This window comes from Alosa alosa, chromosome 4, assembly GCF_017589495.1.
Source record: "Alosa alosa isolate M-15738 ecotype Scorff River chromosome 4, AALO_Geno_1.1, whole genome shotgun sequence".
In the NCBI taxonomy this organism is placed as follows: Eukaryota; Metazoa; Chordata; class Actinopteri; order Clupeiformes; family Clupeidae; genus Alosa; species Alosa alosa.
In genome coordinates, this window is record NC_063192.1 from 35,214,450 (window position 1) to 35,266,651 (window position 52,202).

At 41.3% G+C, this 52,202-nt stretch overlaps 1 protein-coding gene across 1 annotated transcript; it reads right to left on the bottom strand.

Moving 5' to 3' along the window:
- Positions 1-22,204: 22,204 nt before the first annotated feature.
- LOC125293310 (tumor necrosis factor receptor superfamily member 14-like) lies at positions 22,205-33,925 on the bottom strand. The gene is made up of 6 exons (XM_048241175.1): positions 33,877-33,925; positions 33,105-33,302; positions 32,864-32,989; positions 30,458-30,613; positions 25,683-25,770; positions 22,205-22,612 (listed from the first exon to the last, which is right to left on the bottom strand). The coding sequence occupies exons 2-6, from the start codon at positions 33,226-33,228 to the stop codon at positions 22,450-22,452; spliced, it is 657 nt and encodes a 218-aa protein (XP_048097132.1). The 5' UTR covers positions 33,229-33,302; positions 33,877-33,925; the 3' UTR covers positions 22,205-22,449.
- Between the last annotated feature and the right edge of the window lie 18,277 nt (positions 33,926-52,202).

The following is a 52,202-nucleotide window of genomic DNA, read 5'->3' on the forward strand; positions in this document are numbered from 1 at the left end:
CCTGAAGGAAATACAGTGTATGAAAATGCAAAACATGATGTAAAATATCATACAGAGTAAAAACAAACTATATTGGTTGCTAGGTAGATGAGGTTTAATATAGTTGGAATGACTGAACAGTTAAATAAGTGGATAGTTTAAATGGTTAAATTATTTAGGTAGATAGTTGGCGATAACTGACACTTGGAATGGCTCTAATGTTTGCTAGCAGTTATGCTATATGTTAACCAAGATAATAATGTTAACCAAGTTCTTATCTTAACTAGCGTCTTAACCGTATTAAAATCTTGAGAATATGCTAACCATGTGACTTAGCTAATTATTTTAGCAGTTATGCTAACTAGCACCTTTCGCTAACTATACTATACCATGTTACTTAGGCAACTTAGTTAATCATTTTTGGCAAAGTTATGCTAACAATGCTAACTAACATGTTAACTATGCTACTTAGCTGACTTAGCCTAATCATTTTAAGCAAAGCCACAAAAAACGCAATCAAATATGCTAAGTACGCTAACCATGCTGATTTCAGCTAACTTAGGCTAATCATTTTGCGGTTTTGCTAAAAGGCTAACTAGCACGCTAATGTTAGCATGCTAACTTTGCTTTACCACGTGATCTCTAGCTAATCATTATAAGTAGTTTTGTTAAAAATGCTAATTAAGATAACATGTTAGCATGCTAACTATGCTAACCATGGATTTGAAGCTGTTAATCTCTACTAATTATTTTAGCAGTTTTGCTGTAACGCTAACTGAAGATGCTAGTACGTTAATCTGAGTGCTAACCATGTGACTTAGCTATTCAGCTTGGATCATTTTAGCAGTTTTCTTTAAAAATGCTAATTAGTATCTTAACATCAGCATCTTAACCATGTTACTTAGCTAGCAGCTAACTAGCTTCTGATGGAGTAGAGTCATAATTGATGACAAGTAACAGTTACAATGGCTGAACAGTTAAAAAAAAGTTCAGTAGTTTAAAGCGTTAAATTGTTTAACAGTGAAATATTGTAGTGAGGACTTTTATTTTAAAACAGTTTTTGGCAGAGGAAGCAGGATTGAACAGGATGTGGCAGTAGTCTTAATAGGGCCGTTTATGCTTAAAGCCTGAGACTGGCAGTTGGTCCAGGTGGCGAACACCTGCCATAGGATTCTAATTGCTTAACGACTCTATTGTGATGTCATCAGCCCATGTTAAGTCTATGGGGAAATTTTGACTAATTTTAATTAATAGTTTAAAAAGTATAAAAGTTACAAAGTTGAAAATACAAAGCCCATGTCCTAAGTAAGACCTCGCCAACATATGGTTTGAATGGTTCTCGTTAAAAGCGGTTTAAGCTGCATTAACTGCGTTAGAAGAAAGAAGAAGAAGAAGAAGAAGAAGAAGAAAAAGCCTTGGAATAACAGTACAGTGCATTTTCATACACTGTAATAATGAAAAATAAGAGCAGCAAAATTTGGTTGAAATTGTGCATAGACAGTCAATAAAATACTAGTGCAAAGTCAGGCCAATAAAAGGCTTGGGTAGTTCTGTTTGACCTAAGTAAGAAAAGTGGCATAGTGGTGCAAGTTATGTAAGAGCAGCAGAAGTGTTGTGTTTTCAGGACAACAACAACAAGTTGTAAAGTGTACAAGTGTGCAAGTGGAGTAGTGCAGAAGTGACCATTATTGGGTCAATGTCCAGGATGTTATGTAGCTGAGGGTGGAGGGGAGAGGAGGGAGAGAGTTCAGCATCCTTACAGCTTGGTGTATGAAGCTGTTGGTGAGTCTGGTAGTCTTGGGAGGCGCGGGTTTCTATACCTCTTTGAGAGACAGTAGATCAAACAGATTGTGGCGGGGTGACTTGCATCACTCACAATTTTGGTCGCCTTGCGGGTGAGTGGAGTGGTGTAAATGTCCTTCAGGGAGGAGTGAAGCACCAATAATCCTTCCAGCTGTGTTCACTATGCGCTGCAGGGCTTTCCTGTTGTATTCAGTGCAGCTTCCGCCCACCTGGCGATACAGCTGGAAGGATGCTCTCAATGGTGCCTCGGTAGAATGTGGTCATGATGGCTGGTGGAGCACTTGCTCGACTGAGTTTCATAGGAGTACAGAGGCGACGCTGAGCTCTTAGCCAGTGATGCAGTGTTGGTGGTCAGGAGAGGTCTTCACTGATGTGCACCCCAGGAATTTGGTGCTGCTCGCTCTCTCCCACCACAGCACCGTCGATGGTCAGTGGCAGGTGTTGGGTGTGACCTCTCCGGAAGTCAACAACAATCTCTTTGGTCTTGCTGGCGTTCAGCAGGAGGTTGTTGTCCCTGCACCCGCGTGGTCAGAGCTTTGTAGGCAATAACAACCTTAAATCAATTCTATAGGAAATAGGGAGCCAGCAGTTCAGCCACAGGGTGGAGTGTTCTCTTAGTCTTAGCAAAGTCTAGCTGCAGAGTTCTGTATGAGTTAATTTTTAGATGTTTTTGGAAGACCGTGAGTGCATTGCAGTAGTCTAACCTGTTAGTGATAAAGAAGTGAATTAGGTTTTTCTGCATCTTGCTGGTTGTGCGGTCGCGACTTTGGCAATGTTTCTCGCGGAAATAGGTCATCTGAGTAACTTTACTGATATGGGGCCTAAGGAAATCAGAGTGGAGGATTGTGGCCAAAACTGGTACTGCAATCACTTTCAAATTACTCTTCTAGAGCGGGTATCCTCACTCTCCTCGGCGTCGAGGTTGCTGAAGAAGGCAGGATCCAGCAGGAACATAAACTACAAGGAGCCAAATGGCAAGTGACGAGTCCCACACAGTAAGTCTTTCCTGTTAATTATGTTTATGCTTCCGAGAGACACATATAATTATGGCAAAATGACTAATGGCTATTAGCCAACATAATTGTAAAGATGTACTGTAATACCACACATTTCAGTCGGAATATATTTAAGCATCGTTAAAAATGACTTACCTTCTAGTCAGTGGTGTGATATAAAGTCATGAACGTGACGCAGCCTGGCACCATGGAAAATCTTTGTTCATGTAAGGAAGAAGGTTTTTAGCCCATACCCCTGGCAAGTATGTAGAATAGCAGCATTCAAAAAGTCGAGGGTCATTCCATGGCAATGAAATGCACATCACCACAACGCCGCAACATGTGATGTGAGATTACGTGACATTCTACTACTTTGGCTGTACAGTAAGTACAAAACGCTCAAGGGGCCAATAATCTGCGACTAGAAGGCAATGTGCTTAATAGCAGGACGTTACAAAAGTTATTTTACTCATGGAATTATGCCTAGTGCTTCCAAACCAACACTAACTTATTTGCTTCCAAACCCCAAACCCACACCAACTCACTGCATAGCTCAAAAGGTAGAGAATGTTTATTTGAGGTAGCACTTGTAATTGCTCTCACTTGTTTTCAGCCTGATGCAGACTAGTTATGAGGTGCCCGTCCCAAGTGACTTACGAGAGCTGGCAAGGTGAGCGAGCAGACAAAGGAAAAAGTTAGCAGCGGGAGAGGACAAGAGAAGAGCGTGGTCTTGGTCCAGGAGACACAGAGAGAGGAGAGAATTGCAGATGCAACTAGTGGGTGAGGCAGAGCCGGGAAGAGAGAGGCAGATGTTTCAGGTGGAAGAGGAGGTGCAGGCCCTGCATCAGGTGACACAGAGGCCAGAGAGGTGGAAGAGGCCAGAGGTGGAAGAGGTCAGAGAAGGAAGAGTACAAAGAGGTGCAGAGGAGATAATGCTGGAACTGGCAGCAGAGGAAGGAGAGGAGAGACAGAGATTAGAGGAAGAGAAATAGAGTGCAGATGATCCAAATGATCAAGGGTACAGACAGAGGTTTGTGTTACCAGAGTATGTTAAACATTTGATAGACTGCAGTAACATTATGGCTTGTAATAAGATGTCACCATTTAAATGCCAAACTTTTGTGGTTTGTTTACTTCTTTGTGGTTTGTTTACTTTAGGCACCTATTCAGGTGCTGAGGAAGTGAGGCTTTAGCACTAGCAACTCAGGTCTTCCCAGAACCCTGGATTAGTTTTACGCACTTCCTTCATTGGACAGCACAACTCACCTAACGCTGCTCTTCCATGGTGCACCTGGGAATCCGCAGGGAACAATACAGATGCTGGAAAGGAAATGCTGCCAGGGCCTGAAAATTGCATCAGCAATTGCTATTTTGATCTGTATTGTCTGGAAGATGTATATTTTATGACCACAGAGATTACAGAAATGATGTTGGTAGCTGAAGAGAGCCAGGAGATGATAACAGACAATTTAGTATGCTGCTTATCACACAACACATCTTTTAAGTATGTCACCAATACAACCGTGTTATTCTCAGCCATGTATATATAGCTAGCGACAAATACCTCAACCCCAGGCCAGTACACACTGGCTTTGTATGCACCATTTGGATACCACTCTACCGTGAATCTGCGATTCAGTTATTTATTGGTATAGCCAGGTTGGTTTTGATTTGTTTGTTTGTAAAGAGCCTCCTCCTTTTCAATAAAAAATTCAGAATAACAATGCTAGCCACTATGTGTAGAAGCGCAGTAACAAAATGGTCTAATAACAAAAGCACCAGAATAAATAGATAACGGAAACAGCTGTTTGGTACTGTTGAGACGCTTTAGTTTGAATTACAGGATCAAGAGCGCAGCTAAGCGGGCGGTCATATAGGTTTAGCCGTATTTTTTCTTTTTCTTTTCGCATGTCCAAATTTCCGTCAATGACCTGGACACCGGAAGACCCGGGTAGACAAAACCTGCGGGTATGTAACCCCTACAGGATAGTATGGAACCATCGTTTTTCGTTTTGATCTGTAGCTCCCACGGACTGCACTCTCGAAAGGAGGGTAGGGGCAGACACAGTTTTCTGTGAATATCTCGAGAACCGTAAGTTTTAGGAGGACCAATTTTTGTATGTTGATCTGGTGCTGCGTCAACCCATTCCATAACCACTCACTCATGTATACGCCACCCCAGTTAAACACAAAAGTAAAATGAGGTGTTGTAATTCAGGTATTCAGACCCAACATAGTCAAAACTGCACGAAATTGAAGGTAGGATCATTGACACCTTCTGAATGCACGCCAAGCTTGTAATTCTTGTTCATAAATACACAATAAATTAATTGTATTATACACCAACTGGTTTGTAGGTATGGAGTATAGTTTTCTTGTGAATATTCTTGAGAACTGGGAGGGGCCTGGGGTCCACTTTTTGTATGTTGGTCTTTAAGGGGGCATGTCAACCCATCCCATTACCACTTATTTACGATAGCGCCACCCAGTTAAAAATTAAAAAGCAAAATTAGGTGTTTTCATCTCAATATCTCTGGCTGACAAGGTCAAAACTGCACGAAACAAAGTAGGATCATTATGGACACCTCTGAATGCATGCCAAGTTTTGTGTACTGTTCATGGGGGCCTTTACAATAAAATAATTTATGTGTACATTTAGTGACGACACCAACAAGGGACTCAACAATTAGCATCGCATGCACAAAACTTTGGTGGCATGTACCCCACATACAGTATGAATCATTGTTAATTCGCCCCGCTGATCAACTTCCAGCGAGTGGTAGGCGACAGTTCTCGTGAATCTTTAGGTATGTCGGTTCAAGGGCCCACATCAACCTGCCTATAATCACCATTTGTGATTTACCCCCGTAAAAAGAAAATCGCAGGGATTAAAAGAGCCAAAATAAATATTCATCATCATGGCTGCATTTTCAGTATTGGTCGCTTATCGCTTGTCCACTGATGGCGATCGTTGCAGTGAGACGTATTTGTTGGAAGTTGCGGTTGGAAAACAATGGACTCCTTCATACAAGGACCAGGCCTACCGCAGCGAATATATAACAAGGATAGACTACGTTCACATGAAGTAAAATTTACTTTCCTAAGTCAAAATAAACTTGTGATGTTTATCGGACATGCTTGGTTTTATTGCACGTTAATCTTGTAATACAAGGACCTAGGTACGTTGTCATGAAGTTATTGAGTGATGGAGGTATTTGATTTATTGTACCTAGAAAAACTATAATGCGGTTATACCAAGCAAATGTATATAGCACTGTTTGTATCTTTCGACTGTCATTTATTGCACGTATACAAAATCATTCTGTGCAATGAAGATTTACCAACTATAATCGTCTGATACAGTTTTGCCTATACACGCGTGAGACCGAGACGCTTGTTTATTTTGTTTAAGTGCGTGTGGGTGAGAGGGGAATCATGTGCTTTGATTACAGCTTGGTAGTTGTAGTTCGTGAAATTAAAAGCACGTGTGTGTGAAGTATCCAAACAACAATATCTCTGCTCTTATTATACGCTTTAGCAAAACACCTTAAGCTACCGTGTAGTGGGTCCCATTTAGAAGTGGCTACTTAGTCGCGCCTTTCCTTGACTCATGAGCTGCGTGAATGTTATTACAACTTTCGCCACAATATGACACAGTTAAGTCCGCTTTGATACTGTAAGGCGAAGCCATTGCTCTGGGTGCGAGATTTTATTTGTGTCACAGCATAGCTCTTATTTACAATTTATGTTGTCATTAGGCCTACCTTATAATCCTACCCAGAAGTTGTCTCTATTAGGATCTAGTTTGTTAGTTACCGCTTAGTCATAACTCCCTGATGCATTTTTGCATTTAGAATAGCCAGAGCGGTATATTCCAATCGAAAATTAAACATCGGTGTCGCGGACCAGGCTGCGAACCAGCCCGATCTGCCCGCTATTTATTTTTTGATTTCAGCATTGGAGCTATCTGATGAGCTGGGATTGAAGGCGGACCTCAGTTAAACAATGCAAGGAATATGAATCAGCCTATATTTGTACTCCACCACAACGACAAAGCTCTTCAACTTGGGTCTGCTAAATGTGTATGAACAGTCTAGTTTAATGCATTTCATCAAGGCCCATTTGGACATGTTGCTGGTTTGCACCACTGGTTAGATGTAAAACAGCATTTCAAGCTTGTAATGAGTTACTGTTATCAATTTGTGCATTAACAACGCTTCAGACTACTGTTACTTAATTTGTGTATTGACAATAAGTATTATACAAACTAAAGACATTTAAAACTATGTAGAAGAAGAAATATCTACAAAACCCCTATCCAAAAATGACCTTTGTTTTGATAGCTGTTGAAAATCTAAGAACTTGATAGAGATGGTTTTTGTTTATAATGCTAGTAAAATAAATAACAACAATATTTATGCTGATACCTTTGTTTTTCCCAAATACAATGTAGCCTACAGGTGTAAGTGACCTTTCATCAATCCAGTTGCAATGGATGAACTGGTGATGAACTGCCCTACTTGTGATTGTTTAGAGATTTTAGTTTTATAACAATTTACATCTCTTTGGCTATTCTACAATCTATTCACCTTTCAGCACCAGTAGGGTACCTCTGTGCAGTCAAGACACACACACACCTGTGGTACAACAAGGCGCCAAAAGTTTCAAGAGTGGGATGGCGTACAGAGACAAATTAGTGGTGATTTATTTTCATGAACGATGTACAGGACTGAGCGGGCGGTTACATTTGTACCGCTATGCGTACATCTAGCTGATGTTGCTCGTGGGGATACAAAAGGTTGCATGGCAGCATGGTCAGGGTTGTGAGACTTCAAACCAGGCTTCACGGTCTTCAGTCTGGAATGCTGACAATGAGGAGAGCAAAAGAAAAGTTAGTTTATTTCAAACTTGACATGTTAAGTGCATGACATCTGACTTGGTGTGTGGCAGTCAAGGCAAAATACATAAATTGGCATTCAACCTACCAAGAATTCCCTCCTGACTTGGGTGTGCAGGAGTTCCGACGGTTGGTGCTGCACAGGGGAAGTAGGCTGCACTGGGGTCATCAGGTCGAGCAAGTCCTCCTCGCTGGCTCACATCCCTCACTAGCCAATCTCTTTGAAGGATCATAGCCAGTTCTGGATGAAATACACGCTCAGAGTGTAAAGCATATACCTATACCAGGCTGCCTCCTGTACCTGAAATAGAAACAGAAAGGGAGGAAGAAGACATTTACATTCCAAGGCCCATGTTTTATAGTGTTCAAAGGTGTAATATGGTGGCAATTGTTCAAAATTAATATGTAGAAATGAAAGACTTACTGTCAGGCTCATCAGATCGGCGCCACCTGGACGGTCCTCCTTGTGTAATTGTGTAGTTCATTGCAAGGAGCATCCTGCCTCAAAGACAGAGGGTTAAATGTTGCGCCATAGCGTATACAAAAGGAGAACGGAAGGACTCAGACTACAGACCTGTGAGGGGTGTGAGCAAAGAGACATTAGGGATTTGTACTACTTTCTAGCTACAGTAAATTACTTAGTTGCTGTGTGTAGGTATTTAGGACCTCATTAAGCCACCTCACATTTCAACGATGCTCTCAGAGCCTCGTGGTGCCATGGAGCCTCGCCAAGCCACTGCTGAGCTCCACCAGATTCCAGCCCGTATGCTGGCAGCCTCCCAGCACCACCTGTGTTCATTTAGACATGATGTAGGTTTTACAGCTCCTTGTGAAATAATATAGAAATATAATGTACAGACAAAACAAGCATGCACATTGTACATAATTCATTGCTAATGATGATGTTGTTTGTACAGTAAGTAATGAACGGCAGAGTCACATGATTGACCAAATACATCCTCGGGTAACTAATTACCTAATGAATAAGCCAATATCCAACATCAAGGAACCATCCAACTTATTCTCTTTGCCAACAAGGTATAACATTAAGACTGCATGTTAGTTTGGCATGTTTTTAGATGATAATCCATTGCCAAACCATAACAACTTTACAAGGAAATCTTGCAAGAATCTGTTGTTTTGCACCACCAAAAGTGGTTGAAACATCTTTCAGCCAACTGCTCAAACTGGACTGACCCTTGACCTGTGAAGCCTGATAGACATATAACAGTAATCATTATTACATAGCTCAAATTAGTAGATTGTCGTGCAGAAATCAAGCCATAGAATGACAGCCGAATCCACAGCATAAACTTTTTGTCAAATTCTTGGCCCTATACATATCCAAGCTAAAGCAAAATGCGTCTTTGTACTTTCTTTGTCTCATTTGGAAAACAAATATGTACACTATTAGTAGGTAGCGCCCAACCTCAAAAAGTTGTTCTAATTCCCGCGTTATATTCTACAAATTCTACAAGTCTAATTCTACAACTTACTTCATTAGTGAGATCTGGACATGGGCATCAGTGCACTCACTAGTTTGACTTCATTCAAAAGAGTGTCCACTGTCCCAGACAAATGCTCTCTCTCCATGATCACAGAATTTTGCCCAGTATCTTTTGTCCACAGTGATGACGGAGATGATTTCTGGACTGTTTCTCTCATGGCAGTGTAAGGTACAGTACTGGGCGCAATGTCCAGGGCTGGTCTGCTCTTCCATCCATGTCATTCAATTGTAAACAAGAATCATGATTTTCACAGAACATCAAATTGAGACAACACACTACCTAGCTTAAATGAATAAAACATGTACAATACATGCCCACTATCACCACATCTTGTCTTTAGGCGATGGTTGCTCAGCCCTCCTCTCTCCCAAACCCTTTATAGTGTCTATAATTGCACGTATCCTGAATTGTGAAAAGGAACCACGGTCCACCATCCTATGTCTTATGAACTGAAACAAAGCAATTTCATGAAAGGTTTGAAAGCAGAATGTTACTACAACATGAAGTCCCCTGCCAGCATCCCAGGGCTGGCCCATCTCCACAGTGTAAGTGTCAGGTCTGACAACAAATGAACACAATCAGGCTATTTATCAACACAAACATAGAAGTTTCAAAGTCAAAGTCAAAGCCGCTTTATTGTCAATTCCTTCACATGTCTTAGACATACAAAGAGATCGAATACGCTTCACTATCCCACGGTGAAGACAAGACATATTTGACTAATTTTAAGTCCACAGACAACATAACATTCAAGTAAACAAAAAAGTAAGGTAAATAAGTAATGGTGAGGGCACATATATTAATTGAAAATAGCAGCAAACTTTTGAAATTGCAGTATAGACAACAATAAAATAATAAAAATACTGCAAAATACTATAAATACTGTTTGACCTAAGTAATAAAGAAAGTGCACAGGTGCAATTAGTGTAAGAGCAGCAGAAGTGTTGTGTTTTGAGACAACAACACCAAGTTGTAAAGTGCACAAGTGTTCATGTGCAGGTGGAGAGGCAGGCGTCATTGGGTCCAATGTCCAGGATGTTATGTAGCTGAGGGGGTGGAGGGGGAGAGGAGGGAGAGAGTTCAGCATCCCACAGCTTGGTGGCGAAGCTGTTGGTGAGTCTAGAAAGGGAGCGCAGGCTTTGCACCTCTTCCCAGGGTAGATCAAAATGATTGTGAGCTGCGACTTGCATCACTCACAATTTGGTCGCTTTATGGGTGAGGTGGGTGGGTGTCGTCCTTCAGGGAGGGGAGGAAGCACCAATGATCCTTCCAGCTGTGTTCACTAGTTTTGTACTCCTGTTGTATTCAGTGCAGCCTCTCCCACACAGCCATACAGCTGATAGGATGCCTCTACAGCCCCTCGGTAGAATCAGGGTCATGATGGCTGGTGGAGCACTTGCTCGCCTGGAGTTTTCAAGAGGAAGCACAGGCGCTTCTGAGCCTCTCTTCGCCAGTGATGCAGTGCAAGTTGGTGGTCCAGGAGAGGTCTTCACTGATGTGCACCCCAGGAATTTGGTGCTGCTCGCTTCTCTCCACCACAGCACCGGCCGATGGTCAGTGGCAGGTGTTGGGTGTGACCTCTCCGGAAGTCAACAACAATCTCTTTGGTCTTGCTGACGCTCAGCAGGAGGTTGTTGCTTGCACCACGGGTCAGATGGTCGACCTCCAACCTGTATTGAACTTCGTCACTTGGTGATGAGACCCACCAGAGTTGTGCTGCCATCAGCAAATTTCACTCATATGTGATTGTTGCTGTAGGTTGCAGTGCAGTCATGCGTCAGCAGGTGAAGAGCAAGGACTGAGCACGCAGCCTTGGGGGCCCCTGTGCTCAGTGTGATGCTGCTTGAGTGTACGTTGCCAACACGCATTTACTGGGGCCTCTGGACAGAGGAAGTCCAGTAGCCAGTTGCAGAGGTAGGTACTCGAGTCCCCAGTTTGTCGTGGGTTGCAGATGAGTTGTTGTGGTATTATGGTGTTGAATGCAGAACTGAAGCTCCATATAAACAGCAATCTCACATAAGGAGTCTCTTTTTTCCAGGTGGGTGAGGGCTGGGTGGAGGGCAGACAGATTGCATCCTCTGTAGACCGCTTTGGCTCGGGCATGCAAACTGGAAGGGGTCCAGGGTGGGGGGAGAATGGCTTTGATATGTGATATGACAAGCCAAAGCACTTCATGATGATGGGTGCCAGTGCCACAGGCTGTAGTCATTGAAGCAGGATGGAGCAGTTTCTTCGCACAGGTATGATGGTGGCAGCTTTGAAACATGATGGGACGATGGCTTGCTTCAGGGAAGTGCGTTAAAGATGTCTGTGAAGACATCCTTAAGCTCCCCCGCGCAGTCCTTCAGCATCTAATCTCCGGGATGTTGTCTGACCTGTTGCCCTTGCTGGTGTTGATTGAATTGATAGAATTGCTTCCACTAAGGGAACTACAACTCTGAAGCTTAATTCGACAAAAACACTGTCAACGATGACCATTGCCTTTCCAACACTAACCGATAACTTATTTTGCAATGTAGTATGATTATAAGACCTACCCATTCCATGATGCTTGCAGTACCCCGCGCCAGTAAGGGAAACTTCAAAATGGAGGGCTTACACTGACACCCACTTGGCTGACGCCACATGTGTATGGGCATCTTTGACTGGAAGCATAAGGAATGTTGTAAAGCTGCTTCAAAACAGTCCTCATAAGTGATGGAGGCCCGTTTCCCAATTAGGTCATCTTCAGTCATGACGCACAGTGTATCAGGAAAGTCAGGTTGTTGAAGTGGAGGTAAGGGACTGATGGAGGCCTTACATCTGGGATGTCATGTACTGTCTCACTGGCATCTATCACAGGCAGATTGTCAAGGCATGGTGGTGCCTGCAATGCTCCACCCAACCTAAAAGACATGAAAGATATATTTCCCAATTACAGATAGAAAGCAATCAGATGAACAAATTAAAAAATGGCAAATACAGAGAGGGGGTTATCTTTGAGGTACCTACAGGGACCAGGAATTCTCTAAAGCACTAACAAATTTTATCTTTATGTGTTTACGTATTTCATTGAATGAATGTCTGAGGGGTGTATTGTGAATAATCTGTGAGGATCCAAAGGTAACATACCTAATACAAAATCCAGGGACATAGTCCTCATCTTCACTGTCATCTGCTTCAATCTCCCTCATCATTACTGTCACCCCAATCAATTCTGCCAAATTTGATAGAAAAATGATATTGGTTAATTAATACACAGCAGAACATCTTGTTACACTATATACAATCAAACCCAGTGGAACTTTACACACCTCGTTCATTAGGTCATTTATCTCCTGCTCATTCATGAGCTGGGTTTCAGCATCCTGAATGCTCATGTTCTGTAGACTAAAAGAAAACAATTCAATCGGGTCACAATAGATTTTTTTAAACAGTACATGTTCAACATAATTTCTTATCATTAGGCATATTAGGGAAGCTTGAGAGGCTTTATCTACCTTTCCTCCAGAACCCTCAGAGGCATCCATGGTGCTACTCATCCTCTTCCAGTCTTTCCTCAATAGGCGGCAGGTCCTCTGTAAATGGTGTACAGTGTAGTTGTTTTAGACCCAAAAATGCTTTCCAATTATGCCATGGAAATTAAAACATTGAGGTATGGCTGGGGCCATAATAGCTGAAGAGACAAGCGTTTTTTGTCATAAGTAGGCTAACAACAAATAACCAACACATTTTGCTTTCACAGCTTAGCATAACGCTGGGGAAATTACGCCATGCCGGTGTTGCACCAAATCCTGTGACCCCGTCAAATTTGTGACTCTAGAGGGTCTATGAATTTAATGAGTTGACTGGACACATTGACAAAGCACTTACGCCAAATAACGAAGATCATGGTCCAAACATGAACGGTCTATTAAAGAAACGAACTAGGCTACTTTACTGACATTCAAACTTTAGTAGGTATAAACGTAATATAGGCTAGTCTAATAGTTCATCAACAAACAACCTACCCGGTTAAAAGCGGAAGGTCACAATTTTCCAAAAGTAGTCTACAGTAGCCCATAGGCTAAAATGATTTAGAAAATCACTCCAAATATCTCACCACCCCAGTAAACAGACGGACTCACTCCAACATGCAGTAGGCTGCTACTTCATTCAGATCGGGTCACATAGCCTATTTAAATGGTTAAGACAGTGCTCCACCTTGTCACACCTCGTTTGTAAAAAGTCATTGGGATGGCATCTTTCATTTCACTGGGGTTTGGTATTACAATACATATGTAGCCTAGTAAATAACAAAACAAACACAATTTGTTGACATGTGTGGTGAGCTTGAAACTGTCATTTATTTTATGAATGTATTTCAAAGGTTGTTTTGTGGGTAGAACTACAACATATGCTGTGTGATCGGAGTAATGTCATTCTTCCAAAAATAATGTTTTGGTTGTTTTGAATGAAAATGCATAGGCCTACTTCCATAGAAATGGTATGTTTACAATAAATATTCTGTTGTTATTGTGAAATTGCAGCTATTCATTAACCTTATTTTTAGCCAACAGCTTTCAGATATCAAGTTTGTTGTCATCTGTATTGTGATTTTTTTTGTATGTAATAATAAAAGTAATAAAACAAAACATCGGGTCACTATTTTTATAGACTGTCAAATTATGTTTCCCCACTGGAACTCTGCAGAAATAGGCTCATATACACACAAAACCATCTCAGGTGACTTCTCTCTTACTCTCCCATGTTTAACCAAACAGCTTCCATCACTCCTGTGAACTTCAGCAGGACAGGTCACACATTTTGATAGGCATATAGGCTACTGTCAGTTTATGTTTTCCCCACTGGAACTCTGCAGAAATTGACTCATATGCACATAAAACCATCTCAGGTGACTTCTCCTGAATGTCCCATGTTTAGCAGCTTCCATCACTCCTGTGAACAGGTGGCCTATTGCATGGCGTGCATGACAAAAATATGACAGTAGGCACACGCCTATCAAAAATATGTGACCTGTCCTGCTGAAGTTCACTGGAGGATGGAAGCTGTTTGGTTAAACATGGGACATTCAGAGAATTCACCAGAGATGGTTTTGTCTGTGTATGAGTCCATTTCTGCAGAAGTTCCAGTGGGAAAACATACTTGACAGTACGCTTATCAAAAATAGTGGCATAGAAATTTTTAGGCTAGCCGACATAAAAAAATCACCACACAGATGATAACAAACTTCATTTAAGCTGCAAAACAAGGCCCTCCCCGATTTATGTTTTATAAGTAGCCTATGACATTTTCCCAATAACAACAGCAGATTTATCGTAAACACTATTTATATTATTTTATTACAACAAAAAAATGACATTGCACGAGCACACAGGACTCCATATTTTGTAGTTAAATTGCCCAGAAACACCTTGAGTTGACACATTCTGAAAATAAATGACCGTTTCAAGCGCTTAACCACAAAAAGCACTATGTGTCTTCACCATTTATAAAATAGGCTGACCGATCTTGCTGACGTAGCCTAGCCTACTGCGCGGTTGAGTGAGTCTATCTGTTTAGGCAATGCGAGCTACTTTCTCGCTATCATTTTCCGTTTTAACCGGTAGGTTGTTTGTTGATGAACTACAGACTATATAGCGTTTTACTGTGCGTTTGCATTTCAGTAAATGCATCTGCATTGAAGTTTCAGTATAGTAGAGGATTTATTTGCCCGGTCCATATTTTAGACTCCTATGATCTTACGTTATTTGCGTAAGTGCTTTGTCAATGTGTCCAGTCCAACTCATTAAATTCATAGAGCCCTCTAGAGTAGAGGTCACAGGATTTGGTGCAACACCGGCGTTCAATATCACCAATGGCCATCACAGGGTTGTTTTCAGTCCCATCAGTGAAAGATTGAGACTAACTAAATAACATTAGCAATGGGCATACAGGTCAACTTGCAGCATGTAGTCCACAGTATACGCTTAAGAACGAATGAGGAATCATTTTTACGAGGTAACGCTAGGCTACTGTCTCAACTTACCTTTCATATTGCCATAATGGGCGTGTTAATGTTGTTTTTCCTCAAGCGTCCTCAGCATAATGACAGAGAAACGGGCTCTGATAATGCATTGCTAGCTGCTAATGTTAGCAATGAAGACTCGCCGTTTTATTTCCCCAAACAATTCCTTACCTTTTCAATTTGATGACCCCACCGGCTCCATATGGTTGCTAACGTAACGTTACATGCATAACTTTGTTCGACTGTCGAATATTTTAATGTCCATTTACATTACTTACTGTAAACGCTATACAAGCAAGTTAGCCAAACATAGATGAATCTTACCTGTCCATAAAACATGATTTTTAGTATTACAATTAGACTAGGGTCATTACATGATCAATTGAAATACAATTCTTACATACGGTTCCTTTAAAACTTAACTCTGTATCTAAGATGACACCGAGGCTTGTTACTTTTGGTTTGACCTGGTGTGCCAAGTTCCCCAGATTACTAAGAATAATATCTCGCTTTTTAGTTTTGGTCCAACCAGAAGTACCTCTGTTTTGTCATCATTTAGTTTCAAAAAAGTTTTTTGCTCATCCACTGATTAATGGAGGTTAGGCATGCAGTGAGGGAGCAAAAGGCCATCTAAGTTAGTTGGCTCCACAGAAAGATACAATTGGGTATCATCTCATGAAGCTGTGGAAGTTTACATTATGCTGACTTATGACGTTTCCCAATGGAAGCATATATAGAGAAAATAGCAGGGGACCAAGGCAGCTCCCCTGGGCCACACCAAAAGGCAAGTCATGTTTTCAGATACATGATCTCCCTAGACTGATATAAAAATCTCTGCCAGTAATGTAGGTTTGAAACCAGTTTAGAGCATTATCAGAGAGACCCACCCACTTCCAAGTAAGGCGGTGAATTAGGATGCTATGATCAATGGTGTCAAATGCCTAACTCAAATCCAGAAGAATAAGGATTGAGACTTTGTTTGAGTCGGTAGCTAGTCTGAGATCATTGACTATCTTTACTAGAGCCGTTTCTGTGCTGTGATTTGATCTAAAACCTGATTGGAATTTTTCAAGGATACTGTTTTAGTTGAGGAAGGTATTTAACTGATTGCAAACAACTTTTTTTCAAGTACTTTGCTCAAAAAGCGATAGATTTGATATAGGCCTGTAGTTGCTCAGATTGGTATGGTCAAGTTTTGACTTTTAAGTAAAGGTTTCACAACAGCGGTTTTAAAAGCAGTTGGAAATATACCTGTTTCTAATGAGGTATTTATTACCTTGAGAAAAAGGAGCTAAGCCATCATATACTTTTTGAGGAATGTAGTAGGGATTGGATCTAAAACACATGTTGAGGAGCCGGTTTGAGTTATAATTTTACCAAGCTCAGATTGAGTAATAGTGCTAAAGGACCTTAATTTTGGGGGGCTGTTTTTGGGTGTACTATCAAACATATTACTTGTGTTACCAATAGCCTCCCTTATAGAAATGACTTTGTTTTTGAAGAAGTCTGCAAATTCTTCGTGATCTTAGAGAGGATGCCTGACTGAGTGTATCAAAAGGTGTTTGATGCAATAGCCTATCAATGGTAGAGAACAACACCCTAGAGTTTCCACTGTTTTCAGCAATTACCTAAGAGAAGTGGTTCCTCCTCTCATTCGAATAGCTCTATTATAATTTGCAATTTTTCTTTTAGAATGGCACGGTGAACCTGTAACTTAGTTTTTCTCCATGTTCTCTCAGCTTTCCTACATGATCTTTTTTTTTAGATCATGGATATTTTCGCTCATCCAAGGTGTCAGTTTGCTACAGGGCCTTTTTTAGTCTTTAAGGGTGCCACTCTGTCAAGCAGAGCCTAATTCACGATTAAGAGCCTCTACCATTTGATCAATGGGATGATGTAAAATATCTGAATTTATGGAGTCTATAAGAGCTATGAACTGCTGTTCTGCTCTAATGTCCAAGAGTCGCAATTTGATTGCAATTTCGGGATGAATTTTTGGAGTATGTAGTACAATATTAAAAGATACACAATGATGATCAGACATATTTATATCATTTACTGATAAGTCTGTGACTTCTATCCCTCTGGAAATGACTAGATCGAGGGTGTTGCCAAGGTTGTGGGTGGGTCCTGTAACATGCTGCTTTAGCTCTAAACTGTCCAACACATTAAGGAACTTACTGGCTTTAGCATCAGTTGTCTTATTGACATGAATATTGAAGTCGCCATTTACAATTATCCGATCATAGCTAGTGATGATGAGCGACATAAGTTCAGAAAACTGGTCGAGAAAGCCAGTCCATAGTTTAGGAGGGCGGTATAAGGTTAATAGAAGTACAGCTGGGTCAGCCTTCAGAGTGAGGGCAATATACTCAAAGGAAGCAAATTCGCCAAAGTTGACGTGTGCAACTATATTTGTTTGAGAGAATGGAGGCAATTCCACCACCTCGTTTGCCTTGTCTAATTGAGTGGAAGAAATTATAATTTGGGGACAAGTCTCAACAAGAACAGCTTCGGCTGTCTGAAGTCAGCCAGGTTTCAACAAGAAACAGAAAATCCAATTTTTTTTTCACTAATAAAATCATTGATTGCAAAGGTTTTGGTAGTAAGTGCACCTATATTTAGTAAACCCATGTTAGCTGAAAATGCCTCTGGCTTTTGAGGAATATGCTGAGGTATGGAAAGAATATTTGTTAGGTTTCTAGTTTTAAATTTGTCTTTTCTTTTTACTATCGTTGGGTAGAAATCAACGTTGGAATAGAACTATAAGCATAAGTCATGCTATTGCATGACACAGCTTGATCTATGGTAGTAGTATTGTATGTTACCCTGCAGAAAACATTCTCAGACTCATCCACATGTATAATGCCATTCGAATCAATACCTGGGGGGGTGAATCTGTAATATTTTCTACATAATGTCAATGTGTCAGTGTGGGGCTATGTTGTCAGAGAGTAGCCTGGCTCCATGTTGGTTTGGGTGGAGACCATCACGCTTCAGCATACTGGGCCTCTCCCAGAACAAGCCCCAGTTGTTGACATAGGGGATGCTTAGGAAGCGCCAGTAGCGTTTGAGCCTGGTGTGGAGATCTGTGTCAAACAGTCTGGACCATCTCTCAGCACCTTTTCTGTAGGTAGGAGAGGCCCAGAGATGACAAAGCATAGACAGTCAATAAAATACTAGTGCAAATACTTTTCTGTGCCCATCAGAGTGGTGATGAGAGTTTTGTAGTTTTCCTGCAGTGCTACTGACTGCTTATCTCTGATGTCGTTCGCGTGCCCACGTGTACGATGATGTTGTTGACCTTGGTGTGGCGGGCCAGGATGCTTGGGAGTTTCTGCTGGATGTCAAGGACCTTGGCACCAGGGAAGCAGTAGACCTTGGAGGGACCGCTACATGATGGGGGGGGAATGCAGAGGTCTCTAACCATGGAACTGCCGATGACCAGGGTGGAGGTTGATGAGGTCCGGGAGGAGGGGGGTCGGGGGGCCGACTTTGAGAGGAGGGACCAGGATGGTTGTCTCGGGCTGGAGGGGCTCCTCATCCTCGGGTCAGAATGGCATAGCGATTTTCCAGTCGTATAGGTTGGGCTGGGCCTGAGTGCCGTCGGACCGCCTGTCCGTGCTTGTGATGCTTGCTTCACGCCATGGCTCAGGCTGGTGTGGAGTGGAGCTGGCCAGCAGAGCAGGCTTGGTTCTCAGCAGAGGCCGGGAGAGGCAACAGGGACAGAAGTTGCATTAGTGCATGGCATGGTTAAAGTATTGGAGGACAGAGTGAAATCAGGGCATCTGGCATTTGTGTGTGTAAGAGAGGTAACGTTATTTCACGGAGAGAATGGTGTCGAGGAACTGTTCATCCTTCTCAATCTGATGGAGGGTCGCTATTCTGGCTTCGAAGTTCCACTATCTTTTCGCTGAGAAGGACGATGAGTCGCAGCCTGGTGCACAGCTGAGGGAGGCATCGTGTCGCGGGCGAGGGCTCGCCGGTGTCAACTGTTTTTAAACGTTTGTTTGCTAGTTGGCTAGCAACAGCGATATCGTGCAGTTCCTTGATAACTCGAACACAGGTAGCGGGTAAGTAATCTGAGAAGATCTCACTTTTATATTGAGTCACTAGTTTTGAGAGACGTTAGAAGGAATTTGATGCTTTCTTCTTCCAGATATCGTTTCCTTGGCCCGGTATTATTTGCAGCCCTTGATACTGGCTTAACGTTTAACGTTAACGTTTGACAGAAAAGTTTGGCGATCAAGGTTATAGAGTCCGATAATCCAAAGCCTCGAGCAACAACAGTTTATGCAAGAGTTTGTTCACGAGATATAATCGGTAGCCAGTAAATCCGTAGAAAGTAGATGGTAACAAGGAGATTTAAGATAGATAAGTTTGGAAGTTTAGGTAGTTACATACGGAGCACGCCGACCGGAACCGGAAACAGTAACGGCCTCTTTTGGCCTTCCTAAATCGTTTTCCTATTCTTTGACATTTATCTCCCATTTTTCATTTTTGTTAGTATTATATTGTTTAATATATCCCCCAGACAAAAAAGCTCAATTGACACACAATTCACACACATAAAAGCTTCTACTGTACATACTCGCCATTCCCGACCTGTAGCACGGGAGCGCCATAACCATTTATACTCGCGCGTGGTGGTCGCAACACTAGTTGCAATATTCGCCTGAACAGAGGTGTTGATGTTGTGAAAAGGCTATCGCGACCTATGTTACACAGTAGAAGAAGCCTCTGTGATGGTACTTTGGTTGCTGCTATTCACAACTACTGTCATCATTACCCATCTAGTTTCCAAGGTGTATGCAGATAGATAGATATATAGATAGATAGATAGATGGATATATAGATAGATACTTTAGTCATCCTGAGGGAAATTTTAATGATTTAAACATTTTAGTTAGCTGGCTAGCTAGCTAGCAGCTGGCTAAATTTGTATAATTTCCTAAGGTGGAAAGAGATTTTGTACAGGTCTTAGTAGATATCCTTTGTTTGAAAATAAATATTTTCTATTCTTTCCTCTTAATTCCATGTGTTGCGACTCTTGCTGATAACTTTGTTAACTTATCCAGCAAACTATAAAAAATTCACAACTAACAAAACGGTCCTCCGAATTGCAACTCTCGCTTGCCCTCGAATTAGTCCATCTTCTAGTTTCCGGTTTGTCGCGCTCAGCTGAAAAAAATGAGTGGTGCGCTACCGTGCACTACCCGGCTAAAATCCTGGCGCGCCAGAGAGATCTACGTCATTTTGACGTCACATTGTCGCGCTACCAGTCGGGAATGTCGAGTATGTAGGACGCTTAAAGACACACGCACACACAGTCACAAAAACATGCACGCACACACACAGACATGAAGCCCCACAAGGATGACACAGAATGATTTTCGTGTCGATCCCCCCCGCCGCACAGGACTCCCCAAAAGGGTAGAGCGGACATAGTTTTCGAGAACTGTAGGGCCTAGGATGACCAAATGTTTTTTTTTTTAGTCTTAACCCATCGCATAATCATTTGCCGTATGGCGCCACCTAGTTAAAAATGAAAAAGCAAAACAAGAGAGAAGATACAAGAGAAGATACTGACCAGTGTTGTGCCTGAACGCGTTCATTGAACTGTGAATGGCACGCTTTCTCAGTTTAACTTCGTTCAATAGGGTGCCAGATTTCTATAGAGCCTTCCAGAAACCCTGGCTAAAATCAGGAGGAAATACTTGCTAATTTGGTGTCATCAAACATAGAGACATACAATTAAGTGGTGGTATGAGCGTTCATTCAATACATGCGCGCGTCTGCGCGAGATAAACTCAACCACTCAATAACATTGGTAGCAAAGCACCGCTTCAACCTGTTGGAAGGCTATTTAATTATGTAACGACATGTAATAGTCTGATTCTTGCAACTTCTAGTGTTGCATAATTAGTCTTCCTATTAAAGATCTCTAGATCAGTGATTTATGCCTATCTGATTCGCCATTTACGCCATTTACCATACATCAAAGCTGTAAAATACATTCAGGCATTCGAAATAAATTTTAAAAAGCATGTCAATATTTTTTCCATTTGCCTACCAGATTATGATGTTTGCATTAGGGAAACATCCCAAAACAATGGCACCAATATAATTGCTGTTGTTATGAGAAGTATTTCTCATGCAAGCATCACGCAACCATGCAAAAGCATACAATGCAACTATTGTAATTATATTTTACATTAGTAAAGCAGTCCTCTGAAGTGGATGTTTTCACAAACTTTTGTGAACAATGTTAGCACTTTAAACATTAACTGTTTTGAAATGCATGTATAACAATAATAACTGTGATTATAATGATAATCATAAAGATAATTAAAGAAACAATGGGGAAATTCTGTCCCCTCAATGCTATTGTAAACCCTGGTTGGATAAGGATACGAAGATGAAATTTGATGCATAGTTTCAGTGTTAAAACTGATAAAATAATTGCTGTCTGTGGTTCTATATGGGCTGTGGCAATAGTTTTGAAAAATAATAGCTTGCAGCAACATATGGAAAAAATAACTATGAACTAATTGAATTTGATTTGACAAATACAAAAACCCACAACACAACGGAAGTTATCCCACAACGGAAATTTATGGCAGAGGAAAGGGCTCTGGTTGTGGACTTTGTTCAAACTTTTCTTTTCAAAGTGTTTTACTTACTTGTCGAACAGGCAACCAGAACAAATCAGACTCGGTGAATCCAGCATGCCAAGCAGACGAGTGCAACTTCCCACAGTCTTCTTCTATGCGCACGTTACCATGGCAACTAAAGTCCACAACCAGAGCCCTTTCCTCTGCCATAAATTTCCGTTGTGGGATAACTTCCGTTGTGTTGTGGGTTTTTGTATTTGCGTTGCCAGCTTTTGTATTCGTGTTGTGTTGTGGGCTTTTGCAATCGTGTTGTGTTGTGAGTTTTTGTATTTGTGTTGTAGGGATTTGTATTTGTGTTGTCTGCTTTGTATTCGTGTTGTGTTGTGGGTTTTTGCAATCGTGTTGTGTTGTGGGGTTTTGTATTTGTGTTGTGGGGATTTGCATTTGTGTTGTCGGCTTTTGTATTTGTGTTGTGTTGTGACACTCCCCGGCCACCCTACATATATGGTATTGCTGCGGAAAAATAAGAAGAAGGGTTAATAATCAGAACAAAAACAATAGAGTTCCCGCAGCTTCGCTCTTTGGACCCCTAAAAAATCTGGAAGAAAAAAAACTCAAGTCCTATGTGACCGCCACGCTAGCGCTAGAGAATACAAATGTAACAGTTTCAGTTTCTTGTTTTCTCTGCCATGACAATGGTTAACACAACAAAAAAGATACAAACGAAGATCAGGTTTGCCAATAACACCATGTGATGACGTCGGATTTCACATTCAGCATCATCTGTGTGTGTTCCTGGCTTCTTCAAGACATGTCCCAGAGATTCACACCTGATGGGATAAAAGCACATTCTGTGTATTAACGTTTTTCATGTGACGTATTCTAGGTTCTATAGCTTTGTTTACATCCAGCTGGTAGGCAAGGGACAAGTTGAACCCATTGAACATCGTTGTCTGCAGCTGCCTCTCAGTAGGCTACATCTCTGTATTTCAGCAATGTCAACATTTCAGGCATCAATAAAGGTGATGATGAAACGTTATCCCATTGTTCAATTTTTGATAGCCTGTCACAGGAACGTTGTTTCGCTAAAATCGCCCTGATTTGGTGCATTGATCTGTATCGGAGAACCTGCATGTAGCCTAATGGTAGCCTAACTTTTTTTCTCTGTTCAAAACTCGGTTTACAGAAGACGATAGCCTTTCTTAGACGATAGCCTTTCTTAGAAGCTGTGAAATTTGACCAGAAAGGAACATGTCTTCCTTCTGAAAGCTGACACAAAATCAAACAATATTTGATCATTTAACTTCAACTGAACAGCGACAGGTTTTGGTAGGCAGTAGACTCAGCAGACTTTAAACGGTAGCCTAGAAGCTACTGTTATAGCCAGCGTCAGTCAGCATCATAACATTAATGGCGTTAGTCATGAATCCTGTAACATATTATATCATATAACAGCGATGGCTTATTCCAAGACGATCTGCATGGATATATAACCACCCAGAAAAACTCAGAATGTGAGTGATAAAGTTCATTAATTGTGTGAAACTTTTTATTAGTTATCCATTGCAGCATCGCCTATATTAGGCTGTTATGCTAGCTCAGCCTTTAAATATGTTGTTATTTTGGTCATGTGGACTTGATTAAACGGGTAAAGATAATTCATAAACTGCTTATTTCTTACATGACTGAAGCAGTAGCCTAGGTTCAACAGTGGTGTTTGAGGTTGCTGTGTTAAGTTGTTGTGTGTGATCGCTAAACTATTAGGATCAAATCAGTTTATTTTGACATACGGGGAGTTAGCCTAAGTGACCTGTAACGTTAGCCTATAGCACAAAAGCCTATTCTGTTTTCATTTATTAGCATTTGTTGTGATTATATAATCAAATGACACACATGATAACTTGAAATAGAAGGACAGAAGATAGGTGATTGATGTCCACAAGCACGTATTTCACGAGACAAATTAGAACAAACTGTTCGGTAATAATAATCTTGCCATGTTTAAAATGCTGCACTTTTTTCCCTTCATAGCCTGTCTCTGGCAATTCATTTTGGATGACTGTAGATAGTTGTATTTTAGCCCCACGTCTTAAGAGACAGTAGGCTACACCATTAGGCTATCTTGAGAATAAAAGACTTCACAGCTGCTAACAATCATCCAAAACCTTAATTCTGTGTATGGACCTGTGTGTGTGTGTGTGTGTGTGTGTGTGTGTGTGTGGGTGTGTGTATGGCCTTACGGTTACTGCTCATAACCACATAGAATGCTACCAACAGGTTTTCAAAGGGGGCGCCTCGGGCATCGGCCTAGCCATGCAAATAAATCAGCAGCTGGAATAAATAAGCAACTGGAATCCATGCATTTTCCATGGAATTATTTTTGGAATCTGATCCCTTATCATACCTTTTAATTCGTACTCGTCGCTCGACTTATCATGACTAAATTCAAGATGGCGGCGAACGGTAAACTTCCTGAAGGTACTGTCTGTATAAATCGTCTTGTAAATAAACTACCAGTGCTTTTTCAAAGTTCTCAATGTCTCGTTATAAATGTCAGGGCCCTCGGAAGTCTACCAATGAAGTGTGGAGCTACTTTGAGCCTCGTAAATGGTGTAAAACAGTGATTTATTTGCATGGCTAGGCCGATGCCCGAGGCACCCCCTTTGAAAACCTGTTGGTAGCATCGGCTAACTAGCGCCAGATTTCGGAGTGCAGGGGACAAGCCAAGATGAGCTATGAGACAAAAGTTCACACTCGGTATCATGTTTCAACACACTTTAGGTCAATATCACACTGAACTTCTCCTTTAAATTGTTTTATTCACAAGATGGAAAAATATCCTGTGGATAAATAAGCAAGAGACTACAACAAATGTGACCCTGCAAGGTGAAACCAGTCGCTTTGGTAAAATTTACAAAATTAAGTTATTGTGCTCACATTAACTAAGCTTTCCAACGATAAGTATATCGAGGGTATTGCAAAAAGTATCGCTAAGATAACAGCATCCAAAGTTGGTATGGTTCTCCTGTCACGATACGCCAGAAGAGGAGAAAATCACCTTTTTAAGTAAATTGTCACGTGCGATAGTGTGAGGACACAGCTATTATTAGCCTTACGGTAGCATGACTTTGAAGCGGATGACTGGCTATTTCCAGTTTCATCAACTGAGTGAGTGTCTTTTGCTGCCCCCTAGTTAATACCTGGGACGGTCATAAAGTGTCACTATAGAATAACTAATGTATTTCGGGGGAAGTAAGGGGAGAGGAAGTTTTGTGTTCACTGATTGTGTACAGTATAGGCCTACTATTAAAATGTGCTACGTCAATGGAAAACTTCTCCTGGTCCGTAAAATGACGCCAGGATATTTTTAAAAGTTCGTGTTTTTGACCGTTCGTGCCCTGAAAGGCAAGTCTTTCACATTCATATTCAGTTACATCTGCCAAGAACGATAGAAAGCTGACACATTGAGTAAAGAGTAATGAGTAAATCTTAGCTCTACCGTAAAAACTTATAGCGGCGTGGACAAAGGGAATGACTGCTAATGTGTTGAATCTTAACCTAAATAAAGTCAGGGTTTAACAGTAAAACATATCCCTTGAAATGTGAAATTTGTTCACAATATGAAAGTGTAGACTGTATACTGTCGAATTATGCAAAAACGTGAAATTCGACATTTTAACCCGTACGTTTTTTTATCGTGGATTTTCTCAAAATAGCACTGTGCGCAAAGCGACTGGTTTCGCCTTGCAGGGTCACAAATATACAATCTAACTCTACTTGACCAAAATGGGCTAGTCCATCTCCTCCCACATCCTTGACCAAAATGGGCTAGTCCATCTCCACCCACATCCTTGACCAAAATGGGCTAGTCCATCTCCACCCACATCCTTGCACTCATACCTTGTGTGTGGTCTGCAGGATGTGAAGGATCCATTTGAGTATGTGGCACCTACACAGTCACTACACACAGCATCTGAATATGCATTGCCTGTAAGAGAAGAGTTATTAGATATAATTAGGGCTGTCAAACTATTATAAAAAATGAACTAATTAGTCTGATATTTTGAAATGAATTAATCTAGATCTAATCACTATTAAAAAGTAAAATTTCTTCCTAAAGACTAAAGCCTCTTAAATGCCATATTAAATACACAGTAAATCACAAAATTAATGCGTAACCACAAAGGTAAAAGTACACTTTATATTATTTAAATGACAATAATGACACAGTAATTTTAAGTATAAGTATATATACTCTTCTGATCCCGTGAGGGAAATTTGGTCTCTACATTTATCCCAATCCGTGAATTAGTGAAAACACACACACAGTGACACAGTGAGCACACAGTGAGGTGAAGCACACACTAATCCCGGCGCAGTGAGCTGCCTGCAACAACAGCGGCTCGGGGAGCAGTGAGGGGTTAGGTGCCTTGCTCAAGGGCACTTCAGCCGTTCCTACTGGTCGGAGTCCGAAGCACTAACCAGTAGGCCACGGCTGCCCCCAAATTATTATCGGGGCCTGAGCTTGTTTAAAATGGACTGAGGTAAAAGGTCCTGTGGTTAGACCAATCAAGGTTTACCATTCTTTTTGGAAATCATGGACTCTGGGCTAAAGAGGAAAGGGCCTAACCAAGTATCCAACTTGTTTTAGTGCTCAGTTCCAAACCCAACATCTATGACGGTGTGGAGGAGCATTAGTGCCTACAGCATGGGCATCTTGCACATTTGGCAAAGCACAATCAATTCTGAAAGATGAACACCACTAACCACTCAGTGAGTTGCACAGTTTTGAAAACGAATGTTAAGGGTTGTTTTAAAGGAATTATCCGGAGTAAAATGCACTTTAGATCCATTTACGGATGTATAAGTATTACATTACATTACATTACATTTGGCTGACGCTTTTTTAACCAAAGCGACTAACAACATGGTAAACAGTAAGTTTTAGAACAATTCTCACAATTTTAGGACAGTTTAAAAACATTAGAGTACAGTAAGAATAAGTGCATCGGTGAGTGCTGTTTTTAACAGTTACTTGTCAGTTTAAAACGGCTGGTGAGTGCTAGGATCAGTAAGACTTGTTGTAAGTGTTGCTATGAGAGGAGATGTTCTCTAAAGAGCTGGGTCTTCAGGAGTTTTTTGAAAGTGGAGAAGGATGTCCCTGCCCTTGTAGGAACTGGCAGTGTGTTCCACCAACGAGGAACAACAGATGAGAAAAAAGTTTGGATTGGCTTGAGCGCACGGGTGGTAGAGCTACACGCCGCTTAGATCAGAGGAGCGAGCGGTCTGGAGGTAGTGTAAGTCTGTATGAGGGCATTCAAGTAGGTGGGAACAGAACCGGAGACAACTTTGTAGGCAAGCGTTAGAGACATGAATTTGATGCGGGCCGCCATAGGTAGCCAGTGTAGCTGGATGAGCAGCGGGGTAACATGCCCCATGCCTGGTCTACAACCAGCCCTTTTGGGTTGGTTGTAGACCAGGCGCGCCGCCGCGTTCTGGATCATCTGAAGTGGTTTCACTGCGCAGGCTGGGAGACCTCTCAGGAGGGCATTGCAGTAGTCGAGTCGTGAGATGACTATTGCCTGAACCAGAAGTTGGGTAGCATCTTGAGTCAAGTAAGTCCTGATTTTCCGTGATGTTGTAGAGTGCTAAACGGCATGGCCGGGCTTAACTGAGGCAACATGATCTGAGAAGTTTAGTTGGTTGTCGAGAACAACTCCTAGATTTCTTGCAGTCCTGGTCGGTGAAACAGACAGGGAGTCAAATTTGATGTTGATGTCGTGGTGTATGGTAGGTTTAGCTGGGATGACCAGCATTTCAGTCTTTGAGAGGTTCAGCTGGAGGTGGTGTGCCTTCATCCATGTAGCTATGTCTGAATGGCAATCCGAGATCCGTGCTGAAACCAAGGGGTCATCAGGTGGAAAGGACAGATAGAGCTGTGTGTCGTCTGCATAGCAGTGGTATGAGAAGCCGTGCAAACGGATAATCTGTCCCAAGGAGGTGGTGTAGATAGCAAAGAGGAGGGGCCCAGCACTGAGCCCTGGGGGACCCCTGTGGTGAGATGGTGAGGTGCAGATAGCTGACCAAGCCATGATACGTTAAACGAGCATCCTGTGAGGTAGGATTCAAACCAGGAGAGAGCAAAACCGGAGATTCCCATGTCAGCGAGTATAGAGAGAAGGATACGGTGATAAGTATAGTATATATACTCTTTAAATCAAAGTCAGAACTTAGTCAAAACTCGTTAGCCTAGAAGTGACCAGGGCAAGTCATTTCGCCGCTATAAAACGCTATTTTTATACCTCTTCTACAGTTCCAAACCACATTACACTTACGTGGTAGTGAGTAGAGGGTCCCTAAAGCCAAACCGAAGTATCACGAGGTCTTTATGTGGTCGGATAGAGAGTCCAGAATGAATTTCATCAAGCCAGTACCTTTCTGGAAATGTTGCTGCCGCAGCTGGCGTCTTTAGGGCAAAGTCCGTAGGAGTCGATTGCCGAGTGTGGAGTAACACGCTCTGGAAATTCACAATTTAAAGAAAAAAAAACATATTCCAGTATTTCTTTCGAAATTGAAATGAAGTTGTATGGACTGGACTATGTAAATGGCGACAAACCGGATAAATCCGCAATCTCCTCTAACCTCATCTTTGTTGCCTTCATGATTTCCTTTTATAAGTTTCTTATATTAAAAAGGAGATATCAATTATTATCATCAACAATGACAAGCCAGCTGGAACCTGCCACTGGTTTTCTCTCCCTCTTGTGCGCGCTCAGACGCGTTCTCAATTAAATGGAGTAGCAATCGTTTAAGTTTGATCTTAATGGAGAGAGGACCCAAAAAGTATCAACTTTATTTAAAGGAGAATTCCGGTGTGATATTGACCTAAAGTTGACCTGAACGTATGTCTCATAGCTCTCCTCGGCTTGTCCCCTGCACTCAGAAATCTGGCGCTAGTTAGCCAATGCTACCAACAGTGTTTCGTTGTGGTCCATCGGGCATTGGCCTAACCATGGAAATAAATCACTCTTTTACAACATTTACGAGTGGTTCAGAGAATTCAGTGGAAATGCATGGATTCAGTTGCTTCCAGTAGCAACAACTGGAATCCATGCATTTATTCCAATTATTTTTGGAATCTGATCCCTTATCATACCTGTTCGTTTCAGACTTTGCCGCCGAATTTTCGCGTGACTAAATTCAAGATGGCGTTGAACGGTAAAATTCCTTAAGGTACTGTCTGTATAAATCGCCTTGTAAATAAACTACCAGTGCTTTTTCAAAGTTCTCCATGTCTCGCTTTTAAATGTCAAGGCCCTCGAAGTCTACCAATGAAGTATGGAGCTACTTTGAGCCTCGTAAATGGTGTAAAACAGTGATTTATTTGCATGGCTAGGCCGATGCCCGAGGCACCACAACGACACACTGTTGGTAGCATTGGCTAACTAGCGCCAGATTTCTGAGTGCAGGGGACAAGCCGAGGTGAGCTATGAGACATACGTTCACACTCGGTATCATGTTTCAACACACTTTAGGTCAAAATCAGACCGGAATTTTCCTTTAACATGCTGTTGGTGCATTTTAACATTGTAAACATTCTCTAACAAGAGTGAAAACAGTTTGCAGTAAAGATACTATTTATTGGCAAAATGTTGGTCCCTCCTCTGTCTCTTTGTGCCCTACACACAGTGTGTGATGTGTGCGGTGGTAGCAGCAGCACTGATCACTGACCAGGCAACTTTTTAAACTGAAACTTTTCGCCTACAAGCTCCTCACGTTCCTCTCCATCTTCAGCTAACTTCATAGACAATAAAATAAACTCTCAGGCTTATGGCTTCAGGCTTTGTGGCTTCTGTTACGACATCATCCCCCCACAAAGGAAATAGGAACACAATGTGTTAATTGCGTTAATATTTTGTAACACGTTATGTATTTCAAAATTAATCACCGTTAATTTGGACAGCCCTAGATATATTATAATTAGTTATTATAGCATCTAAAAAAACAAAAACAGAAATATGTAATTTATGGACTCTTTGTCCTGGCACTGATAGTATACTCAATACTGTCAGTCATATGCAACCAAATGAGAAGATCTTGCTGTGGCCCACATGAACTTTTATTTTTTATTTTAAGACATGCTGAAGAAAAATGATGACCCACTAATTACAGCCACTGTGTTTGTGCTCATAACCAAATAGGTGCAGACTGACATGTATTGGTTACTCTTCACTGGCTTCCTATTGCAGACAGAATTAAACTCAAATCCCTTACTCTGGCCTACAGGACACTTACCGGATCAGCACCTTCTTATCTTAAAGTGTAACTCCAGAGTAAAAACAACCTAGGATCTATTTACGGTAGTTAAAGGGGACATCCGGTGTTAAATGGGTTTTAGATGTTAAGTATGACCATAAGCTAGACTCATGGACAAGAGGAAACATTCCGAACCTAGCCAGTTTTTACTGATTGTTTTATAGGGCAATTAGCTCTAGCAACAGGGCATCTCTCATACGGCACATAAATCGCTTTTTTAACCCACCTACATGGCCAACAAGAGCTCCACACTTGTGTAGTCCTGCACATCCTCCATACACACGCTGGTCAAGGCAGCTAGCGTGACAGCTCAACAGCAGTTCGGAGGGCATTATTTAATAATAATTAAATAAATAAACCTGGCTGTTTGATGTACTGTCCTGGTGAGCACTTTGTGTGTTCCACAGCTCCTCTGCAGCCATCTTTGATTGGGTCAGTGCAGTAGTGACCTTCCAGAGGCTCACAGAGTGTGTCTGAGGTGGAGCTGCACGCCCTCTTCACTCTTACACCTGCAGCTGTTGATAACAGTGTGTGATTAATGTACAGTTACTCTTAAACCTGGGGATCAGGGTTGTATGTACTAAGAAAGCCAAATTTTTTTTTTTTTTATCAAAGTTATGCCTGTGTGCACTTCATTTTAATACAAAAGTTAGGAACAAACTATGGAAGCATATGGGTAGCTTTATTCAAATGAGAATGCAATCTGCAATATGCAATTCAAAAAGACATTACATTATGCAATTGACAATTCATTATGCAATTTAATATTGCAATTTGCAATAATATCCAACAAATTGTATTTTAATCTGCAAAGTGACAATGAAATCCTAAAATCAATTCCAATAATTTTGGTTAAAAAATAGAATAAACATGGATTGAATTGCATTCCATTTTGCCATGGTACTTCAGTCTCAAAATTCAAATGGCAATTAATTTTGCATTTCAATTTTCAATATTCAGTTTCATCATTTAACTGTCAATTCGTTTTGCAATTTAATATTTAATGTCCAATGTAGGATTGCATTTTAAAAACATATTTGGCAAAACTGTCAATGCCAGCTTGAAAAGATTTTGGATTATTTTGGGCAAAACGTTTTGCCATCGTTTTGAGGCATTTTATTCAAATGGAAAAGAATTGTGATTGCATTGCACTTTGGTTACGCTCTTTGTGTTGCAAAATTCAAATGGCCATTCAACCTGCCAAACGCATTGCAATCTGTCAAGTCACTCGTCAAGGCGGGAACTAGGCTACGTCACTTCCGTGTTAACGCCTTCTTACCCAGTTATCGTTTGCAATGGAGGAGTTTGCAGTCTCTGGCCGACAGACCCGGCTGTAGAGTACAGTGACAGAGGGAACATTTGCGATTTTCAAGGGGGCACATTTTTTAAAAAAAAAATGAGGGTGGGGGTGTTGGCGGCGCAAACATATCGTCACAGTTGATGAATAATGTTAACCGTGACCGCAAGTAGGCCTAGTGTCCGCGAGACCCAGCTCTTACATTATTAAGGCTCTTATGTTGCTGCTGATAACTTTGCCAACCAGCGGCATCTTTAGTAGCACCCCCTCCCCCCAGCAATCAGTAGCCTACAAATAAGCATCGTATACAACAATTCAGCGAGATCGATTTGGCCAAACGTGGGCCCGGAGCGACCGCACCCCCCGGTCTGCTTATGAGGCTAGCCAGACCACGGAGGGGAGTCTCCGTTGTGTGTGTGTGTGAGAAGGAGAGAGAGCAGGGCAAGGAAGGGCTGTGTGAGTTTTAGCCTAACTAACGACAATGGACGACAGAGTGGGCGATCTAGCCCTACTTGTCCTGTGAACTCCAAAGAGCTCCGTGAATAGAGGTAACCCTCTATTCCCTCCAGTTGTATCCACAGAAGGTCTCCCCACCGGCTAGCGCCCATTAGCTGTAAGGCCTCAGAAATCTTTGAACGGACCAGGTTGACATCAAATCGGACAAGTAGGGCTAGATAGCCCACTCTGTCGTCCATTTTCAGTAATCTGTCCGTTGAGTCAGACTCGTTGACACGGTGGTGTTCTACATAATCAGCCAGACCTTAGTGCAGCTGCAAACTCCTCCATTGCAAGCGCTAACTGGGTAAGACGTAAACACGGAAGTGACGTAGCCTAGATCCCGCCTTGACGAGTGACTTGACAGATTGCAATGCGTTTGGCAGATTGAATTTTGCAACACAAAGAGTGTGACTAAAGTGCAATGCAATCACGGGGGGCACTATTTCTTTTCCATTGAATAAAATGCCTCAAAACGATTGCAAAACGTTTTGCCCAAAATAATCCAAAATCTTTTCAGACTGGCATTGACAGTTTTGCCAAATATGTTTTTAAAATGCAATCCTACATTGCACTTTAAATATTAAATTGCAAAACGAATTGACAGTTAAATGATGAAACTGAATATTGAAAATTAAAATGCAAAATGATTTGCCATTTGAATTTTGAGAATGAAGTACCATGGCAAAATGGAATGCAATGCAATCCATGTTTATTCTAATTTTTAACCAAAATTATTGGAATTGATTTTAGGATTTCATTGTCACTTTGCAGATTAAAATACAATTTGTTGGATATTATTGCAAATTGCAATATTAAATTGCATAATGAATTGTCAATTGCTTAATGTAATGTCTTTTTGAATTGCATATTGCAGATTGCATTCTCATTTGAATAAAGCTACTCATATGCTTCCATAACAAACAATGACAATTTCATTTCAATACTTTAATCAAGAAAATGTTGGGCTTACTTTGGTCACAAACGCTGCATGATCTGCAGGAAGCAAGTCCATTTGGTTCATCAGTGAAAGTAGACTGGGGACATGGCACACATGTCGTGCTTCTATATTCAGCGCAGTGTATGTGTACATAGTACCCTAAGACATGGTATCAGAATGTTTCGCATCACTATTACATTCAAAAGGTGGCCCGAGGCTCTTCGTGTATGTTCAAAATAAGCCCACAGTGTGAACAAAACATAGCACAGCTTACCAGGGCCACACATAGGACAGCACTCTTCTCCTATGAAGTACTCAGCTTGACCACAGGCGGAGAAGACAAGGTCACAGAGGTTGACAGTCATCAACAAAATAAAAATAAACTGCAACCCCTTCATTTGTCAGCTTCTATTTGGTCTGTGACTGAAGGATGCTATCCAAAACCCCATGTCCTTCTGTTTAGCTGATGCTTCTGGTAGAAGTAGAACATTTCAGAGAACAAATTTGAGTTTGCCCAGAATAGAGAAGTCAATTTACATTTTACCTGACAATTTGCACTGTACCTCATTTCTAATGTATTTTTTGTGTGTTCCAAACAGGTTTTTTTTATACAGTCATGAGAAATACGGTTAACACTGCCCCCTGGCGGTAGAAAATTACAATATTTAAGGTGGAATAGAAACTTAACTCCACCGCATTTTGAATCTGGGGCCAACTTCAGCCTAGTCACTCTCGCTCCAGGTGCATCCCAATTAAATGGAGTACAGTAGCATAACGTTCAGATTAGATCTGCTGCATAGTGGAGATTGAGAGGACCCAAAGGTTTCATCCTTGCATGTAGCCTAACATGCTGTTACTGCAATTTGACTTTGTAGCCTAAACGTTCGGAAGTGCAAAGCAGTTTGAAAGCTACTCATAATATTTTTATTGGCTAAATGTTGGTGCCCGCTCTGCCCCTTGGTGCCTTACCCACAGTGATTGATGGTAGCGGCGACACTATTGTAAAGAAAATACATTTGGAAACAGAAGGTGCCCAATTCACTTACCTGTTCCTCGGATTTGTCACTGCTGCTCGTACCAGTAGCGAAACGAAAGCACTGCTGCAGTGGCACCAACAAATCACAAACAGTTTCGTTTTCACTCCAACCAATTACAACTTAAAGTTATCATTTGAAACGACCGTTAGCACACGTGGTGACGGATATCGGAGGAGACGGAGACACCACTGTGCAACGTCATGTTGCCAATTTTGATCTAGCTTTTCAGTATCGAGTTTTCAAGGTGACAACAGCCTTTTTAAAGTCTATCTCCTCGATTCAGTTTCAGTCAATTGCAATTGCATTAGCCTAGTTTTAAACAGTCTTTGTGAAGACTGATTTCAGTTTTCAGCAGTTGCCTAGTTTTCTGGCTTGCCTTTGATAGTGCTTGTACAGCACTTGTACTCGTCTCTTCATAGCTTGTATGGCAAGTGGTATAGGTTTTAAGGCCTTCATCTGTAGGCAGTAGCTGACTATGCTACGATGGAACTTGCCCCCAAAGATATAATTTATACATTCATAACCTCAACCCTTGCCTCAGGGTAGGCGAGAGAGCAACGGGGGGCACCTCACTTTTATTTTATGATCATGGGGGAAAATAGTGCAAGAACATAGCGGTCATAGGGAGTTGAATAGACTAGCACACAATGTTTAAAATAATGGGATTTTAATAGAATAGCGTTGCATAGGTTACAATACAAGTAAATAGGCTATACAGACTCACCACTAGCAAGCCTAGGCTAGGCTTCACTGTGTCTTTCCATTAATTTCGAAATGTTACAATAAGATCCTGCTCAAAAGCAAATTGTACATACTGATAATATTGCAACATTGCACGTAGGCTATATGTGATCGCTCAACATGTTATTTAAAGTACATAACACATTTCTAACACATTTACGAAGTGGTTATAGGCAGATGCACCAACTGTGATGGTTTAAGAGCGCACAGGACACTCGGCATGGGTTTTAGTATTTTGTGCTGCTCTGACACAGTCCACTTTTATTGACTGTTAGTCTACTGTTGCTGAGTCTGGAGAAGGAGATGTTTTGCAGGCTATGAATGCCGACTCCACAACTGTTGCATTTCCCTGCCGGGTCCATGATAGGCCTTTTGTCACTGCATCCAAAAATGTCTCCCTCTGGATAAAGCAGGTTAAGACCCGTGCAGTGTTGCGCTCACTAAAGGGCGATTCCATCTCCCCTTAAAGGTGCCATGTGTAAGAATTGAGGAAAAAATATCCAAAAAATGAGCTACATGCATCAAAATAATGAGAAGAAATAAGGGTGATGATGTCATTAAAAAAAATGACAAGGTATAGTGCTGCAGAGATATCAACCTGAATTAGCATGCTAAATTACTAGCCACAGCCCGACAGGTGTCATAATACTAGTTTCGGCCATGGGAGGCGGTATGCGGGCAACATAACCGCCAGTCAAACTGCAATACACGTTTCTCGGTTGTTACTCTGGGGTACACCAACTCACTTTCTGGAGGTATACTGCCCCCATCTTTTATGGAATGTGGAGTATGAATTGATTTTTTGGCGAACATTACACATGGCACCTTTAAGGTAGCCTACATGATCCAAAGCACTCTACGTCTCCGTTGCTCGAGTTTATCATTAGCACTGAAAAATATTGAAAATATAAGAAATGCGACATGTCAGTTTGGCCCTTCATTTACGGTTTCTGCCATTTAGATTAACAGCTCATGTATTCAGCTTGGGTGCTTGGGTTATCCTGCAGTCAGAAACGCGAAAAACCTTGTATTTTCCTGTATCTTCCCAGATCTATCTTGAGACCTTTTACTGAATTTCTTATGAAGCACTCAGCAGTGTCTAAAAACCCTACTGGTAGAGATGTATTGCTCATTTGGTGTTGCAGGAGTGGTGGTCAATGTTTAGGTGGCACTCACTTCAACGGTGTCAGAGTGTGCAGAATCCCTCTTCATCGCTTGTGCACAATCAACAGTAGCATAGTTGACACACGTGTCAGTCTGTGTCATGTTTCATTGTGAGTAGGCTAAGTGTTCAACATCAGTGTTAAATATGGATTTAATTGCAATCATAGGCATAATAATATTTAGATTTTTTTATGTCAGGGAGAGAACTCAGTTGGGGGGGCACACTGGCCTGTTTGGGCGGGCCTGGCCCCCTAAGGCCCGCCCCTGACGCCAACGCTGCCTAGCCTGGGAAAAACCCAGATGGACTTCCGGCAAATTTTAGATTTCCTCTGCAAGTCCGTATGGCCACTCCGTATTAAAGGAGAATTCCGGTGTGATTTTGACCTAAAGTGTGTTGAAACATGATACCGTGTGTGAACGTATGTATCATAGCTTATCTCGGCTTGTCCCCTGCACTCAGAAATCTGGCGCTAGTTAGCCGATGTTACCAACAGTTTTTCGATAGGGGTGCCTCGGGCATCGGCCTAGCCATGCAAATAAATCACTGTTTTACACCATTTAAGAGGCTCAAAGTAGCTCCATACTTCATTGGTAGACTTCCGAGGACCTTGACATTTAAAACGAGACATTGAGAACTTTGAAAAAGCACTGGTAGTTTATTTACAAGACGATTTATACAGACAGTACCTTCAGGAAGTTTACCGTTCGCCGCCATCTTGAATTTAGTCACGATAAGATAATAATTCCGTGAAATAAGAAAATAATTCCGTGGAAATGCATGGATTCCAATTGCTTATACTGGAACTGCAACTGGAATCCATGCATTTCCATAGAATTATTTTTGGAATCTGATCCCTTATCATACCTGTTCATTCGTACTCGTCGCTCAACTTATCGTGACTAAATTCAAGATGGTGGCGAACGGTAAACTTCCTGAAGGTACTGTCTCCTGACCTGCAGGTGTGTGTGTGTGTGCATTTGAGTTGTGTGTAGGCGTGGCTCCAATGACACACCTGTGTGAATGGTACTTCGAATAGGTGTTATTTTAAATAGATTGCTGATGGGCTATACATCTTGGTGAACGTCTGTTAACAACTTCTTGCCGTCGTCATGGAGCGTGTATCTCGCGGTTATGGAAATATATGCAATATGCCATTTTTTATAGTTAGAACAATATGTGTTCCCAATTATATCATGTTTCTATAGTGTAACATGTTATTTCACTGTGTCTTTACGTGGGTTAGGGCACCACACGTCCAAATAAGTGCCCTTCGTGACCTACAGGCCGTTAGTCTCCACAGGTTAACATGGCAAACCCACAGGCCTTCAGTCTCCACAGGTTAACATGGCAAACCTACAGGCCGTTAGTCTCCACAGGTTAACATGGCAAACCAACAGGCCTTCAGTCTCCACAGGTTAACATGGCAAACCTACAGGCCTTCAGTCTCCACAGGTTAACATGGCAAAACTCGAAAGGTTGTCAGACCTCCCGTGCCTAGCGACGGGTTGCTAAGCCACGATTGGCCTGTGGCGGTTTTCGGGTGTGGCTTAGCGAAGGGTGAATTATCAAAGAGGAATAGTTATTGAGAAAAACACTTTCCGGGTCAGTAGATGTGTGTACACGTGTGTGTGTGTGTGTGTGTGTGTGTGTGAAAGAGTGTGAAATGGTGTGTTTGTGTAACTAGTGTACCTACATTGGACAATGCTTTTGGGATCAGTGATGTGTAAGTGTGTGTGTGTATGTGTGTGTTTTACTTCTTTGGAAAATGTTTTGGGGTCAGTGACATGTGTATGGGTGTGTGTGTGGGTTTTTCACTTCTTTGGAAAACTTTTTTGGGATCAGTGACGTGTGTGTGTGTTTTACTTCTTTGGAAAACGCGTATGGAACATTAAGCTGCCTCACTAGACATGACTTTGCTGCCTCCCTACATAGAGAGCTGTCTCATTAGACATGACTTTGGATTTAATGCATCTTTTAAAAATGAGCGTAGCACTCTAGAATCTTTGGTTAACACTACGGTATGACGTTAGCAAAGGCCTGACGTTAAACTAAATTAGCTTACGTAAGCTAGCAGGCTAACGGTATAAATTAGTTTAACGGCCGGCAGATATATCAGACCAGATGCTAATAATGGTTACAATAATGGTATAATCAGATAGTACATTTTTTATTTCTCATCTCAAATCTACAAATCTAAGCAAAATAAGGTCACACAAATGACATTTTAAACAGATTCAGCAGCCATTACCGATGTCATTCGCCATGTTTGTTTACCTTTCACAGCTGTTTCAGACGTTGCCGCAAGGGATTATGGGTAGGAGGGAGCATGAAGTGTGCATCGATGCTGTCTCCAAAAATGACCGTTATTTGGGAATTCTAAGATATCTTAGAAGACACCAGAATTTGTTTTTTCGGTTTCGAACCGCACTTGCTGCCTTGCTCCCCAGTTAGATATCTTAAAAGGCAGCAACTTTACCCGTTTTGAACACACCCATAGTGTGAGTATGCCCAAAAATAAACGCAAACACACACACACACACACACACACACCTGTATGTGATTATAGACACACATCAGTATGTGATCATAAACACACACACCCGTATATGATCATAAACACACACCTGTATGTGATCATAGACACACACAGTGTTGGAAGGTACTATAACTGATTACATGTAAGGGATTACATTTTACATCATTATTAAGGTACGCCATGCCTTTTCAAACTCAAACATGTTTTTTAACCACATCATGTAGCCTATGCATCTCTCAGATGGCTCCTGTCTCTTTCCCTTTCAGTTTATATTGATGGCCTGTGTGTGTGTGTGTGTCCCAGGTGGCCAAAAGAAAAGGTACAAAGACAACATCAAAACAAACCTCAAGAAGTTCCACATAAGCCTTAATACCTAAGCAACTAACAGGGCGGCCTGGAGACAACTTGTCCGAGATGGAGCTGCACAGCTGCAGAAGACAAACACAGACGGCGAAACCTCCACCAAAAGGCTCCACCCAAACCCACAGTACTGCAGAAGACAAACACAGACACAGAAAGGAAATCGCCTCCACCAAAAAGGCTCCACAAGTGCTACTGCCCACCCAAACCCACACGCGCTACTGCCCACCCATGCCCACATTGCCCCAAAATATGCAGGTCCAGGATTGGCCTTTTCGCCCACCTGAAGACCCATATGGACCAAGAAGGAGGGCCGACATACTCGACCACGAGTGTCCGCCGATGATGATGATGGTGTGTGCATGTGCTCCTTTCTCATCCCCTTCATGCTTATATTGATAGCCTAAATGAAAAACCTCCAGGATAGGAATGTACAATGTTGAGCTGTTTAGTTGTAGGCCAATAGACCTATATCCAGACGGCATGTTTTAGGGCAGTATATGTTCTCTTCTGTAAGTGCATATTCATATCACCGAGGACAAGTAGCGGACAGTCATGTCAAAGGATCGAGACAGCTCCAGCAGAGTGTCCAGCTCGTTCATAAAGCCACCTTTTCACGATCCTGCCCTGGATCTCTATGTTATGTTTGTGCCCTGTAGTGGTTTGTCTTTGTATTTTGCCATGTCTCCTGTTCCTTGTCACTTCCTGTGTTCCTTTGTTTACCCTTGTCATGTGCTTTTGCTACTTCCTGTTCTGTAACATGTGCTGCTTTGTTTACCCTGGTCATGTGCTTTTGTTCCTTGTCTCCGTCCCTCACCTGAGCCATGTCCCCTAATTATTGCCTTGATAGCTTTCCACCTGTGCCTTGTCTGTCTTGTTAAGTGTTGTGTATTTAAACCTTGTCTTGTGTGCTTTGCTTTGGACTATTTCATCTCTTTTCAGGTTTGTCTCATGGTTTTGTCAATTATGCTATTGTCAGTCTACGAGTTTGTGTTAAGTTTTCTGAGAAGTTTTTGTGTGAAAGAAGACACATTAAAATTTGATTCCACTTCAGTTCCTCTGAGTCTGAGTTTGTGTCCAATCTGCTATCCTGGGGCCTGTACTACGAAGCGGGGTTACTGGCTTATCTGGGTAACTTCGAGAGTAACTTGATCACGTGTGGCGTAACTTCCCGATTAACCCGTTACTCTTTAAAGGTGGATAGGTTTTAACCAAGGTATGCTGCCATGGCAATTTACGCTGCATCTCAAACCTGCTCCGAGCAGATTATGTTCTTGGTTAACCCGAGGTTCTTCTTCTTCTTCTTCTTCTTCTTCTTTTTTATATGGCGGTTGGCAACCAGCTTTTTGGTGCATTACCGCCACCATCTGGACTGGAGTGTGGATCAAATGGTCATCCTACACTTTCCTAAATTCTTTTAAATAACCCAGTTACCTTCAAAAAAAAGAAAACAAAAAGGAAAACAAATTTCACCTGATTCTCTTCGCAGTATATCATTCAAATTTAATGTCATCTGGATTTCACCAAGTTGTGAGATAAATCTTTGTCTGGCTTGATGGTACTCAGGACAAAACATAATTACATGCTCTATGGTCTCTTGACTATTACAATATTCACACATTCCATCAACATGCTTTTTCATGGTAACTAATGTTCTGTTTAATCCTGTATGTCCTAGCCTCATTCTGGACACCACATCTTCTTCTTGCTTGCTTCTGCATGTATTCTGGCTCCTCCCCACCTTTCCTTGAATACTATGCAGGTGTCTTCCAGACTGTTCGTTATCCCATACAAATTGCCATTTTTCATTTATTTTAGCTTTGATTATACTTTTGACTTCAGCTTTGCTGTATTTAATATTCAACTCTATATCAGACTTCCCTGCTGCTTTTTTGCACATTTATCTGCTAATTCATTACCTCCTACACCTATATGAGCTGGTACCCATATAAATGTAGTACTAATACCAGACTTAAGCAGATTGTTGGCTAATTGCATTACTTCATATACTATGTCCTGTCTAGACTCAGAGTGACAACGTTTAAGGCTTATTAAAGCTGAGCTAGAGTCTGACGCAATCACAGCTTGCTTAGGTCTATTGCTCTCTACCCACAATAAGGCCATCCATATTCCTATAATTTCTGCTGTGTATACAGCTAAATCATCATTGATTCTCTTTCCAGATTCAATGTTTAATTGAGGGATAACATAAGCAACTCCCATTTTCTTATCAGTCTGCTTAGATGCATCAGTATATAAAATGACTGCTTCTTTATATTTGCTTTCGTAATGTAACTCTGGACCCTGTAATGATCCACTTCAACATCCTTCTTTTCCTCTAATAAGCCCAAGTCTACTGGAACCTCTGACATCAGCCAAGGAGGAACAACAGGATATGCCACTGTAGGGCTTATTTCAAGAGCACTGATTCCCATATTTATTACCTTTTTGTTTTATTGTCCAACCAAAACTTTTAATAAGGTAACTCTCTCTCTCTTGACACTGTCATAAGACTGATTGACTCATGTGTTTTTCACTATGACCCCTTAGATTTGTCCAATACACAAGAGACAAAGGGTCTCTTCTAAGATAGAGAGGCATCTCTCCCATCTCTACCTGGACTGCTGCCACTGGCGTGGTCTTAATTGCCCCACAGCATAGCTTCAAACCTTGGTTCTGAATTACATCTAGTTTCTTAAGTGATGTTTTAGCAGCAGACCCATACACTACACACCCATAGTCAAATACAGATCTCATCAGCCCTGTATAAATGGCTTTTAAAGCAGGTCTACTTGCCCCCCATTCAACTCCACGCAGACACCTCATCACATTCAACACTTTCTTGCATTTCTCAATATTTGTATATGCATTGTCCAAGTTAATCGCTTGTCAAACCACATTCCTAAATATTTGAAGAATTCCACTCTTTCTAAATCTGCCCCAGATAATTTGATTTTAACATCTACATTTATTTTCTTCCTAGAGAAGAATAAAGTCTTTGTTTTATCTATTGAGATCCTAAACCCCCATTGAAGGGCCCATTCTTGGACTCTGTTCACTGCCTGTTGCATCTTACCCACCACAAAATCTATATTTCTTCTTTTTTTCCACATTGCTCCATCATCTGCAAAACAATGCCACCCCAACTGAATTTTGTATGTCTTTAAAATATCATCAATCATTATTGAAAATAATAGTGGACTAACAATACTTCCTTGTGGGACACCATTTTCCACACTGTATTGCTCACTTAATTCTCCATTTATTTTAATTTGAATTGTTCTATTAGACAAAAACCCTTTAATCCATTGGAACATCCGTCCCTTTATTCCCAATATTTTAACCTTTATCAGTATACCTTCTTTCCACAACATATCATATGCCTTCTCAATGTCAAACAACACTGCCACTACATTTTCTTTGTTCACTTGAGCCTTCCTTATTGTATCTTCAAGGCATACAATGGGATCCATGGTGCCTCTACCTTTCCCGAATCCACTTTGATAATGACTCATAAATCCTTTCGTTTCAACCCAATATGTAAGCCTGTCATTAATCATCCTTTCCATAGTTTTTCCAATCTGGGAAGTTAATGCAATAGGTCTATAGTTAATTGCTATTTTAGGATCTTTCCCAGGTTTCCTAATAGGAATAATTATTGACTCCTTCCATGTTCTAGGAATACAGCCATCTATCCATACTTTATTATATAGACTTAACAAAACTTCCTTCCCCTTATCACTTAAGTTCTCCAACATGGAATAGCAGATTTTATCCATCCCTGGAGATGACTTACCTAATTTACTTAATGCCTTATTGAGTTCAGATTTCGTAAATAACACATCCAACACCCCTTCTTCGCTATCCTCAATGTCAAACACATTGCGATATTTTTCAATTGTAACTTCTCTACCTCTTTTTTCTTCTTGATTTAAATTCCCTGAGCTGTGCACCTTGGCTAATGTTTTAGCCATAACCTCTTTTTTTCCTTATTATTGGTGATCGTTCTTTTGCCCCTCAACCAACACTGGGTATCCATATTCCCTTCCATTCCCTTTCATTTTTTTAATCATATTCCAAACTCTCTCCACTGGAGTAGTTCGACCAATAGAGTCACAGAACTTTTTCCAATGATCTTTTTTAGCTTGACTTATTGTTTTCCTAACTATTGCCTGAGATCTTTTATATTGAACTAAATTCTGAAAATTATGTGTTCTTTTTTAACTCTTTTAAACGCTCTATTTCTACCTTTAATTGCTTCCTTACATTCTGTAGACCACCATGGCACTATTTTAGTTAACGTCTTAGGCTTAGTTTTTGGGATTGATACTCCTGCTGCAACAATTATTCCACTGCCAATTTCATTACACAATTTCTCAATATCCTGATTTTTATCAATAGATAGTAACAATTCATCACTTACTTCTCTATACTTACCCCAGTCTGCTTTTCCTAAAATCCATCTCTCTTCTCTTATGTCATGTTCATTTCTTAATTCCACTCCTATCTGAATTCTAATAGGATAATGATCACTTCCTACTGTGCTTTCCCTCACTACCTCCCAGTCACATCTATCTGCAATGGTTAGATCTGCAATAGTTAGATCTATTGCTGACTCTGTACCCCTTGCCACATCTATTCTAGTCCCAGATCCATCATTCAAACATACTAACTCTTTCTCTTCCATAAATTCTTCGACTACATTTCCATTCCCATCATCCCTCTCTCCCCATAATGTACTATGTGCATTAAAATCCCCACACCAGATAATTCTCCCTGTCAAATCCTTCCAAATATCCTCCAGTTGCCTTATCTCCACTTGTCTACATGGGTTATACAAGTTTATAATTGTCACATTATCTTCATTTGTCCATACTTCTGTAGCAATGTATTCCAAGTCATTCCCCCTCTTTACCTCTCTATACTGAAGTCCCCTTTGTATAAAAATTACAACTCCTCCTCCTTTACCTATTTCCCTATCCCTTCTTATAGAGTCATACCCCTTTATTACAAAATCCAACCTAGGCACTAGCCAGGTTTCTTGTATACAAATAATATTAGGTTTCTCTTGTACATTTTCAACATATTTTTTGAATTCTTGGCCGTTTGCAATTAAACTCCTAGCATTCCACTGAAGTATAATTAAAACCATTATACAGGCCCACTCCATGACTGTGATTGTTGTGTTTCATCATTAAGAATATCTCTTACTCTTTCCCAAGGCATTCCCTTTGCATCCAGGTATTTTTTCAGCTGACTTTACAATTATTTTAATTCTTTCAGTTCTACTAGTGGTCTGTGCTGAGCAATTGATTATCTCAGCCATGAAGAGCACAAAATCACCTTTACTCACAATCAACGTATCTTCTTTTAGTTGATCACACTTTTACACATTCCTTTACATCTTCAGTCCCATCCTTTATTGTTTCTACCGGTACACCTACACCTCTTGGGACTTTCTTAGTTGCCTCTGCATAGGAAACCCTTGGACTACTTTAATTCGCTGTACCTCCTGCATTCTTTTTGTTAGCCTCACAACCTCCATATGCTGCACTATGTTCTCCTCCACAGTTGCAACATTTTAGTTTTGCCCTTCTTCACACTTTCCATATTCATGTTCACCACTACATTTGCTACATCTTTGTTTGCCCTTGCATATCGCCGCTACATGCCCATATCTTTGACATTTAAAACACCGCAGTGGTGGAGGAATGTAAACCTTGACATCATAGCTCATGTAACCAATCAAGACTTTTCCTGGGAGTTTAGCTTCGTCAAGAGTTAACAGTACTGATAGACTGTCACATATAACTCCATTCCTTCTTGTTTTAAGTCGCTTTGCTTCCCTTACTTTAACATTTTGTATTCCTTCTTTCACTGAATCCACTGACTCACTTAGAGGAATCCTAGAGATCACACCCCTAACAAAGTTTTTGTCATATGCCATTGAACACTTCACTTTCGCTGTCCATTTAGTTTATTTGTCTTTATTGCTTTCTGTTGTTGTTCATCACTTTTACATATTACCAGTAAAGAACCATTCCTCAATTTTTAGCTCCTTACCTCCCCAATGTCTTTATGCAGACTTTTGGTTAGTTGGATTGGACTCCACTTTCGTTAAAAGTAGTCCCCTCTTGTAACAATTTGATAAACACCTTGAACTCATCTTCCTCCTTTTCACCGTTTTTATTTCTTTATCAATGTCACTATAATCTGATTCGTCTCTATCTTTAGTTTTTTCCGTTTCCTATTGATTACTTTCCACTCATCCAAACTCCCGCGTCCAACATCCATCTCCCCATCCTCACTTCCTGATCCGTCATTTCCTGACCTCTGACCATTCACAGTCCAGTTGTTGCCAACCGCCTGTAGCTCACGCTCACCAGACAAGCGTCTACGCTCCTTTCCTCCAGACGCCGCCATTCCACATGTCCATACCTGTTCATTCATACTCGTCGCTCCTGTAGCTCACGCTCAGCAGACAAGCGTCTACGCTCCTTTCCTCCAGATGCCGCCATTCCAACCCGAGTCGTCCGGGGGCTTAACCCGAGGTTTCCGTTAACCACACCCTTTATAAGTACCACCCCTCCACTAACAATTTCTCCCGAGACATGTCGGCGTACCTGGATGATCCATACGACATTGGAGTGCAAATCGTGAGGGACTCTCTTCGCAGGGCGAAGGGTTTTAGAGACCGCCATTAAATATATATTGCCTACCCGGACAATATTCTCTATGAAGATATAGGCCTAGATTGTCAGCCGAGGGAATTCGTTATCTTTGTCAGATGATCTAGGAAGATGTCTCATAGCAATGTCCGTACGTGGACATTCATGTATTCCATCGGTGATGCAAGAATACTGTATGTCCGAAAATAAATCGGACATAGGCCTACAGTATGCTGAACATCTGAGCAAGAATAACCTAAAATAAATCGGACATAGCCTACAGTAGGTCTAATAAATTAAAATCACCAGTAGGTCTAATAAATTAAAATCACCAACAAACTTATTGACAGTGGTGGAATGTAACGAAGTACAAATACTTCGTTGCTGTACTTAAGTAAATATTCCACGTATTTGTACTTTACTTAAGTAGAATTTATAGTGCATACTTTTGACTTTTACTTCGTTACATTTTACAGCAATTATCTGTACTTTTACTCCGCTACATTTTTACAACACCATCGTTCCTTTTTACGATACATTTTATGATCAGATTTTTTTTCTCTCTGACAAACACGTTTGTTTTACCAGGGGGCGGGGTTGCTACCACAGATTCTGGAGCGCTACGTGCCCAGCTTCTAAATCTTTGAAACATAAGCTTCTAGTCTAGACCAGGCAAAGCGTGAGCTTGTAGCCATCTGCATTCGGTAGGCTATATTCACCAGACCCATGGCTACACTGGACATGCAACTGTGTTCTGTGCCTTTCTCTGTCTGTTATCTGCAGCGTTAGGGCCTCCTCTCCGATGAGATTGCTCTCCGCGGATCAGCGAAGTTACAGGCTATGCCCATGCTTCTGTCACACGTCTGATCATTTGCGGCACAAATGAATGGTGGACTATTACAGAACCGCTGGCCGGAAAAAACGTAGCATTTTCCAGATTAGAAAATATTTCAATGTCTATGTGCGTCTGCGCAAGTGAAATTGAACCTAATCATAAAGACACCTTTCTCAGCAACTTTTCTGTTCAATCAGCAGAATTGGCATTACGATCCACCTGACGTTTCCCTGGTCTACCCCCGTTAAACTTCAGGCTCTCGTGTTTTGCTGAATGATATACTCAGCAGATCACCCTAGTAGATAACCAGAATTACAGTCTCTAGAATTGTAGGTCAGAATGTAAACTGGGCCACAGATGGTAAGCACAATTGCATTATTTTAAAACTATCTAGTCGAATATAGCCTAACCTAAAACTAGCTTAATTAAAATGCCACAGCCCATACTATTTTTTTTTTTAGAATATAGATATTAAGATAATAAATCATTATGCAAATATTTTTTACTTTTAATACTTAAAGTACATTTAAAAGCAGGTACTTTTTACTTTTTTTACTTAAGTAGGGTTGTCATTGTGGTACTTTTACTTTTACTAAAGTAAATATTTCTCTGTGTATTTGTACTTTTACTTAAGTACTGAGATTCAGTACTTCCTCCACCACTGCTTATTGAATTGAATGTCATATTACTGTACCCTGCACATAAAGGCTACACATTTCCACAGCACCAGAATCCGACCGAATGCCTCCCTCAACCCCCTCCATAATCGGCCTTCCACTATTATTTGCGATGGCCAACTCCTCTGCTACTGTAAAACACTCTGGTGCCTTTCCTCCTACAGTAGTGTTCAAAGACACCTTTACCCGTTTCGAACAGTTCTATCAGTTTCGAATAATATTAATGCAAGCTACTATATAAACCTACTATTCTGAATAATATTTTTGTGTTTCATTTTCACCTGCTGCCATGTGCGTTTTGGCAATGGTGTTGCATCTGAAATATTCACAGGATTAGGCATACACTAAATCAGTCAATGGGGGCTACTTAAACATTCAATTATCCTTATTACTGTAATCTATATGTCCACTTCTGAATTGGGTTGCATCTGTAGGCCTTTCTATGATCTCAAAATAGGCTATTTAATTATTTCAACTCATTTCAGACATTCCGCAAGCTACTAATCCTCCGTAACACATATTTGAAGAACATGTGGGAATAAAACGTTACTTTTAGGCATTTAGGCTACCCGATCTGCAATACGTTGCCAACAGCCTTGCTTTGTTTACTGCCGAAGTATTTGATTTTTGTCGTAGAGTGGGTTTTAATTCCTCATAACTTGGCATAATAATTGTGCATTCCTCATCCGTAAAATAAGGTGATTGCATCATCATTGAAAGTGGTGACTTGCGCTGCAACCCGCCCCTTTTATGTGAACGCGCACAAACTCCAATTAGGTTAACCCCGGCTCAACAAATCAACTTCATAATCAGCGTCGTAGTACTGTAACAAACGCTCTCTAATGCTTTCGAAAGCGAGGGCTACAATACGCATCAAAAGGTGCGGGGCGACTATTCCATTACACTTGCTGGCAATCAAAGTAGTGGACATGCGTTAAATAACCAAAAAATACAAACATGGATCGTCCTAGCAATAACCCCAGGATGTTTTACCAAACACGGTTGAATAACACAAGGACACAAACGTTAAACCTCCGTGCTTTATAGAATTATCGGACCGGCGGGAATCTACAGTAGGCCCGCTCCATTCATTCACTCATAAACAAAACAAAGTGCGCGCATCGCGCCAGCAACTCCAAAATACCCACAAAACAACCCACAAAACAATTTGTCAAGTATATTGTTCAATAGGTCAAGACCGTGGAATAACTAAATGTCCGAGAAAACAAAACAATGTCCTTTTACGAAGTGGCAGCCTCTCCGCGAACGCAAAAAAATAAGGAAGGACACGGCGGTCCGGTTTTAAAAACCCCGCGTCTCACCAGCCTGTCCTTGTTGGCAAACGTCCGTCCAGATGAGTAATCCCCATATAGAAAAAAAGGCAAAGCATCCAACAATGTCCTTTAGAACAAAAAAGGGTAATCCGAGACCGTGCGACGATACTCCACACTCACGTAGTCCAACATGTCAAACACATAGGCCTGTTCGCGCTGCCCCTACCTAACGTGATACCAGAACATAAGAAAACTTTGACCCTGTCCCACGAACGCCTCCCATTGATTGACAGGCCAATTGATGGGAGTTCCTCATTATCAGAGTGAAAATCAGTCCTATACCCGTGTGTTTACTTCATTTCTGGTAGCCTATCTAATGTTCATGACTCACATAATTACTATTATACCAGCAGTAACATTCAAAACCATATGAGTACATGCTCAAAATAAAACACATCATTTTAATGGGTGACCATTACAGTACCGATTAACACCACTTAAGATAACCAGGTTTTGTCAACCCCGGTTTAACAAAGTAACCCTGGGTTACATCTGGGTAGGTTAAAGGAACCGTATGTAAGAAAAATATTTCAATTAATCATAAAATGGCCCTGATATGTCACTAGACATTAAGAAATCATGTTCATTTCAAATACTTATATCACTGACAACAGTAGTCCGGCCAGGATATTGTCATTTAAAAATGTGCCACCCTCCACCTATCTACTAATCACGAAGTCAGTAGTGTTTCACCATCAGGGTTGGCAACCTCGAGTCAGGGGGGAGGGGGAGGGGATACATCGCTCTTCAGTATTTTGAAAGTGATTGCAGTACCAGTTTTGGCCACAATCTTACATATGGTTCCTTTAAGCTCCCTTTGTAGTACAGGCCCCAGGCCTGCTGGCCCTGACACACCTAGCCCTCCTGTGTTTGCGATCAAATTTGTCCGATTGGCGATTCTTTTCTCTCAAAGTTGTTAATTTATTCTGACTATGATGATCATTTTGATCATTTTCCTAACAATTTGAGTGTTTAATTTAACTTTAACACCCATTGTGTTAGAAATGAGTGGGTCAGAAAAAGGTCAGTGTATAAAATTGAGACCTGGCACATACTTATTGTATCTGTGCTTCTGTACATTCTCTCTCTCTCACACACACACACACACACGACCCCCCCTTCACCCCACCCCCTTTGCTTGCTTTGTGTGTGTGTGTGTGTTTATGTTTAACTTCTTTGGAAAATGTTCTGGGGTCAGTAAATGTTATGTGTTTGAGTGTGTAGGTATGTGAGTTAATAATTGAGGACTATTTCTTGGGGTTCTCTCCCTCCCTCTCTGTGTTTGTTTGAAAGAGAAGAAGAGAAGTTCAGTTAGAGACATGCGCACATGCACACTTGAAATCGTATGGACCTAGCAGTACAAATAGGCTACCAAACATCTACCTATCATTACCACACAAAGCATACATTTCATTGCTGTGGATTGATCTGTTATCAGAGATTTCATTAGCCATATTTGACATTTTTGATATTTGTAACGTTACCGTTACCTTCACTAGCTATCCACTGCGGTAGCCTACATTAGGCCAAGTGGTGGCTGAAATATTCCCAATGCACATATACAACAAAATAAAGTCTGTTATTTAAAAAGTGTTATATTACAGTGTTATTTTATTCCAAACAACAAAGTAATTGCGGAGGAAGTCTTATCATACAACGGTACAGTGAATGTTAATGTTACCAACGCAAGTGCTGTGACTGTGACGCTTCCGATATCATAAGTGATATTGATTGGTTGTCAATGGTAAAAACGTCATTCTATGCGACAATATTTTTATTTAGTAGCTACTAACTACGGTGTAACTTCAGTAGCAATGGTGCAACAGAAAAAGAATGCAATGCTAGTTTAAAACTAGTTAGTTTCAACGTAAGGTTGAAGACACACATTACACCTAAACTTACGATCAACCTTACGTTCTACTGGTGCAACCAGCTGCAGGATGTTGAGTCATTAACATTTCCTGCCATCAGGAGATCGATGCGTGTGTGTGTGCATGTGGATGTGTGTGTGTCAAATTGGCACACTTGGCTACTGTGTCAATGTCAGCAGAAAGGTCACATATACCAGTCTGTGTGTGTGTGTGTGTGTGTGTGTGAGAGTGTGTGTGTGTGTGTGTGTGTGTGTGTGGTGGCCGGTGACTATTTAAGCTGGTTCTCTGAGCGTCTCTCCTCATTCTCCCGAAGAGAAGAGAGAACACTGTTCTTCATCATCATCATCATCATGAATCTGATTGGTCTGCTGCTGCTGGCTCTTGTCTCATTGGTGGAGAGGCTCCCTCTTTCATCACCTCTTACCCCAACTTCTTCATTAAGGACCATCATAACCAATCCCTCAGTACAAAGACACACACACACACACACCACATACGCAAACACCACATACACACACCAGAGCAGGACTGGGAGGAGACGGTCAACAGGACAGACAGGTGTTCCCTCCTTCATCAACAGGACAGGTGATCCCAACCAATCCCGCTGAGAGAGCCACACACTGGGGGAGGGGAAAGGGCGGAGTCCGTTGTTGTCTCCTTTGCCGCCACTTGTCCTGACTTCTTCGTTGAGGAGCAGAACAACAGACCCGTCCCTCCTACTGTGCTGGGGGGGAGCGCAGTACAAGCAGATCTGCCAGAAGTACAAGAACATATACCGCTACGCCACGCTCTACGACACCTCCAACAAGATCCCCGTCTACTCGGCTTACACGCACACGGGATATAAACAAACAAAAACCAGAACCTGGATGATTGAGCCGCAGGTGGGTTAACTTTGTAGCCTATGTTCAATTATTTCAAATATAAACACTTACAGGTGTGTGCCTGTGTGTGTGGTAGCAGGTGTGTGTGTGTGCATGTGTGTGGTAGCACATGTGTGTGTGCATGTGGTAGCACGTGTGTGTGTGTGTGTGTGTGTGATGATTGAGCCACAGGTGGGTTTACTTTGTAGCCCATGTTCAGTTATTTCAAATATAAACACTTCAGTTTGCTGAATGCATGTGTCACAAATGCACAAAGATGACTGTTTAGAATGAGTGATACAACAGGACTGCCATTAAAAAAGACATTTGTCCCCCTGGGACTCAAAATATAGGTATAAGTATATTCTTTTGATCCCGTGAGGGAAATTTGATCTCTGCATTTATCCCAATCTGTGAATTAGTGAAACACACTCAGTACACAGTGAACACACAGTGAGGTGAAGCACACACTAATCCCGACTAAATAGCGCCATATTTTGGAGTGCAGGGGACAAGCCGAGATGGGCTATGAGACATACGTTCACACTCGGTATCATGTTTCAACACACTTTAGGTCAATATCACACCTGAATTCTCCTTTAACTGCAACAGTCTTTGAAACTACAGTCGCTCTGTCACTGATCCATATGCAGCATCGACGTTAATTGGGGCAACTCAAGGAAATCCTCCTCCAGTTGAACGAGACGACCTTATAGCCTACCGGTAGGCCTATGCTATGTCTTTACCACAGTATGCAACGCAAATAGGACTACCTTCACATAGTGGGCCTAGACTTAATTCGCTTAGTTTTATTTGGTCTTAAAATCTCCTGATAGGCTAACAACATTTTTTTAATGTCATCCATTCAGACGTGCTGCCTGAAATGCACATGTGTTGTCATGGCTACATAAACAAATCTTGCACACAGGAAGAAAGCTGTTAGGTATTTTTTACATTTTATTTTATTCTCAAAAAACAAACGTTTGCATCATGTAAAGCAGACCTGTTGGTTACCCAACATAATAAGCTATTTTAAATGTAAAGCTTCCAATGCATATCGCCCCCATGTGTCCGAACTCGAACCAAACCCGACTACATTTTCTAAATATTTGTCCGAACCCGACCCGACCCATCGGGTCCAGTCGGGCTGGGGTCGGGTAGCCACACTCCAGTGAGGATGTTGATTTAAGCAATGTATAATTCCCTAATCATATTCCGGTATGGTGTAATGTGTAAAATGACTCTGTCTGTATGTGCTCATAGACACACACACCTGTATGTGATC

Bases quoted from the DNA above. Each gene is read 5' to 3' on its own strand.
- LOC125293310 (XM_048241175.1), bottom strand. From the start codon at position 33,228: ATGAAGGGGTTGCAGTTTATTTTTATTTTGTTGATGACTGTCAACCTC. The intron at 25,771-30,457 runs GTTTATTTATTT...CTTCTCTTACAG, and splicing joins ACAGTACATCAAACAGCCAG to GCAATGCATATTCAGATGCT. The intron at 22,613-25,682 runs GTATGAGTGCAA...TTATCCCATCAG, and splicing joins TCCTGCAGACCACACACAAG to GTGTGAATCTCTGGGACATG.